The 67,151-nt window shown below is 51.5% G+C and overlaps 7 protein-coding genes across 11 annotated transcripts; 4 read left to right on the plus strand and 3 right to left on the minus strand.

The window, feature by feature from the left end:
- Nucleotides 1–2,666: 2,666 nt before the first annotated feature.
- Nucleotides 2,667–4,879, minus strand: LOC136991081 (folate receptor gamma-like). Its single transcript, XM_067289569.1, has 4 exons — nucleotides 4,739–4,879; nucleotides 3,786–3,974; nucleotides 3,271–3,406; nucleotides 2,667–2,989 (listed from the first exon to the last, which is right to left on the minus strand). The coding sequence occupies exons 1-4, from the start codon at nucleotides 4,874–4,876 to the stop codon at nucleotides 2,667–2,669; spliced, it is 786 nt and encodes a 261-aa protein (XP_067145670.1). The 5' UTR covers nucleotides 4,877–4,879.
- Nucleotides 4,880–11,873: 6,994 nt separating this feature from the next.
- On the plus strand, nucleotides 11,874–12,842 carry LOC136991019 (olfactory receptor 51Q1-like). Its single transcript, XM_067289496.1, has one exon. The coding sequence runs from the start codon at nucleotides 11,874–11,876 to the stop codon at nucleotides 12,840–12,842; it is 969 nt and encodes a 322-aa protein (XP_067145597.1).
- A 2,805-nt stretch (nucleotides 12,843–15,647) lies between these two features.
- LOC136991020 (olfactory receptor 52Z1P-like) lies at nucleotides 15,648–18,953 on the minus strand. The gene is made up of 3 exons (XM_067289497.1): nucleotides 18,028–18,953; nucleotides 16,469–16,531; nucleotides 15,648–15,666 (listed from the first exon to the last, which is right to left on the minus strand). Exons 1-3 carry the CDS (start codon nucleotides 18,951–18,953, stop codon nucleotides 15,648–15,650), a joined length of 1,008 nt encoding a protein of 335 aa, XP_067145598.1.
- A 10,155-nt stretch (nucleotides 18,954–29,108) lies between these two features.
- On the minus strand, nucleotides 29,109–40,174 carry LOC136992853 (olfactory receptor 51L1-like). Of its 5 annotated transcripts, XM_067302748.1 has the most exons (3): nucleotides 40,167–40,174; nucleotides 37,775–37,866; nucleotides 29,109–30,861 (listed from the first exon to the last, which is right to left on the minus strand). In XM_067302748.1, exon 3 carries the CDS (start codon nucleotides 30,839–30,841, stop codon nucleotides 29,825–29,827), a length of 1,017 nt encoding a protein of 338 aa, XP_067158849.1. In that variant the 5' UTR covers nucleotides 30,842–30,861; nucleotides 37,775–37,866; nucleotides 40,167–40,174; the 3' UTR covers nucleotides 29,109–29,824. The 5 variants fall into 5 exon arrangements, 2 of the variants coding, with proteins under 2 accessions (XP_067158849.1, XP_067158771.1); XM_067302670.1 differs by lacking the exons at nucleotides 37,775–37,866; nucleotides 40,167–40,174 and adding an exon at nucleotides 32,874–33,492; XR_010885318.1 differs by lacking the exons at nucleotides 29,109–30,861; nucleotides 40,167–40,174 and adding an exon at nucleotides 34,462–34,839 and having other exon boundaries at nucleotides 37,775–38,147.
- A 5,240-nt stretch (nucleotides 40,175–45,414) lies between these two features.
- On the plus strand, nucleotides 45,415–47,098 carry LOC106482755 (hemoglobin subunit rho). The gene is made up of 3 exons (XM_013940384.2): nucleotides 45,415–45,526; nucleotides 45,650–45,872; nucleotides 46,918–47,098. The coding sequence occupies exons 1-3, from the start codon at nucleotides 45,435–45,437 to the stop codon at nucleotides 47,044–47,046; spliced, it is 444 nt and encodes a 147-aa protein (XP_013795838.2). The 5' UTR covers nucleotides 45,415–45,434; the 3' UTR covers nucleotides 47,047–47,098.
- Nucleotides 47,099–54,760: 7,662 nt separating this feature from the next.
- LOC106482754 (hemoglobin subunit beta) lies at nucleotides 54,761–56,638 on the plus strand. The gene is made up of 3 exons (XM_013940383.2): nucleotides 54,761–54,944; nucleotides 55,051–55,273; nucleotides 56,391–56,638. The coding sequence occupies exons 1-3, from the start codon at nucleotides 54,853–54,855 to the stop codon at nucleotides 56,517–56,519; spliced, it is 444 nt and encodes a 147-aa protein (XP_013795837.1). The 5' UTR covers nucleotides 54,761–54,852; the 3' UTR covers nucleotides 56,520–56,638.
- A 3,444-nt stretch (nucleotides 56,639–60,082) lies between these two features.
- Nucleotides 60,083–62,047, plus strand: LOC106482757 (hemoglobin subunit epsilon). The gene is made up of 3 exons (XM_013940386.2): nucleotides 60,083–60,233; nucleotides 60,357–60,579; nucleotides 61,795–62,047. Exons 1-3 carry the CDS (start codon nucleotides 60,142–60,144, stop codon nucleotides 61,921–61,923), a joined length of 444 nt encoding a protein of 147 aa, XP_013795840.1. The 5' UTR covers nucleotides 60,083–60,141; the 3' UTR covers nucleotides 61,924–62,047.
- Nucleotides 62,048–67,151: the final 5,104 nt, after the last annotated feature.

Below are 67,151 nucleotides of genomic sequence, written 5' to 3' on the forward strand. Positions count from 1 at the left end.
TGCACAAGGCGTGTACACCAAGCATGTAGTGTGGAAGAGAGCCAGCAGGAAAGCTGGCAGCTGGAAAACCTGGACAAAGCCAATGAGGCAACGTTGGGCCAGTCTGATGGGCAGAAGTTTCAATCTCTCCTGTGAGAGGGGAAGTCAGCACCTGCCTGTCCCTGAGCAGCTGTGGGTAGTGACTGTCCAAAGAGGTAGGCAGCTAAGCCTTTTCCAGCTGGCTGTCTTTGCTCCCTGCACCATTCTGTTCAGTCCTACCCATCTGGGGACTTAGAGAGATGTTCTTTTAAAAAACTGTCAGGGAAATAATGAGTGAAGGGTGCTATTCAGCATGCTAGGGCTAATGCCTGAATGATTGCAAAGTCCAACTGTCTCCCAAGGAGCATTCAAAGAGAGAGATTAGAGCAGGTGAAGTGTTTGACCTGGTAGCTCAGGTCAGGGCTGAGCAGATGAACTTCACCTGTGATAACTGATGGACAGCTGATCTAATCAGCCTCTTTGCACACAGGCTTGCAGAGGCTCAGATCCAGCCTGGTAGCAAACAGGGTTGTGCAGTTGCCCACAAACACCACAACATGAGCAGAAAAGAGGAGGCAGAGCCAGTTGTGCCTCTCTGCCACCCCAGGGCTGCTGCCAGGATTAACACCCAAGTCTTGCAAGTCAGCGCTGCTCCATGCTGACGTGCTGCAGTGTGGATGCTCTGCAGTGCATGAATCCCCCCTACCTATGAAGAACCTCTCTCTCCAGCTCCCACAGTGCAAGTGTGAAGGTGCAGCCTAGCCTGGGAAGTGAGAACAACTCTGCTGCTCTTGGCAATCATGACTATGCCATTGCCTTCCAGCAAGAATCAAGGGGCAGAGGGGAAAGAAGTAAACTGCAGTTGCAGACCAATCTGCTTCCCCTAGGAAGGCCCAGATTTCATGCAATCATTCATGCAAAATGCTCCTGTAATTGACAAGCATGGGCATAGCCCCAGCAGAACTAGTGAAGCGCCCAGGGAGCAAGTGGCTACAACTGAAGACTGCTCATAAAGCAGTTCTGTCAGGGTTTTTTGTTGTTGTTGTTTTTTCTTTTTTCTTTCATTAAGCCAGGATCCTAGAATAGCTTCAGCAGAGAACACATTCAAGCTAGGAAAAAAAAAGGTGCCTGTGTCTCCTCATAAGGCAACAAATAATCAATCAGCTACAGTGGAGGTTGTACAGTTAGAAACGCATACGGCAATTAAACAGGCATACTGCTAGGAAAGCTGCTTTGGTTTAAAGATTCCTTAAAGCAGTTGAAGCAAGATAAAGCTCTAAAGACTGGACAGTTGTGGACTGTGTCCAATCTAAGCACCCTGAGCATTTTCCCATTCATCTCCCACCCAACTGCATCTCACAAGTTGCTAAAAATCTGCCAGAGGCTTTTCTTTCCTCTGCAGAAGGGGAAAGGAGAAAAAAAAAGAGAGGAAAAAAACTCAGCACAAGCTGCGAGCCTTCACACAGCTACTATGAAGTCTGAAAATCCCATGTGGGAGGTTGTGAAGAGTTACCCTGCAGCAGAAAAGAAGGTTTTGAAGTGACACAGGCACACAACCAAGACCAGGTCACAGGCAGGGGCCAGGAAAGCCATACAAGTCAGCCTGACCTTTGCCACAGCTGTGCATCAAAGGGAGCTTTCAGAGTACATCTGTTTGAAGAGCTGCAGGACTAGGCCAGTTCTGCCAAGATATTCCTCACAGACACATTCCCTGAGCTGGAAAAAACACATTTAAGTTGCTGCAAGCTGTAATGGCAATTGGCCTTTAGCTGCAGAAATCCACCCCCCACACACCCCCAGAAGATCAGCCTGCACCTGGCTTTGGGAGGCCAACTCCAAGGGAAGGGAAAGGGCACTGGAGAATGGTTAAGGCTAGGGACAAGGGCCAAGACATTCCGGGTGCTTCCATCATGCCTAGGTGTGCAAGAGCCCCAGGGTGCACCAGCAGAAGACTCTGCATCTCCTGCAGCACGATGCAGCAGAGCACAGCAGCTAAGGATCTCTCAGGACCCATGAGGCAAGGCTGCAGCTTTCCCAGCCCCAGACTGGCTTCTTCATTTGGGAAAAGCCCTGTGCAGGCCAGAACAGCAGGCTTGTTCCACCCCCAGAGCCCTGCTACTTCCTCAACAGTATTTATTTCAACTCCAGGAGAGCAAGGCTGATTAAGAAGGCTTTTATTCTCACTGCCCAGCCTCCAGGGAGCTGGAGAGGAGTCTGAGGAAGCCACCAGCAGAGCTCAGCTGAGGACCAGGAAGAAGCATTTGCAAGCCAGAGCACAGCTGTCAGAGCCTGTGCTAGGGCCAGGAGAAGGTGAGTGTGGGGTGGCAACACGTGTGCTGAAGGAGCAACACCTCCTACCCCAGAGCAAAGGCTAGGCCTTCCCTCCATAGCATGGCAGGGAAAGAGTGTCCTTCACCACCAGCTCCAAGTAGAGGCAGGTATCAAGGGCCAACAGCAACAACAACATTCATGTCAAGCACTTGCTGGCATGGACAAACAGTTCAGGCAGACCTGAATGTTATACATGCCATCTCCTCTCGTAGGGCATCTTGTGCAGCCCATTTCTTGGGAGTGGCCAAAGCCAAGGCCCTTGGGCGAGCCATTGGAGGGATCCCCCAGCACCCACAGGGCCAACAGCTCCCAGGGCCCTAGGGGAGCATCAGGAGGGCAAGAGGCAGCGGGACCAAGGCAGGCCATGGCAAAGCACACACAGCTTTGCCAGTCTCAGCAGGAGTCACATTCTTCATCCGAGCAGGAGAGGATCTCTTCTTCCAAGCATAGTGTTTTGCCACAAGCACATTGGGGTTTCCCTGGGCAGGATCAAACCACATCTGGATGCAGCGCCCACTGCCCCGGTGCTCTGTGGTGTATTTGTAGGAGTTGGACCAGATCTTCTCACACAGGTCAGCTGGTTGGGGGAAGACATGGGAGAAGGGCCTGCACATGGATCCCCAAGGGCAGCGGTTTGTTCCTGAGGACAGACAGCACCAGCAAGGCCCTCCTGAGTGAGCACACTTCAGTTCCCTCCTTCCACACAAGGAAGCAGGCCCCAGCTAACAGTCTGCCCACAGCCCACTGCTGCACATCAGCTGGTGGACTGTGGCTTGGCCACCTTCTGGTCTGCGACCCCCCAAGCCAAATGAGAGCAACCAGGTGTCTTGGCTTTGAGCCCTGGGCAGGCAGCAGTGACACTGCCAGGTCTTGGTTTGCAGGGAAAGGTGAGGAAAGGTTTGCTCCACAGAGCCCACTAACCTGTTGCCCAGTTCCAGCCCTTGTGCCAGTTCTCCTTGCAGGTGACAGAGTCCTTGCAATCCTCCCACCACTCCTCACAGTCCTCTTTGCAGAGGGGCACATGGAGAATCCTCTCCCGACGCCAGCTGCTGTCAGCCTCCAAGAGAAGAGGGCCATGCACATTGGTGGTGGCCCTCGAAAGCCAAGGGCTCTGCCACATCACAGAGGTCATCTGAATCCCCCTCCCAACCCTTTCCCTTGGCCTCCAGAGCTGACCCCCAAAAGTTTCAGTCCCACCAGACACACCTTGATAGAGAGCAATTTTTACATCAGTCAGCCTCTGCTTAGGTACACAGGCAAGCAGAGTCCTCTGCTAATCTACCTATCAGGTGGAGAGACTCACCATTCCTGGAGAGCACACATGCCAGCCCTCACCCAGGCGGGCAAGAGCATAACACACAGGGCACCAGCAGATCCCATGTCATGGGCCCAGCACAAGCTCCACTGCCTTCAGTCACAGCAGAACTGACCCCTACCTTGTCAATCCAAGGCCCCAGGTTGGGTGAGCACTCATACAAGCACGTGTCCTGGATGAAGTGCCTCTTGCACTTGGGTGGCATCACCCCACAGTGGTTCCAGTTGAAGCTGTAGAGGTAGGACTGGTCCCTGTGGGCTTCTGAGCTGGTGTTGGCTGTGCAGCAGGCATTGTCCTTCCAGGGGGAACACTGCCATGGAGCAGGAGACAGGCCCGTGAGGAGGGCCAGGCAGCAGCTCAAGGCAGTGGCAGGCTGCTGCAGGTGCCAGCTGCCTGCACTGCCTCCAGCAAGAGCACTTGAGCAGCAACAGCATTTGCCCTTCTGCAGCAACCCCAGGGCACTGCAGACTGAAGAGCTTGCGGCTGCAGCCAGATGGAGTCAGCAGGAGAGCAGGACAGGGACCATGAAGGTCAGAGCCCAGCCCAGATCACACACAGCACCAGTCCCAGCAAAGAGAAACACGAGCTGCCACCTGCTGGGCCCTGGCTGCCTGCTAGGCCTGTCCCCACCAAGGGCTGGGGAACAGAGCTCCCAGGCAGCAAGAAGCAGCTCTAACACAGAGAGGGAGGGAGCAGAAAAGATGGGCTTTTCTTGCCAGCATTTATCTCAGTGTGATCTCAGGATCCCCTGAGCTTTGAAAAAAGTGCCCTCCTGGCAAAAACAAAAAGGAAAACTGAGCTAACACAAGAAATCCCCACATCCATGGCAGCAGTAGCTCCCCCCACCCCCATTCTGCTCTAGCCTTTTGTTGGAAGAAAGGGGCAAAACAATCTGGCCCCATATACAGCACAGGCCATCTTCCCCAGACAAGAGCTTGCTAAGCCCAAAGCTCCACAGCAGCCTCTCTGGTCTGGGCAGGTGGGCAGAGGGCACCCAGACAACGCCACCTGGCATATCCTGGACTGCAGAGGTGGTGGCTGGACAGAAACATCAGCAGCACAGCAGCATCCTACCTGGCCATGCAGCAGCCCCTCTGGGCCAGGCTTGCTTTTGTGGTGCTTGGCATCCATGCAGACATTCAGCAGCAGGTCCTTGGTGGCACTCACTGTGGAGGCAGCCAGCAGCACAAGCAGCACCTGCCCCACTGCCATCTCCACAGAGGCAGGAGAAGGGCAAAGCTGCACAGGAAGGGGACAGCAGAGGACAGGCTTTAGCAGGAGCAGCAGGAGCAGAGGGGCTGTGCAGGCAAGGCACCCAGAAGGACACCAGCAGCTTGCTAGCAAGTCACAGCACCAAGGACACATGGTGCAGTGCTCCAAAGAAAGGCTGCCAGGTCAGCCAGGTGTTGTCCCCAGGCAGCCTGGCACCCTCTCCTCCATCAGCACTGCAGCTGTTTGCTAGTCAGCCTCTGAGACCCCACAAGGCACCATGATCAGCAGGACAATGCTGCATTAGAGCCCTTCCGGCTGGATTCCTTCTTCCCTTAAGCCACCTCACAGTTTAAGCTCAGAGCTTTCAGAGCCCAAGCTTCATGCAAGCTAGACAGCCCCTAACTAGGGATGGGTTTTAGCTAGTGGTTCAGAGGAGGCGGATAAAAGCACCAGCACACTGACACCTTGCCTGGACCACCAGCTGCAAGAGGCCCACCTTCTTTTCAGGAATGGGTCAGAAGAAAGAGGCATTTGCTTTGGCTCATCAGCATTTACTTTGGTTCATCTGCAACTGACAGCCATTACAGAGCCAAAACTAAGGTCTTCAAAGGAGAAGAGACTCAAGCAACAGGAGACAACTTCATGTCAGAATGTCTTGGCCTCTCCTTCCTATCCAGAGCAGGATAGGTCTTTTATGCTCACTTGTTAGAGGAATGCTACTCCCCTGCATTCCTTGTCAAGGCAGGAGAACAGTGTAGAACCACCACTCCTAAGGAAGCTTTTGCACAGCACAGGAAGAAGACACACTGCTTACAACATTAAAACACAGTATAAAGTGCTGTAGGAGAAAACAGCAACTCCTGAACTAAGGAAGCATACACATAAACCTGAGGCTAAGGAAGTAGCTAATCTGCATCATAACCACATACTCCATAAAGCAAAGAAAAGCAGCTTACCAGTCAAAAGAGCCTCCAAGACCTCTGCAAGACCTTAAAAACACTCAGTGCAGCAGCATCCTGGGCTCAGCTTTAACAGGAGAGTCTTCTCACACAGATGCTGGCACTTGAAAGTACTAATATGCTTAACGAGGTCTAGCTTGTGCCAGCATGCATTGCCTTAGGAGCAGTGGTTTAGTGACAAGCAGCTGTGCCCAGCTTCTCTCACAAGCCACCATCTCTTGCCTGGGGAGATGATCAGTTACGATGATCCATGTTATGAGAGTATCAGCTCCCAAATTAAAAAATAAATGCCAGCTGATGAGAGGAAACAATAAGCCTTGTTGCAAAGACCTGAACACTACAATTGAGCCTGAAAGCCAGCTTTGATCACAAGACCCCTCGGGAAGCCCCTACTCCCTGGCTGCTGACAGGCAGAGCCTTCCCTCTGAAACCACGCAGGTTCTTCAATCACAGCCCTGATTTGGGGGATTTTTGGTGATGAACCCACTTGCCTGAGGAGCTCCTCTTTCTGGGTGTCACTCATGAACACTTTCAGCTCCACAAGACCCTGTTGTAGTGATTTCCGCAGTCTAATTCCATGGTGTGTGAAGAATGACCTCGACAGGTTTGCTCTGAGCCAGCCGTGTGCTGTTTTCATTTTTCGTGCTTCTCGTTCTCGTAGTGGAAGTGACAGTGAGCGATTATTCCCCATTCATCCTCTCTGTGCCTTTGTCACCTCTATCGCATCTCCCCTCAGCTGCCTCTTGTCCATGCTGCAGAGTCACGGTCTGCTCAGGTCTTGTGGCACGTCTTTCCCTTCCCCGAAGGAGGCACAACTGCAGCAGTATCCCAGACACATAACGCCATTCTTGCTTTGTTTTCTACCCCTTGACAAGGAATTTCTAATATCTGGCTTGCTTTTGGGCACTGCTGATCACCAAAATGATGTTGTCATAAAACTGTCAGAACTTGTGACAGCTTATTCCTGAGGGATAATTGTTAGCCACGAGCCTGTCCTTTTCTGCCTAAAGTGTTGTGCTTGATGACCTCTAGTGGGGGCCTTATTCAGAGCCTTTGGGACTCCAAGTAGGGTCGATCAACTGGATCTGCCTCACCCAGAATCTTTTCTGGTCCTTTGAGGACTTTGGGTATCCTAGGGAGGCTCGTCTCCATGTTAGAAGAGCCGAGCTGAGCCTTCCCCAGGATCGCGTGCTTATGCAAGGGCCGGTTGATTCAACCCTTCATTATTTTCTGCATCCTTGTCCCACACAGGTCTCACGTTCATGGTTCTGCAGTTCTCCAGATCTCCCCAGAAAGCCTTTTGAGTGCGAGCCACATGAACGTGTATCCCGTGTCCGTGAAGGGGGTACTTGTCTGCGTGATGCTCAGTGCAGAAGATGGGGAAGCTCTCCCTCTCTCTGTAGTCCCACCAGTATGGCTTGTCTTGATAGCAGAGGTGGGTGGGTGCACCCCCATTTGCTCCATGCAGCTGACTTGCCTTGTGCAAGTTGTCTGGGGGCTCTGAGACTGAGAGTGTCCTGGGGACCTCCCACCCCGAGGTGAGCTGTGGTGAGCTGGCTCCGCGTGCTCCTTCCCGGGGGCAGACTCAACCCAGCAGCTGCAGGGCAGTGAGTTCAGGGTGCTGAACCCCTCTGCCCCATGGTGTCCCACCTGGCTCCAAGTCGCCGTGGGGATCAGGACGCTCAGAGTGTTGCCTGTGGGCAAAAAGGACACACACCTTATATATAGCGCCAAGAATTTGTTGTCGGTGTAACTGAGGTCTTAACAGTGTAACACAACAATCACCATTAGTCCAGATCTAATTATTACTGAAAAAAGAATGAGAAAATAAAGAAACAAATACTCCTCTACAGAAAAAAGAAGTCTCAATTACAATAATGCAGTTAAAATTGCTATGCACACAGGTCCTAGTTTCTTCCCCTTTTCCTGGGGTTTTACTCACACCTTCACTGCTCCTCTGGGTCCTCATGTTGAGGGCTTCAGTCTGGTGAGGGGTGGGATGTTACAGCAAACCATCAACAACTGGAGTCCTTCACAGGGGGGAATACGATAGTGATGCTGATGGTTTCTTCTTCCTCCCTGCAGGATCCAGCCGGGGTCGTTCTTATCTTTCTAATGTGCTTTTACACCTTGCTCTTTCTTCACTAGTCTGCAAGTCCATGATACATGCAAATTTCCTATAGATGGTGCATTTTACGCATGTTAGGTCTTTGTTCTTTGTTCTCTTTGTTACCCCTAATAAATGTTTCTGTGCATCTACGGGTCTGAATTTCTGTAACTGGTGAGGTGTTTATAGGTGTGGGGTCTCCAGTGCCAGCCTGGGCCCCGTCTCTCGTCATCCCCTGCCAGCACTGCTCTACGCCGCATCCTACCTCTCCACTTCTCAAGGCCTCTGCTGTCATGCCGGATCTGGATTTCCCAATGCTACCTCATTATATCAGAGACCTAAATATCTCTTTCCACACAGAATAACCACTTATTACTAGTATCGGTATGAAATGATAAACTATGGCTGCACCATGCAGTGATTAGCAAAAGGAAAAGAAATTAGCCATAGCCACCTGGTTGGAAGAAAAATTACTGTCACTGCTAACTCTAGTAAAAACCAAGATGCAGGCAGGGTTTCTTTGTAGTAGAATGTAAATAATTGAAGAGAGAAGGGAAGAAACCAAGTCCCCGAAGTCAGAAGTGCCTGCTTCTGCCATGCCATGTGGCCAGGATCATTGGTAAGCCAGCAGCAGCAAGGGTACCTTGTATCCTCAAGTTCCGACTGTCCGTGCTTTACCTAGGGCAAGCCCTGGCTGAATTCTGATATGTAATTCTCAGTGGCTGATTTGGCCTTTTTCCTCTCTGCCATGCACAGTCGGAAGACATCTGCATTCGACTGATGCCTACATGTTTGACAGCAGGGATCCAGAGGTGCTCACACCTCCTGCAGCTCAGCATGTTTAGAGGCATTCGCGTGTGGGTGTCTAGTCCAGGAAAGCTCTTCCAGGTCTCGGATTGCTTGTGATGCCCTCCCTGAACTTTCCCCGTTTCATGTCCCTCTTTGAGATGAAGGAAGCAGAACTGCACAAGATCAGGGTGAACATTAGGTTTATACAGCCGTCTAAGGACGTTCCCTGATGTTTATTCCTGTCCTAACCATTATTTGCATTCAGTTTTTCTTTTTTTCTTTTTTAATGCTTCTGAGCACTAACCACGGAGCTACTCAGCAGTCAGCAAAAACAAAGGTTTAACCTGCAAGGCCTGTCGCTGTGTTGGAAACTTCCTGCACTCAGCAACATTTCATGGGCGCTGTGAGAGCGGTCTCAGGCTTTAACAGCGCTAAGGGACAGAGGGCTGGAGGCTTGTGTTAGTACATTGGCAACGGGTACAGGGCGAGGAGAAGGAGCTGTGGAGGAGTGCAGCAGAGCTTGTGCACCAGCACCTCCAGCAGCAGGAGCCATCGCTGGCAGGATCTCATCTGTCAAGGGTCGGTAAAGCATTTCCCAGGTTTTAGTGTGATGCTGGCTGTTGAGGATCCCTTTGGCTCAGAGGAAGGCGTGTTTGCAGTTTTTCCTTCTGCTGCTTTGCAGCTTCCCGCAGAGGCTGTGTGGCCGGTGGGGACGGTGAGCGGGGACCGTGTGGTTTGTGTCCCCTGCCCAGTGGAGAGTTGAAGGCACAACGACTCCCCCAGCTCCTATTCCCTTTGGCTTGTCTGCGCCTCTTCACAGCAACACTGTGCTTCCCAGGGACACGCTCCTTCTGCCTCTGGGTTGCTCGTAATGCTCGTTCTCAGCAGTGTTTTGTCAGGAAAATATTATAAATAGCTGTGCGTGGGCAGCACAGGCAGGGAGCACCTGGGCCTTGACTCTTCACTTCGTCAAGACCTTGCATCCTTGGCAGGACTAAAGTTGTCAATGCAGCGAGAAGGAAAGACTACTATGATCTTTAATTCCCCATGAGCGCAGTACCACTAAGACGTGGGAGCACGACGAAAAGCTGAAACGACAGCTACTCTTCGTAAGTTTCCATTCAGATTTCCACCTTTATATTTACTTCTTCCCACTACTACTTGCTCATTTTTCCACACTTCCTAGATCTGTAGATTTTAGGGCGAGAAGGGACCAGTGAAGTTACTTGGTTTTAATTCCCCCGCTTGAAAATAAAGCAGACCAACTGAAGAAAGGCTGGGGGTGTGCCAGGAGAATGAGACATGACCTGGAAAATTTAAAGGAGCTTGGATTGCGTAGCGTAAAGAACAAAAGACCAAAGAGAACTGTCTTTCAGTGTGTAAAGCAGAGCTGTGGAAAAGGGAATCAACTCTTCTTTGTGACGGCCGTGGGCAGGGCCAGGCAGGGTGGGTTTAGCCTGCAGGAAGAGAGGGTCGCCATAGGAGTGGGGTGAAGGCAGTGAAGCACGGGACTAGATTGCCTAGGGAGGATGCCGCTTTGCCATTGGTGGCACTTTGAAAACCAGATTGAGCAGGTGCCCATCAGGAATGGCATGGCATAGGTGGATCCTGCCTTTGGGCAGGCAATGGACTAGGGCACTGTCCCTCTGCAGCTGATCGAAGGATGGCTGCTGGTGGTTCATCAGAGATGGGAAAGGGGTCTCCTGAGGGCCCTTTCCGGCATATTTCCTATCAATTCTGTGATGAGCCAGGTGACCACCACATTTTACTGGCATTAAATCAGTGAGCTCACTTTGACCTGAGATGTCCTCCGGTTGCCCTTTGAAGACTTCAGGCAGAAGAGAATCCGAAGCTTCTAAGGTTGCCTGTTCCCACTGGAGAATGCTAAATCTCTGCTAAAAATGTGTTTCTTGCTTTGCTTTAGCTACCACAGCTTTTAGCCTTCAAGAGATAAGGCTTCTCCTACCTCCCCTGCCATATCAAAGGGCGTTTTGTTTTCAGAAATCTCTTCCTCTGGAAGGAATGGTAGGCAGGAATCAACTTGCTTCCTAACCACAATGGCAAATCTGCCCTGTTTTAAGTCAGTTTTCCCTGCTTAGCATAAAATCAGAACTTAGTGCCTGGTATGACTTTTTCAGAGTGAGGCTGCAGTGTCTTGCTATGCTTTACTGCTGTTTAAAAGATGCTCAGATTAGAAAACCTGCGCACCTGCCAGCTACTTACAGAATTTTCCATGGCTAAAATACACATGCAGAATTCCCGCCGTCTCCGTGTGGTTGCGCTTGTTTTTAGGAAAGCAATCCATTTCTCCTTTCAGCTCTTTCTGCAAGAATGTGCTCTAACCCGTGGGCAATCAACCCAGAGCCTTGGAGGACATTGCCTGGCCGTGTTTAGCTGGGGGACAAGTGTGTGATCAAGACACTCGCAGAGCTCCAGTTCCTCGGTCATTCGGGGCTCCTTGAAGCCAAGGTCTCAAAAGGTGTGTCGTTTGGGAAGAGGGAGGAGAGGACAGAAGACAACTGGCATGAAACTGCATCTCATCCTGCAGTGGGATTGGGAAGCTGTCGGGACTCAATCCAAAGAATCAACAGCACTTCTAAATTCACCATTTCAAGAGAACTTCCTACTTCTTTCTGGAGTGAAAAGCCATATCAATGACACCAGAGTCTCCTGACTCCATTAAGTGGAAGCCCAAAAATGCCAAAGGTGCAGGTGAAATTGACATAAATATCTTTGCTTCACCCGCTACATTTGATTACTTGCTATTTATCTGGGGGACAGTTATGAACTTTCCTCCCTTTTCCTGAAGTTGTAATGTTTATAATAACAGCAATATTGCACATTGACATTTACAATCGTACTAGGTAAAGGAAGAAATTATCAGGCTCCCAGGCTATATGGTATTTATTCTTGTCATAGCGGAGTGCAAGGATTGCGTCTTTCTACACTATGCTTCTGCACCATCATGCTTTCACGTACATAACGGTTTGTACTGCAGCACTTTGAAAGTGCCAGTGCATGAAACATAAAGCTATTTGCTTAGATTTTGCTGATTTATGATCTGGGGTTATTTCTAGGTGGCGTGTTTTCCTTTGGTTCACTGATCACATTAGTGAATTGCCTTTTTGTGCTTCAGTTCATCATGTCGTGTTGCGATAGGAGCAATTCCTCTCAGCTGACGTTCATGCTGACGGGCATCCCGGGGCTGGAGGCTGCCCATGTCTGGCTCTCCATCCCTTTCACTTGCATTTACGTTGTGGCACTGGCGGGGAACTGCACGATCCTCTTTGTCATCTGGACCGAGCCGAGCCTCCACGAGCCCATGTACCAATTCCTCTCCATGCTGGCCATCACGGATCTGGGCTTGTCTCTGTCTACAATGCCAACCGTGATGGGTATTTTCTGGGCCAACCACAGGGAAATCAGTTTTGATGCCTGTTTTGCTCAAGTCTGCTTTGTTCATTCATTCTCTTTCATGGAGTCTTCGGTGCTTCTAGCCATGGCCTTTGATCGTTATGTGGCCATCTGCTACCCACTGAGATACTCCTCCATCCTCACCAGCGCCAGGATAGCCAAGATCGGGCTGGCTGTCATGTGCCGATGTCTCTTAGGGGTGCTGCCATCCCTCTTCCTGCTGAGAAGGTTGCCCTTCTGCCGGTCCCATGTGCTCTCCCACTCCTACTGCCTGCACCAGGACATGATCAAGCTGGTATGTGCAGACATCACATTCAATAGCATGTACGGGCTAGCCGTAATGGTCCTCATAGTTGTGTTAGACCCCCTGCTCATCTTTGTGTCATATATACTGATTGCTAAGGCAGTCGTGAGCATTGCATCTCCAAGTGAGCGTCTCAAGGCTTTAAACAACTGCTTGTCCCACATCCTGGCAGTCCTAGTACTGTACATCCCCATGGTTGGCGTGTCCATGGTTCACCGTTTTGGCAAACATGCCTCCCCTCTTGTTCACATCCTCATGGCCAACATCTACCTGCTGGTCCCCCCCGTGCTGAACCCCATCATCTACAGCATTAAAACGAAGCAGATCCGCAGGGGTGTCCTCAGGGTGCTCACACCAAGGAGGATCTTCTCCCCGTGGCACCACGGGAGCTGAGAGATCTCCTTGACAGAGGTCACTGCTCTGGGAAACACCCACTTCATAGAATGATCCAGGTGTCGCTTCAGCATTTGGAAAGTGCATTTGCTTCGCCTCACTCAGGGCACCCACTCAGTGCAGTTATTAACTGTTATTCATAGCCATCCATTAAGAATCATTCATCAAAAATCCCCGTGCATGAAGCGAGTGGAGCCTGTGACCGAGTCGCTGCAGCCTCTGCTTGTGAGGAGCACTGTTCTTCCCGATTCCATCCCTGTGGCAGCCACGGGCTTTTGCAGATTCACAGACTGTAAGCAACCATTAGGGCATTTTCTAGCCCACAGTTTCCTGTAGTCAGCCCTGTCCTGTGACTCCTTCAAATGCTTTTCATTCCAAGGACCTGAATAACGCTGCCTGTTCCATTTACAGGCTGTACAAGCAGTCACAAGGCAGTTTCAGTGCCAGTGCAATAGTCTTGCATGAGCACCTGGTAGTTGTCTTGCGGGCTTACTGCATGAGAAGTTTGATCTGTTCCAGATGATTTTGATAGGAAGCTTCACATGAAAATGGGCATTTAAGTCATCTGCACACCTCAACAAATTCTCTACGCACTCCACTTTCCAGCTCATTCTGCTCATGAAAGCCATATTTTAATACATCCCTTAGTTTGCCAGATGTCAGCCACAGTGCTTTGCTCCCACAGCTTTTCATGATTGTTACCAGGGGCATCAGCCAAGGAGTCTCAAAAGGGGGTGGGAAAGGGCAGAACTGTTACCAGGAGCTTCCAACAAGAGTGCACCCAAGGATACAATTCTCCCAACTGTAACTGCTACGTCCTAGAGGAGTACAGAGAAACCAGCAGAAACCAGTTGAAACCAAGGTTAGGAACAAGACAGCTTTCTCAAGCAAAGAAACGAGCCAAGCCGAGACCAACTACGGAAAAGGAGCTCGGAGTTCATGGAAAAGGCACCTCTTCAGCAACCACTAGGGACCACCAGAGACCCCCACAGAAGCCCCCTGGAAACTCAGACCGCATGCATAATGACTATGTAAATATGATAATTAGTTCCAGGAAATAGAATGAATATGTATAATCATTTGGGGAAATTTAATGCATATGTATGTAACAAAGCAATATAAACTTTGGCTAATGCAACATACGGCATGCATGTTGGGAGGAGAGATCCCCCATGCATCTGGCGCTGTAATAAAGAGAATGCCTGCTGTTTAATGCTACATTGGTGTTAAGGCGTTTTACTCCCGATTTCGGTGTCACGATGGCCCGTGATGTCTGATGTTCTTCTTCTCCCCTCGTTTCTTTCTCCTGGCCCATCCTTTGAGTCAAAGGTCTTGGATGGTCTTTTCATTCTACACCTTAAACGTCATATAAAATTCTCTGACCTGTGCTTCAACCCACAGCAAAATTACCAACAATAAGTACTACCAATAAGAATTGCTTCTGTTGTGGTGCTTACTGACAGAGATGGTTTGACAAGAGGACTGCTAAATGACAAAAGAAATCAAACTTTCAATCACAGACTTTTCAGATAAACAGATCTGAGTGTGGGACTTCTGTGCCACTTCGATGGTGTGCCTCTCATTTTATACATATGGCTCAGTCATGTGGCTATCTGTAGATAAGGAATTAAAGGATCATTTAGCGGCTGTGATGCAAAGACAGCTCTGTTACTTGTGCAGTTGTAGTTCTTAGTTCTTTAGCCAGGCGAGAAGCCTGCAAAGCCTTTGGCAGGTGCTAGCAAGCACAGGAACTGGATTTCTCTTTATACAAAGTGCATGTCCTGAATTAATGGTATATAGCTAGGGTAAGAAAAAGCTTTTAGTGGGCTTGGGCTGCTCTGTAGAAATCTCTTTGGAGAGACAAGTGCTGGGAAAAACAGGAAGGAAAACATTGAGGAATGTGAAAAACGGGGTGAAGACAACATGTAAACTATTGAGAGTATTCATTGAGGGCATGTCAGGGGAGGCCTGTGGTGGTCCCAGGAAGGAGAGAGAGACAAAACATGTGGAAGGAGAAGGGATGCTGTTCCAGGAACAACAATGTGATAGAACATTTTGTTCTTTTGTTTGTTTTACAGCAGGGACTCAAGTGCTTATTCCAGTGAAAAGAGTGTTGCTGATGATACAGTGCATGCCAAAATGATCTGTACTGATGGGCTTCTGTTTACATGAATAAAAATAAGAAGGAAGGGCTTGCAAAAATGTGGATCCGCTCAGTAAAAGAGGCAATATTTATCACCACACACATTTCATGGCTGTGGAGGACACACTTTGTAGGATGTGTGCAGCCAGCTATAAAACACTGTTGATATCTCTAAAATTCAGTGCTGGTAGTCAGGGAACATTTCCTATCAAAAATGCATTTGGTTCCCCAAAACATTCTGAGCTCCACACAAATTATTTCAGTGGCGGGGAGAGCTTTCAGAAAGAGTCCCGCACTGGGTGAAATACCTTTAGAGACAGAGAGTTCACCACCCTCTGTGGCCACTTGTTCCAGTGCTTAATGATAGTCTCAGTTAAAGACCACACCTTGCTTTACCTGAAACCTTTGGTTCTGTTGTTCCAACCTGCAAGCTTAAGCCTTTCCTCCTGCATTAAGCAGCCCCCTTTCTTTCAGAAAGCCCTGACACATCTGCAGACCTTAAGTCCTGATCAAGCTCCCTGCTTTGAGCTGGGGCTGAAAGGACCTAATTTCAAATGTGTGCAGTGCACATGGAGGTTCCTCTTGGCCTCTCTGCAGCAATGGTTGGCCTCTACATATGGGCGAAAATAAAAGTGCTGCTCTGCTGGGTCAGTCAGTGGGTGCTACCGCAGGAGAGCCCATCTGAAGAAAGGGGGACGCAAAGTCGCTAGAGCCATTTAATGTGCAAGACAGGTTAAATGCTGGATTCTCCAAGGAATGCCAGGCTGAATCAGACCACTCCACTAGTCTGTCAGGCTCAAATAGCTTTTAAATGGAAGCCCCAGCCAGCTCATGCCTAGTGCTGGCTCTGCACCTCTGGTGGACCTGGGCAGTCTGCTCTGTTTCCCAGTTCTGCTTCTCCCACAGGGATGGGGATCTGGAGACACTCAAAGCACCTTCTGGCCACAGGGTAAAGCCTGGCTCATCCCTGTGTGTTGCTGCTCATTGTGGGGGGGAATTTCAGGTTTAAGGCTGCCTTGATTTTCTTGTGCAAGCTCGAAATCAATGATCATGTTTCATTGCTCCTGCTGGCTTTGATACCCTGCTGGGACTCCGAGGGTGCCCTGTTTTCCCAGCCTGGACTCTTTTGTAGAAACTGGAGATGGAGAGTCCCATTCCTCATGGGGCCGCAAGTGCGGCGGATGAGTTTGGAGCATGGATCTTGTGCAATGCGGGGTGCTCCAGCAATGCAGAGCTCCACTCGAGAAGGAGAGATGCCGCACTGCTGTGTTTTGCTCACTTATGGAAATGACACTGAAATGGCAGGACAACACATGAAAGGGGGAACTGCAGTACAGCTGCTCAGCTCTAAGTGCACACAAAAACCAGACGTTTGCAAGGAGCAGCCCTGGCACTGCTGACTGGCCCCCGCCAGCTTGCGCTACCCGAGCCCCACGGCTGACAACAGCAGGGAGAGTGAAAATGTTGGTGGGCAATGCAGCACCCCGGGAAGGCACCGCCCCTGTAACCGGCACACAGGCCCTTGTGCCACCGGCGCAGCAGCACACTAGAGCCTGCACAAAAACAAGGGGTGGCGACAGCAATCACCTATGCTGCTTTACTGTGCATTAAATCAAGAATAGGCTTCAGTTCCTTAGAACACAAATGTCTTTCCTGACCAATAAATACAAAGCGTTTAAGACAAGAATGAGAAAATACCTGTCCCGAGATAGGAAGTCCTTGCCATTAACAGCAGCATCATCACTGATCAGCTACCCCTCAGCAAAGCTGCTGTTTAATAAAAGCCTGCAGGCAGCGACACCTTTAGAAGCAACAACAATTTACCAGCCCCGATGATACCAGCAGCTGAAGTCTCTGACCAGGGCACATTGACTACACCAACTCTGGACAGAATGATTGTCCTTGTTCTTTATTAGGATCTCTGGCAATACCGAGTTGTGAGTCCATTCCATCGGGAAAAATATTCTTGCCACAGTTCTTTGTAGCAGCCTCTATTCCACTGTCATTGCACAAACTAATTCTAGGGTGGCAAAAACATCCCTCAGCAATGAGGAGGTCGTGTTCTGGTGTCCTTCTAACTGCTTCTCCTCTCCACAGTACTGCTGGCTGTCACGTCCACGCTCTGAACTGGGAACCCTGGGCGCATCGTTCACTGTAAGCTCAGCCCCAGTCTAGCATGGCTGCTTTTGGCCAAGTCCGTCTGGATCAGCTGCAATTTCCACCTCTAACTCACTTTCCCTGCAGTTGGAGACAGCGTGCCTTGGAGATCTGCACTGTGCTGCCAAGACTGCCCAGGCAGCAGCTTTCCAAGCCCAGGCAACATCCCAGTGCTACTGATGGCAGCAGAGCACAGCTGCAGCAGGCAGTGCTTCCAGGCACCAGTGTCTTGCCAGGACATAGATGGTCCAGCACCATCCAGCCATTCATTTGGCTACTGCCAAGGGATCTGTGAAGTGTTTCCTGTGCTGTGAGAGGCGCAGACACAGAGAACCTGCTACTAAAGGAGAGGCAGATGCTGGGAGAAAGCGGTGCATTTCCATATTGTCACAGACTCATACAGTAATGCTGGAGGGTGCGATGGGACACGACGACAGAGCCAGAATCACCTGGAAGAGCCAGGGCTGCAGACAGGAAACACGCTGGCAGTGCAGACTGCAGGACAGGAGAGACACTTACCTCCTCACCTGTGCATCAGGAGGGCTGTAGCTCACATTTCTCTACAATCAGCGCTCACCGAGGTTTTCCTGCTATGCCCCCCTCTCTGGGTGTCTCATCCCTGCCATGCAGATCCCTTGACAGCAATGAAAGGATTGGCATGGCTGATGCCTTCCCTTGTCCCCGCAGGGCCTGGGCACAAGCGCCTCACAGGCCTGGATGGAGACCTGGAGACCCTCGGAAATGCTGCACCCGAGCTTTGCCTCCAAACCCTTTTGCAGGAGCAGCATCTCTCTGCCTTGAACTAATGCACAAGCTCTGAGCAAGGCAAAGAAACACCAGCCCCAATAAACAACTCAGTTTCTCCGGCTTCCCATCCAAGGCAACATGGACATTACTGTCTCACGAATCTGCTTGTTGTTCACTCCATAAATGACAGGATTTAGCATGGGGGGAACCACTACGTAGAGACAGGCCAGCAGGATGTGGACGTGGCGCGGGATGCTGTGGCCACCAAAGCGGTGCGTGAAAAAGGAGAAGAATGCTGGCACGTAGAACAGGAGGATGATGCAGAGGTGGGAGCCGCAGGTGCTCATAGCCTTGCGACGGGCACCTGCGGAGGGCAGCTGGAAGACAGCCCTGAGAATCAGTCCATAAGACACAGCAATGAACACTACATCTATCCCCACTGACAGCAGGGCAACAGTTAAACCATACACAATATTGACTTTTATACTTGTGCAGGCCAGTCTGGCTACACCCATGTGCTCACAGTACGAATGAGGGATAACACGGTTTCTGCAGTAAGACAGCCTTAGCAGCAGAAAAACCATCGGGAAGATGATGCAGAAGCTTCTGACAACAGCTGCTAGCTCTATTCTCCGTAAGACTGAGTGGGTCAATAAAGTCACATATCTCAGGGGGTTGCAGATGGCAACATACCGATCAAAGGCCATGGCCACCAGAATTGCTGACTCTGCAACAAAAATAAAATGAACGAGAAACACCTGAGCAAGGCATGCACCAAGAGAAATGTCCCTCACTCTGAACCAGAAAATAGCTAACATCCTGGGCACTGTAGTGGTAGATAAGAGCAAGTCTGCTAGTGTTAATGCAGAAAGGAAAAGGTACATAGGCTTGTGGAGGCTTTGTTCTCTCACTATGGTAAATAGCAAGACTAAGTTGCCTAGAAGGGCAAAAATATACATGGAGAAGAAGGGGAGAGAAATCCAGAGGTGAAACTTCTCCAGGCCTGGGATGCCAACAAGGAGGAATGTTCCTGGCCGGAAGGCTGTGTGATTGACGTCTGCCATAGGGGTCTTTGGTCTTCTACTTAGAAACACCTGAAAAATAAAGGACAGTACTCTGGGAAGGGAAGAGATGCAGCAGCATTTCCTTGGATTAGGCAAGAGGAAAAGTGGGAGGAAATTCAGAGAAAGCCCAGCTAGCAAGGTGGATGCTCACCAGTGCAGCAAAAGAAGGTCAAGGCAGCAAACACAAATTGAAAGGGGCGATTTACATTCAGCCCTAGGCAGAGGCTGCTTCTGGGTGCAGGCCACCCCGCACCCACGGAGCAGAGGTCGTTCCCCCATTCGAGCCAGGCTGGCGAAACACGGCAGCTCCTGCCGCTCGCGAGGGCAAGGCTGGGCTGCCGAGCTGGGAGCTGCACAACGGGCTTCTGCAGCACAGCCCTGGCTGTGATGACCATGCTCCGTGAGCTCTCCACCCTGCTGCCACATCTGCCTCCCCCATCACACCCAAACGCTCATCCCTTACTCTGCTACACAGAGCAGCAGTGCCCCATTGCCTTGTGGCTTTGCAGCCCTCGCCTTTTGCAGAAGACGGCTCAGAGATTGCTGAGCCACAGCAACAAAAAGCAGCCCCAGCACTGAGGACTGCACACGGTGACTCACCAGGTCTGGCCTTAAGCGGCGAGGAGGAGCTGCAGGCAGTGATCTTGGTGGAGCATTTGCAGTGCTGCTGTCTCAGACCTCAGCGTATTTATGCTCTCTTGCTGCAAGTCCCAAAAGGATGCTTAGGGCCAACAGGGAGCTGCAGCTCTCTGGTCTGCTCTGAGGCATCCAGATGCAGGTGATGAAATGTAAGTCTGAAAATGAGCAGTAGAGGCGCAGGAAGCAAATCCATCTGCCCAGGTGAGCAGGAGGGAGTGTGAAGAGGAGAAAGCTAGCAGAAAGTATAAATGATAATTTTGGAATGATAACTCCTTCCCATGCAGAGGAAAGGCAGCATCAAGCAGCAGCTTGCAGAATGTAGTGAGCCAGGCAAAGCGTGGAAGAAAAGACACAACACTTATGATTGCTTTCCCAACAGCAGCTATAGCTGTCTGCCTTGGCGTGAATACCTGGGCCTTGCCCAGCCGTCACACAGACGCCTGACACAGCCCATCCTGCAGGAGTCCGAATCAAAGCGGATGTGCAAACCCTAGGAACTTCTTACAAGTCGCACGCCACCTGCTATTGTGCAGCATGGGTGTAGTGCCTGTCAACACGCCTCAGTTAACAGTGTGCACCTCCAAGGATGCATTACCACTAGGCAGTCCTTACTAGCGTCATGTTCTTATCACATATACTCGGCAGAGTTCAGCTGTGAGAGTCTCAAGTACTGAAAGACTTTCCTGATGGGGAAGCAGATCTTCTCACCTGTGGCCTCAGCACCATCGAGAGCTTCACTGTAGCTGGTGCAGCTCTCATTGATGCATGCACACATTGAGTGGAGAAAAGACTCTTCTGTTCCCCCAGCTGCCTCTTGCCCTTGCACCTGGAGGCTCAGCAGTTTTCTGACGGACACCTTTCAGTCCAGTTTCTGGAAGAAAGGAGTAAAGCTTGTTTGAAAGGGCACGCCAAGCAGGTGCCCCCCACTCAGAGCTAGTCCGATGCTCAGCAACCCTGCCTGACAGGACACATTCCCGTCAGTATGCAGTGAAACTCCCGCGAGGATCTCACAGTTCATGCTGGAGCTCTGCAGCACCTTTCGCGTTGCTGTCTCTCGCTTGGTTTTGCAGAGGGGAAACTGGGGCACACAACAAAGGTGTGATTTGCCTCCTGCGTTGCTTCTGCCTTCATATATTGCTCCTCTCCAGCCTTGCAGAGGCAGAAGGTGTGTACGTGGGTGTCTGGGAGTGAGAGAGGATGAACCCCATGCACACAGAAGACACTTTTGGCATGAAGTCTGCATCCAGCTGTGCTGAGGGGCTGTAGAAATGTTTCTGCTAACAACCACAGTGAGATGAGGATGCCTATGAGAAAATCCATAGAGAAAGCGTTGTGGCCTGCCGCCAGCATGTGAAATGCTACCTCAGCTTGTGCTGAATAAACTAATTACAGCAAATATTCTCATGGCATATTAAAATGGCAAAGAATTACATAGAATTACACGTACATGACTCACAGCAAATCTGAAAGCCCTTCTCATTTGCCAGGTGCAGACAAAGGGCAACAGCTACCCAGAAGTCGCATAAACAGGCATTACATAGAATTACATGTACATGACTCAGAATCACAGCATGGTTGAGGTTGGAAGGGACCTCTGCAGATCATCTAGTCCAACCCCCCTGCTCAACCACGGTCACCTAGAGCACATTCCACAGGATTGCATCCTGGCAGGTTTTGAATATCTCCAGAGAAGGAGACTCCACAATCTCTCTGGGCAACCTGCTCCAGTGCTCTGTCACCCTCACAGTGAAGAAGTTTTTTCTCATGTTCAGATGGAATTGTCTGTGTTTCAGTTTGTGCCCATTGCCTCGCGTCCTGTCGCTCGGCACCACTGAAAAGAGTCTGGTCCCATCCTCTCGACACCCTCCCTTCAGATACTTGTACACGTTAATAAGATCTCCTCTCAGCCTTCTCTTCTCCAGGCTAAACAGGCCCAGCTCTCTCAGCCTTTCCTCATAAGAGAGATGCCCCAGTCCCCTCATCATCTTTGTAGCCCTTCGCTGGACTTGCTCCAGTAGTGCCACATCCCTCTTGTACTGGGGAGCCCAGAACTGCACACAGTACTCCAGATGTGGCCTCAGCAGGGCTGAGGAGAGGCGGAGGATCACCTCCCTCCACCTGCTGGCAACACTCTTCCTGATGCACCCCAGGATACCACTGGCCTTCTTGGCCACAAGGCCACATTGCTGCCTCAAGGTTAACTTGGTGTCCACCAGCACTCCCAGGCCCTTCTCAGCAGAGCTGCTTTCCAGCAGGTCAACCCCCAACCTCTACTGCTGCATGGGGTTATTCCTCCCCAGGTGCAGGACCCTGCACTTCCCTTTGTTGAACTTCAGCAGGTTCCTCTCCACCCACCTCTCCAGCCTCTCCAGGTCTCTCTGAATGGCAGCACAGCCCTCTGGCGTATCAGCCACTCCTCCCAGTTTTGTATCGTCAGCAAACTTGCTGAGGGTGCACTCTGTCCCTTCCTCCAGGTCATTGATGAAGAAGTTGAAGAGGGCTGGACCCAGTCCTGACCTCTGGGGGGACACCGCTAGCTACAGGTCTCCAACTAGACTCTGCACAGCTGATCACAACTCTCTGAGCTCTGCCATTCAGCCACTTCTCAAGCCACCTCACTCTCCACTCATCTAACCCACACTTCCTGAGCTTGTCTGTGCGGATGCTATGGGAGACAGTGTCAAAAGCCTTGCTGCAGTCAAGGTAGACAACATCCACTACTCTACCCTCATCTACCTAGACAGGCATTCCATCCCAGAAGGCTATCAGCTTGGTTCAGCATGATTTCCCCTTGGTGAAGCCATGCTGACTATTCCTGATCACCTTCTTTTCCTCCACATGCTTGCAGATGGCCTTCACGATGAGCTGCTGCATCACCTTTCCAGGGATGGAGGTGAGGCTGACTGGCCTCTAGTTTCCCAGGTCCTCCTTCTTGCCCTTTTGGAAGACTCAAGTGACATTGGCTTTCTTCCAGTCTTCAGGCAACGCTCCTCTTCTCCATGACCTTTCAAAGATGATGGAGAGTCGCTTAGGAATGACATGCGCCAGCTCCCTCAGCACTCCTGGGTGCATCCCATCGGGGCCCATGGATCTGTGGGTGTCAAGTTTGCCTAAATGATCTCTAACGCCATCCTCCTCAACCAAGGGAAAGTCTTCCTTCCTCCAGACTTTCTCTCTTGTCTCCAGGGTCTGGGGTTCCTGAGGGCTGGCCTGAGCAGTAAAGACTGAACCAAAGGCGGCATCTGGTAACTCTGCCTTCTCTGCATCCTTTGTCACCACAGCACCCACCCCATTCAGCAATGGGCCCACATTTTCCCTAGTCTTCCCCTTGCTACTAATGCATTTGAAGAAGCCCTTCTTGTTGTCCTTGATGTCTCTTGCCACATTTCATTCCAAACGGGTCTTAGCCTTCTTCGTCGCATCCCTGCACACTCTGACAACATTCCTATATTCCTCCCAAGTGGCCTGTCCCCTTTTCCACATTCTGTATACTTCCTCCTTCTGTTTGAGTTTTGCCAGGAGCTCCTTGCTCATCCATGCAGCTCTCCTGCCCCCTTTGCTTGTCTTGCTACTCGTAGGGATGCAACCCTCTTGAGCTTGGAGGAAGTGATGCTTGAATATTAACCAACACATGGGAGTCCACAAGGAGGTCCCTGAAGACGCCAAAGTTTGCTCTCCTGAACTCCAGGGTTGCCATCCTACTTAGTGCCCTGCCTCCTCCTCGCAGCATCCTGAACTCCACCATCTCATGGTCACTTCAGCCAAGGCTGCCCCCGACCTTCACATCTCCAACCACTCCTTCTTTGTTTGTTACTACGAGGTCCAGCAGCACACCTCTCCTCCTTGGCTCCTCCAACACCTGTGTCAAGAAGTTGTCACCAACGCTCTTCAGGAACCTCCGGGACTCTCTGTGCCTAGCTGTGCTGTCTCTCCAGCAGATATCAGGGTGCTTAAAGTCCCCCATGAGAACCAGGGCCTGGGATCGTGAGGCTGCTTCCAGTTGTCTGGAGAAGGCCTCAGAGACTTCCTCTTCCTGATCAGATGGCCTGTAGTAAACACCCACAACAGGGTCACCCATGCTAGCCTGCCCTTGAATCCTTATCCACAAGCTCTCCACTCGCTCTTCATCCACCCCTAGGCACAGCTCCATACATTCCAGTTGCTCTCTCACACAAAGAGCAGCTCCACCACCCCACCTTCCTGGCCTGTCTTTCCTAAAAAGCACGTAGCCATCCATGACAGCACTCCAGTCATGCGAGCTAACCCATCAGGTCTCTGTAATTGCAATGAGATCATGGCCCTGCAACCGCACACAGATTTCTAGTTCTTCCTGTTTATTCCCCATGTTGCGTGCATTGGTGTACAGGCATTTCAGAGAGGTGATCGAGCATGCAGGTTTCCCAGGAGGGATGCAAGAGGATCCTCCATAGCCACATCCCATGTGCACTTCCCTGGCTGCATACACCCGCTGGAGGTGTCCCGACTTGAGCCGTGTTTTGCCAACTACCCTGTCACTATAACTCTCCTCTTCCCCCATCTTTCCTACTTTAAAGCCCTCCTGAACAGGTTGGCCAACCTCTTGGCAAAGACACATGTGCCCCGCTTAGTGAGGTGGATCCCATCTCTCCCCAGCAGTTGTCCATCTTCAGACAGGGTCCCATGGTCGTAGAAACCAAAACCCTGTTGCCAACACCAGCGGCACAGACAGTTGTTAACTTGGAAAGTCTGTCTCCTCCTCCTCTCATCCATCCCCCTCACTGGCAGGATGGAGGAGATGATGTCCTGGGCTCCCAGACCCTTGACCACCATCCCCAGAGCTCCAAAATCCTCTTTGATGGTCTCCAGGTTGCCCTTGGTGTCATTAGTGTCCACATGGAAGAGCAGCAGCGGGTAATAGTCCAAAGCGTGGACAAGCCCTGGCAGTCTTTCTATGACATGTCGTATGCAGGTCCCTGGCAGGCCACAAACCTCTCTATACAAGAGGTCAGGTCGGCAGAGAGGTGCCTCCATCCCCTGCAGCAGAGAGTCCCCCACAACAATCACCTGCCGCTTCTTCCGGGTGTTCCCGCAAGGCACAGGGTCTGTTGTCCCAGTTGCTTCCCTTGCAGCCATGCCCATCTCCTCCTCATCCTGGAGGGCACTAAACCTCTTCCTCAACTGCAAGTCCTCAGGAGGAGGAGGAGCCTTTCTCCTCCTATGAGCAGCAACCAGCTTCCAGCCACCTTCTACAGTGCTATGATGTACCATTTCACACAGCACAGAGCCCTCCAGCAACTCCACTGCTGTGGGGGGTTGGGAATCCTGGAGCTGTACACTCTCTGAGAATACCCTGTCTAGCTCTTGTTCATCCTCTCAGATGCTACACAGCCTCCTGACTTCTTGCACCCTTCTGCACAAACTGCTGCAGCTGTGCACTGCCTCTGGGAGCTGAGCTCTGGGCCTGGCTCTTATACAGGCCTCTCCCTAGCACTGACTCAAGGCTGCTTGACCTGCCCTAATCAAGGGCCACCTGGATCAAAGGCCCCAACTCCCTCTGGTCAGGGGCAACCAACAGAGCTTGTCAGCTACCCCTAGCTAGAGCTTCTCCCAGGAGAAGTTGAGACCGCCTGCAGTTGTCCTTGCCTAGCTTCCCCTTTCCTGTTTGCAGCAATCTCTTTCTAGTTCCTCGGGGGTCCTCAGAAAGCCCACAACTTCCAAGAATGTCCTCAACTTCTAGTCAGAGCCCAAACACTGCTGTGCAAACTGCTGTGTCTGTTTGCTGCCTCTGTTAGCTGCACTCTCACAAGCTGTGAGCCTTCACACAGCTACTTATGAAGTCTGAAAAGCCCATGGGGGAAGTTGTGAAGAGTTACCCTGCAGCAGAAAAGAAGATTTTGAAGTGACACAGAGCCCGAGCCAGAAGGTGATCTGCAGTATTTGCAGGAAAATGGCAAAGCTACCAGTGAGTGCAGCATCAACCAAACTATGAAGGGGAAGCACAAATCCTCCTCAGACAGCAGGCAATCAGGGCTATATCCCCAGCTGTCCTGGCTGGCTATTGCCTGTCTGGCGACCTTAGGCCAAGCCTTAGCTGATATTCTTCTGCTTCTCTGAATGCACATCCCAGTCTGCTTCCTGGGCAGCATCCATGAGAGGAGGCTGGAGAACATCAGCCAGGCTATCAACTTTCTAGAGCCAGACTGTGATCTCCTGCATGCCAAGCTGATTCAGGTGGAGCCTGGGGAGCAATACTACAGGCAGACCCTGCAGGCGGATCACCTTTCCCTTCTGAATGACTGTGAATCCAAAGTAGTCGTGCTTGCATGACGAACCCTGCCTGCACACAGGTGTTTCTCCGTCTCTGAGCCTAAAACTGTGGCGTGGAGTGGGCCAGCGGAATTTCTCCTGGCTGCAGAATTTTATCTTCTTACTCAAATCAGACCCCTCAGCCATATAAACCTGCGAAGTAACAGCTACTGCAAGGAACTCACCAGCTCCTGGGACAGCCAGGAATGACGGAGATAAGCCTCTGAAACAAACCGGCCACCTTCAGAGAGAGTCCCAAACGTGGCAGAGTTTCCAGCATTGCCCAGCAGCTTCCAGGGGCTCTTCTTTCCTGCCCCATGCTGGTGGCAACCTACAGGTCAGGCCCGAAAAGTGGGCACAGCTTTGAAGTTCCTCAGCTTTTGTGTTTTCAGCCTCAAAGTGTCAAACTCAAGGCACAGCTGCTGTTTGAGAGCAGCAGCCATAGTCACCGGGCTGTGTGTGCAGGTCTCCGTGCACAGGCATCCTTTACCTGACGACAAAATGTCTTCAACAAGCCAGTCAGGAGAGGACCCTCCTTATTTCTAGACCTCCTCATTGCTTCAGAAAAAGGAGGAAAGTGGGAAAAGGAGTAAGAAGAGGAGAATCAACCTTTCAGTGAAGGTGCTGACATGGGACACGGAAACGATGGGGTAGAGCTGTGAGGCAGCATCAACTTGCTGCCTCATTTCGCCATGCACAGAAATGGAGATAATAACCGCACCACCCCGTGCTTATGTGACAAGCTGTGCACGGCAGGCAGTTCTGCTCCCCACCACGAGCTCATGGGAACGGGGTTTTGACGCTGTACGAGCAGCCACCAGCCCAGCCTCCAGGCCGTAGGGTCGGTGGTTCCCACAGCCTGGGCTGCACCCAGCAGAGGGAGGCAACGAGCTGCACGCGGCCCCAATGCGGAAAGCCCGGGGGTAATTCATCATGAATGATGAGACTTTGCCCTGCGGAAATGGGAGTGCGAGCTTGCACCAGGCTCCGTGGGCAGGGCTGGTGTGAGACATGAGGTCAGGCAGGGAGATGCAGGTTCTGCTGCCGTGCTGGGAGGTGGGTCCTGGCTTCTCGCATCCCCCACACTGCAAGAAACGCTCTTAGCAAGACCACGGCTGGCTTGCGGCCGAGCTGCCGCCTCTGGGCTCCAGGGTCATGCTGGCGAACTCACTCCAGGGCAGAGGAGAGCTCAGCTCCGTCTGCAGCGGATGCGAGAATGGCTGCAAGGAGCTAGAGCAAGGTCTGTCTGACCGAAGAGCCACCACTAGCAGATGCCTAGGGAAGAAGTTAAGAGCAAGGCAAGCAAGCAGTGGTGCTCCTCCTCTAGGCTCATGCCAGGAGCAAGAGCACAGGGGCCTCCTCAGCCAGAGACGCTCTTCTGCTCTCAAAGGATTTTTCTCCTGTGAATTTGTCCTGTTGCTTGTTGAGCCTGTAGAAGCCTTTACCACCCACAACATGCTGCAGAGAGCTCTTGCAGGGGAAGAGGCACTGAGCACAGCTCTGAGGCTGAGAACAGCAGGTCCCACCCCTGAGCAAGGCTCTGCCAAGCAGTTGACAGGGCAGATGTCACCTGGCCAAAGCTCTCACCACAATAAACCAAACCTTTAATACTGGAAGTTGCCAAATTGCTCCTCTCTCAGGTCTTTCCCTGGGGCTTGTCCTTTCATTACACATAGGTCTGTCTTCATGGGTTATATGGATGTGTGCCAAGGGGTCTGAGCCTGGGAAAGAGGGAAGAAGCCACCAGACCACGTTTTACGTATTTATCACTTGCCAGGGACAGTGTCTCCCAAGAACAGGCTGAATTGACCTGCCGCAGTATTGTGTGCACGATCCAAGAGAAACACTGGTAGAAAACATGCAAGCAGTTCTTTACTTTGTAAACTGTTTAAAATGCCCTTCCAGGTGGAGCCAGTTTCTATAGTGCCTGCAGCTCTGGGTCAGCGGAAAGAGAATAGCTACTTTTCCATCAGTGCTGCCCCATTAGCTCAAGTGGCAAGAAATCCATTTTATGGGTCTAAATGAGCCAGTCAGAGGAAGGCATGGTGCTGCAGTGCCTTATGGAAACCCAGCATACTCATAGTGCCTGCTGATGCAGGAAAGAAATAGCCATGCCAAGAAAGCTAGTGCCGCAGCCCAACCCAGGCAAAGTGCACAAGGTGAAACAAACAAAAACCTAATGAGGCAAGCATTTGTGTTTTAAAGAAAAGGCAATAGTTTTGCTTGCTCTTTCAGAGTCCTGAAGTCATTCCTTTATACAAAGCATTCCCCTTGCAGAGGGAAACGACTTCTGTAGACCTGGAGGACCATAATCACCAGCCAGCTCTTTGGGCCAGGCCAGGCCAGGCCAGCCGTGTCTGTAGAGGTAGGTGCTTGACCCAGCAGACCTTGCCAGACTGGACCCCTCTGCACGTGCTCACCCTCATCCTCCATGTCACACACAAAGGCGAAAGTACAAATAGCCAGTGTCCAGCCCGGCCTCTACAGGGGCCAGGAGCTCTGCCCCGTGCGCCGTGCGGGACCCGGCTCAGTCCAGAGAATTGCAGAGCTCGTAGTCCAGTATTGCTGGTGCTGACCCGACACACTGCAGCGCTAGTTGCATCGTGGACAGGGATTTTAAAACATGGTATTTATGTGCAAGCATGCGGCGTCGCTCTAGTTTTGCAAGATTGAAAATTCACCTACAGGTGATGCATGCTGACAATTAAAGGAAGGCCAACCCAGGGCCCTTTAAGACTCCGGAATTTCTCCTTTTCAGTCTGCTTTCTGCTATTTGAGTGCATAGGGCCAGTCAGTAGCCAGGCACATCATGCATTCCCACCGCACATACCCACACACTCATTGCACACGTGGCCTGCTGAAAGGATCGTTGCAGAGAGCTGTGCCTCTCCTGGCACCACACAAACACCAGCAGCACCCCATAGGCATGAACTACACAGCCCAGTGCTGTTCCTCTGCTCCAGCTAATCAGGACAGGACACGCACCCTCACTCTCTGGGCTTGCAGCCACTCTCGTGTCCGTGGGTCTGTCCAACCCTGCACCAGACAATAGGTCTGTCCAGACTCTATGCCCAGATCCCAGGCCTGTTTACCCAGTCTCCAGCTCCACTCTTGGGTCTTTCCAGGTTCTGGTCTCCTCCTGCTCACCACTTAGTGCAGCTTGAAGTTTGCCAGCAAATCCCACACATATCCCCACGCGCACAGAGCTTAGAGAGTAAGATCAGTCAGAAAAGAGCTCCAAATGGAGTTTAATAGGAAGCCAGGACAGCCTGCAGTTTTCAAGCACAGGCATGGCCAGACAAGCACACTGACCAGCAACTCGTTTCCACTTGCTTGGCCACTTTTACCCTCCGCCCCTCCATTTTCCCAGGCTGGTTCCTCCCCAGTTCACCTCAGTCCTTCCTCTTGCCTTCTTTTGGTCCTTCTCCTAAACATTGCATAATACATTTCACACATTCCCACAACCCCTGAAAGCCTCCCATATAAAGTTTTACACAATCCCACAAGCCCCTTCAAACATCCCATAACAAGTTTGCTCTTGCCCACGTCACCCAGGATAATCTTCTTCCCCCCTTCTCGGCAGTTACAGGGATCTGGCTGAACCTCGTTCCTCCTGGTTGCTTCAGTGACCCCTCAATCAGTGACCTGATGGTTGTGGTCTTTGGTATCGCCTCTGTCACCTCCTTATCTTAGGGTCTGCGTATCTAGGTGTGGTTTGTTACTTTTCCTCTCTCTTATCTCTGTTTCTGTGCTGAAGAGCTGGTAACCAGACATCCTTACAAAGCATGTGTTCTTATGTTGCAGGTGGCTACACGTCCTTTACCTTCTGCTTATCTTTTGCCTTACATACATCCCTACTTTCCACATATCCTTACACTGGTGGAAGTGTTTGATACGTTCCCCTCTCCTGGCTGGTCTTCTCAGGGGCTTCACCTTGCACAGGACTGTTAGCCATGACCATCATGTCGGCTTTGGTGACAAATGGCAGCCCTAGAGTTGCAGACCCCTCTTTGACAGAACATCCTCAGTATGCGTCTGCGGATCACTTTGGTTTTCACACTGTAAATGATGGGATTGAGGATGGGTGGTGCAAGGAAATGGAGGTTGGCTACAAAAGTGTAGACGTGGGGGGATACGTGCTTCCCAAAGCGGTGCAGCATGGACAGGCAGATCATGGGGATAAAGAATAAGAGGACAGCACAGACATGGGAGATACAGGTGTTGAGGGCTTTGAGACGCTCCCTCCAAGTTGCAATGTTCAGGACGGTCTTGAGGATGAGAACGTAGGACAGGAGGACTAAAAGCAAGTCCAAACCCAGGGTGGAGAGAAGTGCAAAATGCCCATAGACACTGTTGATCCTTGTGTCCGAGCCTGCGTGTTTGATGATGTCTGGGTGCAAACAGTAGGGATGGGAGAGCTTGTTGACCCTGGTGAAACAGAGCTGGACCAGCAGGACTGTGAGTGGCAATAGGATAAGGATGGTCCTCATAATGATTGCCACACATATCTTGATGATCACTGAGTTGGTGAGGATGGAGGAATATCGCAGGGGGTGGCGGATGGCCACGTAGCGATCAAAGGCCGTAGCCAGAATGACGGCAGATTCAATATCTGTGAAGGTGTGAATGAAAAACATTTGGGCAACGCAGATGCCAAAACTGATCTCTCTGGCCTCCAGCCACAGCGTCATCAGCATGCTTGGGAAGGTGGATGTGGACAAGCCGAGGTCAGCCACAGCCAGCATAGCAAGGAGGAGATACATGGGTGCATGGAGACTCTCCTCTACCTTAATGATGGAAAGGACAGTGCAGTTCCCCAGCAGTGCCAGCAGGTATGTGGAGCAGAGGGATACAGCAGACCCCATCTGAGCAGTTTCCCCTGCTGGAAAGCCACCCAAAAGGAATGATGGCGTCCTGGTCTGACTGCTGTTGGTCCCGGGTAGGGTGAAACAAGGATGCTCCATCTCATCACCGAATATCTGCCCTGGAAAGAAAGCCAGCAGGGTCACAAACCACAGAGAGGCAGTGAGAAGTAGCGGTAGTTTGGCACTCCTCCAGTGTGGATCAGAGGCATCATCTTGGATCAGAGGCATCACCATGACCAATGCTGTGACACAGCAGAACTTACTAGGAGCTCTACGGGAACATCTGGACATACCTGCCTCCTCCACTACAGGTATGCACTAACACTGAACCCATGCACAGGCAGAAGAGAATGACCAGCAATCAAGCAAGGAAGTTTTGGACAGGCTTGGCATGAAAAGGCTCTGGGGTGATGTGAACAGAAGTGACCTTGTGCTCAACAAAGCAGGGCTGACATGGGGTCACTCCAAAGGTAAACACATAAAGAAGGAAGTGCCTATGGGGCAGCATTACGGGGAAATCCCTCACACCCTTTCTGGGAAATCAGCACAACTGGGTGCCTCTCTGAAGTGCCTGTACACTAAGGCATGCAGCCAGCATGGGGAAAAACCAGGAGGAATTAGAAGTCTGTGTGCAATTACAGGGCTACAAGCTCCTCAGGATCACAGAGACCTGGCTGATCATCCTTGAAATATTGTGGCAATCCGGGAAGGCTCCTGAGGATTGGAAGAAAGCAAAAGTCATTTCTATCCTCAAGAAGGGCAACAAAGAGGATGCTGGAAATTACAGGCTGGTCAGCCTCACCTCAGTGCCTGGGAAGGTGCTGGAGCAACTAATCCTGGCTACCACATCCAGACACATGAAGGACGAGAAGGCAATGGGAGTAGTCAGCATGGGTTTAGAGAGGGGAAATCCTGCTTACGCAACCTGAGAGCCTCCTGCAATGAGATGCCTGGCTTGGTGGATGAGGGGAGAGCAGTGGATGTTGTTTATCTCAGCTCCAGTAAGGCTTTTCAGCCGCTGCACCTAGGGAGGAATAACCCCATGCAGCAGTACAGGCTGGGGGCTGACCTGCTGGACAGCAGCTCTGCGGAGAAGGACCTGGGGCCCTGGTGGACAGCACCTTCCCTTCCTGAGAGCTCTCTCCCCTGCTCTGCTCTGCTGATAAGGATGTCCCATGGAAAGCAATACAGAGGAAGGCTGTGGCAATGAAAGAGTGTGTAAGCGGGTTTTTAGGAAACGAGAGATGCCTGGGTCTGACAGGCAAGGTTCCTGGGCAGCTCTGTTATGGAGGTTTATGGCACCTCATCTGGAGTAGCCACATGCAAGTAAAGAAAAGTATTTAAAATAACTTAAAGAAATGTAAAAAGCATTGCAATCAAAACTACTTAAATCTATCAGAATGTTCAGATAATTGCAGAAATACTACCGTTGTGGGCTGAAAGCTGTAAGGTTTCTATTCCACAGCATGTCTCTTTGCCCTTCCCTTTCTCACTTTCCAGGTTGATGACCCACTCCAGCAGGCTAAGTGCACTGACAGAGTAAGTTCCCCAGACTGACCCCTGCTTGCATGAAACTGGGGACTTTAATGTGTGTTAGTTCTCTCTAGGCCTTAACAGATGTTTATTAAAGCACATGCCCCACATTACGTGGAGGGGAAGGAGGAACAGTTAAAGAAGAAAGGTATCTTCAGGATAGCTTCTTGAAGCAAATTCAGCCCAGCCCAGCCCACTGAGACCAAGTGTCCTCCTGAAGCTGTGAGCGGAAAAGGGACTGCACCCTGCTCTGCTGTAACAAGTGATTTTTCTGAGCAGATGCAGGGCTGCCTAGTCCCCTTGACAGGCAGTGAAATGTGAGGGTTTGGGGTCTTTGAGAGCTCTGCCACCTCAGTGCTAGCCCTCTGGAAAGGGGGCAGAGCACAGTTCATTGGGGCAGAGCACATGTCAGGGTGCTGAAGCTGACACGAGCTGGTGCCGAGGAGGGTGATGGGGTGTTTGCGCATGCAAGCATCAGCAAACTGTCCCTGTCTGCACGGAACTGGGACCCTGGGGAGGTTCAGCCCTTCTGCTGTCCAGAGGAGCTGCTGCGGCACAGTGCAGCCTTGAACGACGACAGAGCAAAGAGCCCACTCACCTGGTTCACTCAAGACCAGCCTGAGCTTCCCTCCCAGAGCCTCTGCCGACCGAGCAGTCTGTTGCTGAGCGTCAGGGCTCACTGCAGGGGAGAATTTATAAAACACCTCAAGCACTCCCCTCCGTGGGGAGGTCTGCCTTGGGAGCATGCCGGCTTGCTGTTTCCTCAGAGCTCAGAGCAGCGGCATTAACCCCCAAAGCACCAGGTCCGCCCTGGCATAGAGTGCAGCTGAAGGTTCTTTAGCTCTGGCATCACTGTCTGCAGTCTGCCCTGCACCATCAGTCCCTGCTGATGATGGCAGGGGCTGTGCCTTGGAGCCCAGCTCCAGAGATGCCCTTCTCCTGGCCTCCCCCGTCCCTGGAGATTCAGGCCAGTTCTTCTGCCAGGCCTAGTTTAGGTAGAGGAACTCCTGCTTTGTGGCAGGGGGATGGATAGATGAGTGCTGAAGGATCTTTCCCCAAGCACTTTCACAGCCTCCAGCAGTTTGTGGTCTAGCGGATTCCTGAGCCAGAACTCATTTATTAAGAAGTCATTAGAATCTGAATTTTGGCAGCTGTGAAATGCAGTGGCAAGAAGCTCTACAGCTTAAGGACATGTTGTGTGAAAAGCCACCACCGAATGCTTGTTGTGAAGACAGCAGGTGCTTCTTCGGAGGGCTCCTAGTTCATGTATTGGAAAAGGGAGTGTGCAGCTGATCTGTGCTGACCCTCTTAATGCCATTCAAAGCTGGCTTGTGGTGACAGAGCCAAAAACAGTGCCCACGTCTTGACAGCTGCCTTCCTGATCACAGTTTTGCATGCCATCTTCAACATGATGCCATGCGTCCTGATTCTCGGGGATGTGCTGAGATTGCCTTCCAGGAACACTGGTCTCAAGTTCCTTGGTCCCTGGAGGGTCCACATCTTCAGGGTCCACAGCTGCATCTTTGCCCTCTTCCACCTGCCAGCTTGCTTCTTCTCCATCCACTGCACCAGGACCAATGTTCTTCACCACATCCACATCCTGCCGGCCAGCCTCTACCACCCGCTGCCACTGACCGTGAACCCCACAGGGCATGGGGTGAAGGCCAAGGAGATGCGGGCGCAGGTGTTGGGTTGTGCTGTGATGCCCAGAGCAGCCAGGCATCCAGCGCTGCTGCGTTGGGTGTGCTGAGCAGGGCCTGGGCTTCACAGCTCACCCCTGCTCTCCCCACAACGCCTCGCAGAGCATCCTGGCCCCCTACGGCTGCTCCTCCACCACCCCCAGCTTCTGCTTTAACTTACCATGACCTTTAGCCCACCCTGTTGGGGTGCTGAGCCTCCCGACCCCCTAAGTGCAGCTGCTAGAGCAGTGAACCTGAAATGGGATTCAAGCGAGCGTTGTGGGACAGTCCTCCGGGGCTGGGGCACCAGCACCTTGTCTGGCTGCCGTTGCTAGTTCTGCTGGACCAGAAGAGATGCTCTGGGCCATCCAGCTCCATCCCTATCAGCAATTGGTGGATTTTCTCCCAGTATCTATCAGTATCTAAAGTTATATTTGTTACCGTATTCTTCAGGGCCTGTCTTCCCCCACCTGTGAAACACTAATGAAGAAATATGGTGCACAGAGATATAGCAAGTGTATTTTTATCGCAAGGAGGAATCTCATTAGGGAAACGTTAACTTAAAGACGGAAACTGTTTGCTCTTGTGCAGTGATCTTGATGGGGGTTTATCACAGCAGCCTTTGCAACCCTCCCTGCTGACTGCAGGGGGACAGAGCGAGCCGGAGCTGGGAGCCGGAACAGCTCTGCCGCTGAACGCAGGCGCTGAGCTCTCTGAGATCGGGCGCCTTTCCTGGCCGTGCTGCAGAGACTGTGGGAGCGATGTCTCGGGGTCCTGCCTGCGATGGCATTTCCCTCCCATGGCCCCGGAGTGGTGGTGGGTGCCTTATGTTCCCAGCAGACTGTAATATCCCATCCTGGATACGTGGCTGTAAAATCCTCACATCTACACAGAAGAAGCGCAATTAACCTGGGTGTCAAGGGGGAAGGTTGCTCATGGTTAGCTCAGGCACGAATTCATTGCACGTAAGCACCAACTCCCAGTGCGGTCGCTCTCCGTGCACAGGGAGAGAAAGGGGAGCAGCTGGCGGCCCGGTCCCTCTGCTCTCAGCGAGCAAAAGCAGAGCCCATAGGGACTGACAGTGCCGGTTGGCTGCAGCGCTGCTACCTTAGGCGGCAGCTTTCTGCACAGGGAAAATCTCACCCCAGCACTTGGACCTTGCTCCCAGTCCCTGGTTGTCAGTCCAGGCACCCAGAGTGTGATGTAGGAGCCTGCCCAGCCAAGACTGGCTCCAAAGGGATCTGCTGTCACTGCGGCCAGCCATGTAATAATAAAGTATCAGCTCCTCCAAATGCTTGTGCCTATGGCTAATTCCCATTTAAAAAGAGATGAATGCAAAAGGCCCTTGGTGCTGTTGCAGGGTCAGAGCAAAGGAAGAAACAGGGACAGAGGAGAGAAAAGGAGAAACTAGGGAATTCCCCTGCCAAGAGAAGTAAGTCCTTGCTCATCTCCTCACAACCAAAGGGGTGTGGAAGGAGAGCTGGTCCCAGCCTGTCTCCCAAAAATGCCAGAAAGCGTGGCGGCTGAATGCCTTGTTCCTGATGGAGCCTGGCGGGGGGACCCTCCTCCCGGGAAGCAGCTGCTGGGAGGCAGAGCTGGGTTTTGCTAGCAGAGATTTATTAAGTCGCAGATGGGGAGAGCGGGTTTTGTTAGAGCAGGGCAGCTCAGTGCTGTGCCGGCGGCAGAGCAGAACAAGGCATTAAAGCTCAGCCAAGGGCCCTGCACGCTTGTGTCATGCTGAAGCCTTAAGTTCCACTTTTTATCGCTAAGGTCAGCCCAGGAGCAAACTTCACCTCCGAGCCGGATGGTGTGCGGGGAGAGGGAGCAGCAAACCCTTTGCAACGTGTTCGAAGCGAGAGCCTCCGTCACAGCACGCCGCTGCGGGCGTGAGAAACCCCAGCTCAGAGGATGGTTTTCTGACGGGGCTTTTTTTAATACGACTGGCCTGGCCCTGGGGCTGGGCACCCCGCAGCAGGCAACTTGGGGCGGCGAGCGTGAGGCGTTTTCATGCACCGTGCTCATGTGCAAGCAAGAGTGCAAAGCGCTGGGGAGCCAGCGTGCTGCTGGCATTGCCTCTGTGTTGTTAATTCAAAGTGAACAGGGTAGCTCAAGCCTTGGAAGAGGCATGGGATGGCTTGTTTCTCCCCTGGCTCATGCTGTGCCCTTCGACGCATGGACAGCCAAACCTGGGTGGTACTTCTGCATCGAAGCAAACCCTAATTAAACAGTGATTGGCACCAAACTCAGCCCCCGACTGGGATGTCGGCACTGGAGCTGGGGGAAGGGATTTGGGCGTCCAAATCCCAGTGCTTCCTCTGCAAATCCCAGTCTCCCCAGCGCATCTCCACATCCTCCTGCTCTGTGCTCATGGGCAAGTGGCACGGCCAGGTTCCCCAGCGCGGTGCCTCAGTTTCCCCTCTCACCCCGTCCCACCAGTGGTGAGGCTGTGTGACCCACCGGCTGCAGGAAAGCTGCCAGGGCCCCCGAAAGGAGGGTTTGCAGCACCCCAAAACTGCTCCAGCTTCCATGGAGAAACACAACAGTCATCTCCAGGCGTGCACAGGGTGCTGGGCTTGTCCTGGCACTGCGGCTGTACCTGGCTGGAGGAGCTGCAAATGCAAATGCAAATGCAGACCTGGCTGGAGCAGCTGGAAATGCAAATGTAATGCCACATACACAACTAACAGCTTTACAGGTGGCCAGTTGTGAGGAAAATGGATCAAAAAAGGAACAAGCCAGGCCTGCCCCAGGGATCCTTGCAGCCTTGGCCAGGCTTTTCTTCCCCCTCTCTCCTCCTCTTTTTCTGAAATCCATGCCTCAGTTTCACTGCCTGTAAAAACAGGGGTTGCTTCAAAATGCTGCATGCATGAACCGGCGCAGGGGATTAGCCCCAAGCAGGGGGCCAGGTTATCCCAGCCCAGGGCTGCAAGGTGCCACCAGCATGATGAATGCAGATGCAGAGGGCCGGCTCTGCTCCCAGGCGTCGCAGACCGAGACGCGGACCCAGCAGCCCAGTGCAGGCTCTGGATGCTGCCGACAGCCGCGAGGATTTCATGGGGAGGAGAGACTTTTCTGGAGCTCAGCCTGCAGCTAAACAAATTCAAATGGGAATGAAAACATGCTTTTTCAACATGAGAAAAAAAAGGAGTCTGGCAGACCCTTCCCAAGGCAGGGATAGTGCCTTAAAAATCCCGGCTGTAAAACACCAGCTCCCGGCATGGCAGGAGCTCCCCATGCCTTGCAACATATGGGGCCTCGGGCTGGACACGTTAATGCTTTCGAATGTAAATGTTCTCCCTCTGCAAATGAGCCTAAGCTATATTTACCCCCAAGCTCCTAAACTGCAGTGAAAGAGGCCAGCTTTAAGGCAAATGCAAAGGCACAGAGCTTGCAAAGAGTGCAGCAGACTCTGCCTGCAGAAACCTAAACATCAGCACGTTTAGTGTGGTCGAAAGAGCTTTATGCTGACATGAAACAGGCCTGAAATCAATTTCCAGCCTGCATGCTAATGAAGGCCTATTTAAGGAGGATTATATCTTGGTGTATCCCCAGCGTAAGAGAAGGACATGGGACTGCAAAAGTCAGACCGCCTGGACTCCGTTTCTCCAGCCCACCCTGAGCGTGGGGGAAAGGAGCACCCTGATTTCCTGTGGGAGGGGGAGCAAGGCTTTGCACTTCGCTCCCCTGTGCGAAAAGGCAAAGGTTGCAAAAGCAGCTGGTAAATCCCCCCCTCCCTGCACATTGCAACAGAGTAAGAAGGGAGAAAACTAGGGGTTGGTTATCAGGACGGGTCCCGTACTCCTCTTGGGGGTACAAGTACCTTGGCGTGCCACAGCCTTTGCACCTCGAAAACCCGCTGCAGCAGGGGCGAGAAGCCAGCAATCGCCCGGGGTCACGGTCTCCCTCCAGGCTCTGCTAAAGGGGAAAAAAAAAAAAAAAACAACAACAAATGAAAAAAACACGTTAGGTATTTTTCAGCTGGTTACCACACTGCCTCAGCAGAATTATTTTCTGCTGCGTCAGAAGTCTGACACAGCAGAAAGCAGAAACTCCTCCGCGTCCGAGGGCCGCCCTTATCGCTGCCCAGCTGGGTGCCTGTTTGCGCTGTCCGGATTATCACCGTGCTGCAGCCCCCTCGCCAGCCGCCCGGCACTGGGAGCGGCTGGCGTGACTCAGCAGAGACTGGCATGACTGCAAACTCATGACACGCTCGATTAACGACTGGGGACCTGCCGCAGTGGTACGGCAGGAATAGCTAAAGCATCCTGCTGCAGAAAGCAGGCTTGAGTCCCGGACATGCTGATGAAACCCATTTGACTGTGGTGGGCAAGCAATGCTGATTCTGACGTTGCTTTTTTGCCCGACATCTGAGGTCCCAGAATAAAGTGGCCTCTGGGGAGCGGCAGGGTCCGTAGGTCATTCCCGATGCTGGAGGAAGGGGATCTGCTGGGTGCTGTGGGGAGTTGGGCATAATCAGTCGTGAGCTTCGGGCCCTGCTTTGCTCCAAAGTCTTGGGACCGCAGCGATGCTGGGACAAGCGCCCAAGCCCCAGGGCCTCTGCGGATGCAGGGAACGGAGGATGCAGCGGGATCCCCCCCCCCAAAATGCAGCGTATCTGAGCATCAGGCAGGTCAGCCAGGCTGCTCTGATGTGGGAGACCTGGGAGCTGCCGGGAGAGGTGCCCTTTGCAGGCAGCTCTCAGGCAGCTGCTCCACGGGCTGCGGAGGCAGAGGGTTGTCCCAGGTGCTGTCCCGTCAGATCCACCGGTACTGCTCGAATAAGCAGCTGATCCAGGGCTGGAATCAGCTCCCAGTTTCCTCCCTTCCAAAAACTGAGTCCTGACACACAAACAGGTCTGTGAGGACCTCCTGGAGGAGGAGTGAAGGTGGTTGGCAGGTAGGACCAGATGAGGACAGCCAGTCCACTACCTGCCCTGGGAGAAGCCAGCATTAACTGCTTCAAAGGCATCAGGGGAACATACGGAAAATGCCTTTTTGGCCCAGCTGGGCCTATTCCACACGCAAGAGGAAGCAAGTCCCTGCCTGAGCTCAGCAATGCCCCTTGCAGCCCCTGCACATGTCTCTCTGCCCCTCCTGGCTCCGGGGTGGACTGGAAGGTGCTGCCCAGCTTGGTTACAACCAAGCATCTTCCAGGAGCTGCTGGTTCCTCTGCTCTCCCCGCAGGAAGGCCCATCCCAGTTTATCCAAGGAGTCTGTGGATCCCTTAGTGATATACGTGAGGAAAAATGGGGGAGAGGAGAGGAGAGCAGCCTTACTGGCGAGATGGCTCTCCAAGGCATGTGCGTTGGGACGTGGGCAAAGGCAGGTGGGGAATGCACAGCCAAACGCCATGAGCAGCAGCGTGAAGGAGGACACAGCTGTGTCACCACATGGCCCGTTGTTGAGACTGGGACCCGTGTTTGCCTTCAGAGCCTGGCAAGTGCTTGGTGACTTTTAGACCGGGAGGTTTCATGGCTCCCATCTAAGGCCCAGAAGCTGCTTGGTGGGTAGCGTTCCTCCTCCCAGCCTGTCCCACGGGCATGCAAGCTCAGACCCTTCTGCTCCACGGGTTGACCCTGAGCTGCCAGCACCCTTTCTGCTCGCCTGAAGTCATGCCTGCAAGTTTCAGCCCCTGCATCCACCACCTTTGTAGAAAAGCCAAGTGCAACAGGAATTGCCTGCTGACCTGCCAACAGCTGGATGAAACACAAGAGCCAAGGCACCAGGGTGGCCTCCTAGCTGCATACACTGTCTGTGCCTGGCTGAACAGAGGGGATATATTGCAAACCACTAAGGAGCAAGACTTCTGGATTAACCATAGTTCAGCTGGGTGACCAGCCAGAAACAGGAGTGTGGTTGCACTGAAGGCTTTTAGTGTCTGAGCACAGGGACACAATACCAGAAACAGGACTGCGTCAGGTTTCCAAACCAGGGCACTAATCTTCAGTCCAGAACTCATGGCACTGTATCATTTTGTATAATAATCATTTTTTTTTATCTGCATGGACAGAAGACCCCAGAGGGAATCTTTTTTGTGGGTCTAATTTTCCAACCCCCCTCTCTCTTTTGTGGTCACTTCTTGCTCTGGCAGTGCAGAAGGGTCCCAAAAGACATATGTTTAAGGATGCCCACACTATTAGAGAAGCAGAAAGGAGCACTAGGGTAATTGAGAGTCAGCTCCTATCCTCTTGATCAGACAAGCTTTGTACTCACTTTGTACTGGTATAAAGCTGCCTCTAGGCTGTGATGAAAAAGATCCTGGAAAACTTGTCCAGTAACACCTCTAACCTGCCTCAATAAAAAAGATAATGATAGGTAAACTCCGTTCCCCCCACAGATACCATGACTGCACAGTGGTGTGACTCTAGCTAAGGATGAAGGCAGATGGATGGTTGGATGGACGCTCATATGTGATGCCTGTGCGCGTGCAGCACAGCAGAGCCGAACCCAAGCAATGTGTCAGCGCTAACACTGCAGCCCATTTCTGCTAAATCCGGAGGGGTGGGAAACAGGCTGCGGCATCTCGATGGTGGCCGGGCGCTGGCTGTTATCTCTGGTCCCAGCGAGGGTGGTGAGGGGTCTATCTGGCGCAGGGCTGGAGGGTGTGGGCAGCCGGGAGCTGCCAGCCGGTGATAGAGGAGGAGCCGAGCGCGGCAGCGGCTGCGGGGTGTGCACTGCGGCTCCCTCGAGCTGATAGTTGGTTGTGGCGCTCCCGGCTCCTGCGATGCTCCTGCCCCGGGATGCTGCATCCTCCGGACCGCAGCGAAGCAAGGCAGAGCCCTGCCCTGGGAGAGACGGGCGCTGTCCTGCCGGCTGCAGCCGCGCTTTGCTGGGGGAGAGCAGGGCGGTCTGACAGCAAAACGTGCACCGTGCCGTAGGGAGACTCCTCGCACACCTTGCCACCGCTGGAAAAACCCAGCCCTTAGCCATGTTGTTCTTCCCCTCCACGTCTGACACTTGCACTGCAACCCCCAGGCCAACCATCCCCTTCAGTGTCCGCTGCGGAGCCCTGAGCCAAAGCAGGTTTGCTTTGCTGGGTGAAAACCCCAGCAAAGTGAAGGGCTAAGAACAAGCCATCAACGGGACTATAGGCAGGAAAAACACAGTCTCATATAAGACTGTCTTGGAGACACCTTGCCATGAATGAAAAAAGCTACTTTTGCCTGTTTCTGTAGTCTTTTTGCCTGAAGTTCTTCAGGGATAACTCAGAAGCAGCTTAATTATATTATTAGCTCTTCCCAAGAGTATCCTGGCTTCAGTGCCTGACCTTGTGCCTCTTATCCCACCACCCCACTCAGCTCTGAACCCCCACAGCCTATGACACTTAACTGGATTTAGGGCTGAATATGGCCTGGTGGATCCTTTTATAGGGATATAGAGGTATGGATATAAGAATAGGGTCGGTCCATGCCTCCATCAGTACTCTGGACTTCCTCCATGCATTTCTGCCGGAAACAGCCCCCAAACTCCAGACAGTGTCACCTCAGATCAGCAGGCTTCAGACCTAGGAGGAGATTTCCTGTGATATTAAAGTAATACAGTAAAAGGCTGTAAGCCCGCTGAAATGCCAAGGCCCATGTCTATATGATAGGTAAGTCATCATGTAGCACGCAATTCAGGCCTTGAGTGTCTCACACTGGAGTATCTGAATTGCCTGAGCGTGCACAGCAAGGAGTGCTCCACACCTCTTGAAATCAGGCCTGAAAGGTACAAAGGGCTAAACACGGATACCTGAAATTAGGGATCCAAATTAGAGGATGAGTGGTGCTCTCTGCCTTCTGAATGAGCATCACTGAACACCTTACACAAATAAGAGGTGGACAGATGGGACCTGTGCTTTTCTGTCGTTTCATTCATTCCTGCTGCCAGTAGTTTGTTATTGCTGTGATGCAGAAATTTTATGTTCTTGACTTCTGCAACTGGGGGGTAAAAAAGGGGCTAATGAGATGTATAATGTCACAGTAGGAATAGTATCAACAGCACTTGAGGAGCAACAGTCTGGGCACAGCTCAGCTTTCTCACAGACAACAGCCGGTGCCAGGGGAGAGGTTACGCCATTTGCTGGGGGAATCCAGGCTCACTTACACAGTAAGAAAGCAGGTTTTTGTCACAGTGAGCCCTTTTCTGCCCCTGTTTGGCCACATGCAAAATCTGTGTCTGCACTCCGCTATGACTAGAGGCTGAATTTGGTGCAGAGCAGTATTCGTTTAACCTGCAGTTACATTTTCCTTTAGTTTATTGTCATGACACAGCAGCGTTTTGAAATGTCTTTCTGTTGAAAGCAGAGTGCTCGGGGCAATGATGCAAAGCTGAATTAGATAATTCTCCTAGCAGTAATAACATAAAGCTCTCCGCCTACACGCCATAACACTAATCTGCTCTGAGTCTCCTCTGTGCTGCTCCTGTATCTCTTCTATTTGTGGCCTTTGCTATTCGCCCTCTCGGTACCCTCCTAAGGAAAGAAACTGTACCTGCAGAATTTGTCCTCGGCTTTCATGCTAAAAGCTACTAACCAAACAGAAACCCCAAGAAGTGAAAAATTCTGTAAATTGTGGGTGATTCAGCCCAGCCTATTTCTGCTCTGCATTTTCCTGAATTGGTCGCCGACCTTGTCCCGAATGGGTCTACAGCAGGAGCTTTGCTGGTTTCCTTAGGGTCCGCGACCGTCTCGTAAGGCTCTGCGCTGATCCCAAATTGGGGGTTCATCTGGACAGTAGCTCACAGTCCAACTTTGTACCCCAAGTAATATTTCCTGGAGCAACTCTTTGCACAGTATCTATAGATAAACATTGTGGTAGGTGTATATTAGCTCTGGCACTCAAGTTAAAACAAGGCACCAGCGCTAAACTGGACACAGCCAAAGAGACCACTGGGTAGAAGTGGGCAGCAGCTCATGCATGACTTTACAGTGCAGAATGGCTGTAAAGGTCATTGCCATTACAGACTATCCTCATCCAGAGCAGTGCAAGGCTCCGATATGCCCCTAACCTGATTAGCTGGCTGATTCACCTACCATTATTCCTTTCCTGTGAGTGCCTGTCCTCCAGGATTTAAAGAGTTTAAAGAATTACTGTGTCTATAGCACAAGCCATTAAAACAAATCAATACAGGCAAGCAGCACCAAATGAGCTTGCCTTGACGAAATACCTGGGATGACTTCAGACTCCCTTTCTCCTCTGCCTTCCCCTTTCCCTTCCCTTGGCTCTCTGTGACCATCACTCCACCCATCCTGACAAGAAGTGGCTCTGCTCCCGCAGCTGCACAGTGAAAACAGGCCCTGAATGGCTCCGAGTGCAGTGTCAGGTCCTGAGGAGTCTCAGGATAAGCAGCATCTCTGCCTGCTTTTCTGTGGAGTCCGGAAAATCAGCCTTTATTAACTGCAGGTTCCTATTAATAGCAGTATTAGAGCTAATGCTCTTCTCCAAGCTTCTGTGCCTGATGTTGTTCTGCTCTCCCCAGCTTTGCATTCCTCTGTGCTGTCACCCCTCCCTGAGGCTTTTCACGCTGCTGGTTCAAATGCAGCAGAAATGCATCATTATCTTTTCTCTTTTAAAGTTCAGCTTTGTAGAGCCCTAAGACAGATGGGGCAAATGCATTCTTAATAATAGACTCAAATGTAGCTTGGATCTCATCTTCAGTGTGGGTCTGCCAGAAAATACAGGATGAGAGAAGTAATAAATGAAAAAGCCATATTAGGTCATTTATTGTTATCCCCCAGCTGGGCATACAGCAGTTCTTGTCAGCTCTTTGCGCAATGGTATAGGCTGGCTGACTCACATGATGTGAATATCTATGTGTGCATTTAGGGTTGCACATATTTGATTTTAATCTTTGTGTCTTGTCTTGTTAAATAATTAGGACTTCTGAAGTCTTCAGGTCTCCTTGTGAGCTGAGGCTGTGTGACTCTATGTCTGTCCTTTAGGTGAGAAACTAAAGCAAGCGCTGGCCACCTGCACGATACATTTATCTCTGCTGAGCAGCCTCCTCTCCACATTGTGCTATCAGACCACTTTGGTGAGTGAACTTTCTGCTGAAAGGGGCCTGTGGGCCTTGCCTAGAATTCAGAAATTTAAAAATAAAATGATGATAATTCCTCCTAGGACCCTGCAGCAAGGAGCTGAAATGTGACTATATCAAAGAACCACCCCAACTGGATCATAATGACATTTCTGTGAGACAGGAGCACGATACTGCTGAGCATGGCTCCATTGAAATCGATGGACCATTACTGGTTTGTGACTGGAATGGGCCAGGGGTCTGGATGAAACCTCCTAAACTGCCCACAGACAAATCCAAATGTCAAGGTTTTGTCTGGATGCCATATACCTCATGCATCCAGGTGTTGCATTTCTCTATGTGGGAGCAGAATTTCACCTGAAATTAACATGCACTTCAGTTCAGGAAAAACACCAATGTAGTTCAATGGGAAAGTAAGCCTCAGAGTCAAAACCAATGCCTTTGGTCAGACCCTGAACCGGTGGAAGTGGATGTCGCTGGTCTGACTGTGACATGGCTGGTCCTGTTATCCTTGTGCAAAGCCTTTAATTTCCCAGAATAGAGAGGGTATTAAACTCCCTGCTTTGTTCATACTGTTTAAACATTAAGAAAGCAGGCAAGCCCATTCCAAGGGCAAGAATATCCCATCCACAGCCCACCTTGGCACCAGCATCCCACATAGCTCTTCCCTGAAATCCTGGTGCACAGGGAAGCTCTGCCTGAGCATCCTGGGGATGGAAGAGGTGTAGCCTTCTGCTTTGTTAACACAAAGCAAAGTCAAACATCCTTGGATGTGTAGCATCCAGTTCAGGTGTTGATGAACTGGATTCATGGGCTGATGTTTTCCACACTTCCATCTGAAGAAATGAGCCTACGTAGACAGAAGAACAGGGGTTTGTGTGTGGGTCTATGAGCCCAGAACTGCAGAGCTCCTGCCCAAGGCAATAGCACTCAGCATCCCTGGGAATGTGCTCTTGTGCAGAGGCGCCTGTAAAGTACTAAAGTTCATGAATCAGGTCACGTGCCACCTGAGAGAAATCTCCCTGGAGCTTAGAGAACCTGTGCATCTTACAGAGGAGTCAAAGGCTTGGGGGCTGCATGCATGAAGCCGTAGTAAAACATCTTGCATGAGGGTCACTGCCTTCTGCAGGCATCAGGGCATGGGGCGGCATGTGCATGTGTATGGGGGGGGCACTCATGCACAAGGAGGGAAGGAGAGGGAGATAACGGGGTATTATGTCCTGACCGTGCCTGTTAAGCTTGCTACAGGACTTTTTCCCTGAAGACCACACCTCACTGCAGGCTGACCACCCAGCGGACAAGCCAAGCCCTCGTCGTGTGGACCCCCACCCCAGCCCCAGCCAATGACCCCGCAGCGCAGGATGGGGAGGAGCGGCCGGCAGCAGATAAAAGCCTCCAGGGGTCTGCGGTGCAGCTACAGGGTCTGTGTCCTCCTGCAGCCCTGAGCAAAGCCGCCTCGCCACCATGGTGCACTGGACAGCCGAGGAGAAGCAGCTCATCGCCAGCGTCTGGAGCAAGGTCAATGTGGAGGAATGTGGTGCTGAGGCCCTGGCCAGGTAGGTTGGTCTCCTGGTCCCATCTCTGCAGCTGTCCTGCATGCAGAAATGCTGCAGTTGCAGGCAGGGAGCGTTAACAGTGTCTGAGTCTCTGCTTGTGTCCCTCCATTCTTCTCTCCTCAGGCTTCTGATCGTCTACCCCTGGACCCAGAGGTTCTTTGATGCCTTCGGGAACCTCTCCAGTCCCACTGCCATCATTGGCAACCCCAAGGTCCGTGCCCATGGCAAGAAGGTGCTCACCTCCTTCGGGGAAGCCGTGAAAAACCTGGAAAATCTCAAGACAACCTACTCCAAGCTGTCCGAGCTGCACTGCGAGAAGCTGCACGTGGACCCTGAGAACTTCAGGGTGAGCGATGCTCAGGGCTTGTCCTCCTCTCTCTCCTCCCTCCTTCCCTCAGAACACCTCGGTGCCAGGGGCATTTTCAAGGAACATAAATAGCATTGATTTTAGGAAATAAAACAGAAAGGGGCTGGCTTGGATGGAAAGTCTGTTCTTAAGAGGGATACAGGGGGAGCTTGATAGTTTGATAATGTCAGAGAAAGGGATCCAGGCTGTGAAGGATTTGGGGACAAGGGCAGGGAGGTGCCCTGAAAACCTGCAGCCTGGCACAGGCATAGCTTGAGAAAAACAGGAGAAGGATGGAAGGAGCAGAGCTGGGCTCTAAGGGGAGAGGAGGGTCTGGAGGGTCTGGAGAGCATTTCCATGTCACCTCCCGAACCCAGGGGTGGGGGGGACTTCGGCTCCTTTATTGCAAGGCTGGCAGTTACATGAGGAGAGGAAAAAGCAAGTGTGGGATCATCAGGGACCAGACACTGATGGGAGCAGAGGCCCTAGGGATGCAGACAGGGATTAGAGACAGGGAGGACAGGACTGAGCGAGGGGGCCACAGCCAGCAGATGAGGAGAGGGAGCAAAGTGAAGGAGACCGGGGTGCAAGGGAGTGAGAAGCAGCAGTGAGTGATGACAGGGAGCAGCTCAGGAAGGAGCTGAGGGGGCTGGATGTGGTGTGGCTGGAAGCCTCCATTTCAGCTTCTCTTCAAGCTGTACTTTGGGGAGGTAGCAGGGAGTCCTTGCACTGATCTGACCCTCTGCTCAAGAAGCTGTGGGGTTTCATAGCAGAACAAAAAAAAAAGTCAGAGAAGGTGAAAATAAAGACTAGAGGCTGGAAAAAGTGAGTATGAGAAGAAGCAAGGAGGACAGAGTGGGTAGATACAAGTGTATGCAATCAGGAGAAAATTATTTTCTGCACAGAAAATTCAGCTAAAAGAGATCCTCCAAGATCCAGGTGCCTCCCTGTCCTTGCCAAAACAGTGGGGCACCAGGGACCTGAGCAGGGTGAATGGGAGCGCTCAGCATGGTACTGACCTGATTTTCTTCCTTCTCCTTTCCAGCTCCTGGGAGACATCCTCATCATTGTGCTGGCCGCACACTTCACCAAGGACTTCACCCCAGCCTGTCAGGCCACTTGGCAGAAGCTGGTTGGCGTGGTGGCCCATGCTCTGGCCTACAAATACCGTTAGACCCTCTGGTGGGACATGTGGTTCTAACGGACAATAAAAAATATTTTCTGGACTTCTTAATGATCTCCTCTGTCTCTGCGGCTGCTTGTGGGGGTGAGAGAGGGTGGGACTGGGAGCACTGAAGGGAAAAGAGGGGACTCAGGGCTGGTGGGACCACACTCGGGGAAGACGATCAGTCTTCTTGTAATGGGGAGGCTACTTTCACCAGGTGTTTGGGCTCTTTTCTAAAGGTTTCCACATGCTCTCTAATGCTCTTTCTTATCCTCCCAGAGCCTCTGAGACCTCAGCACACAACTGTGTGCCCCACACATAAGCACACATCTGCAAAAGGAATCCAGTGGGACATGTGGGGATGTCAACCTTTAAATCAGAGATGGGCACCTTTCTAGAGAGCACATTCCAGTTCAGCTAGTGCTTCTGAGCCTGCTGAAACCCCTGGGGGAGGATTTCTGGCTCATTCTGAGCAGAAGGCCAAGCTGCAGGGCAAGCAAGGGCCCGTTCTGGCCCTAAAACACCTCAACCTGTAATGCATGTGAGGGTATAAATTTGTACAGATTCATTGAAGCCAGCGTAGGCTAGACAGAGATTTGGCCTTTCATGTTTTAGTACTGCTATCTCCAAGAAGTCAACAAAAAACATTTTCTAAGGCAGCAGCAAAATCATTCTTCACATTACAGGCATCTTGATCAAAATAGGACAGCTAAAGGAAATGTGTATGATCTGGAGGGGAGGGGCTGAGGGCAGTTTGAGTTTGAGGGGGGACAAACAAGTCCAGCTTTCCTGGAACCCATCATTCTCATTTTGATCAGCAAATGGGCATTTCAGTGTGATTCCAGGAGGTAAGACTATTCTAAATACCTTGGGTTTGTTCTAGTTAGCACAAAAGGGCATTTCAAAACATTGGCAGTTACCACCAAACAAAAAAGTTCTCCTTTTCTGTTTGCCACCTGCTCGAAGCATGGGTGGGTATAACTTTAGCAAAATGTCTATGGGTGCAGGCCAACTCTGCATACGCTGTGTGTTTGCCTGTGCATTTGTACCTTGGGTCCCAGCCTTGCAAATATTTGCTTGCAGAGGGCCTCAGCAATATGTTTTGGCCTCATTATCTGAATGTCTGAATCATTCCGTTCCTCCTCTTCCATCCTGTGCCATGGAGACATCCCACTGGTGGTCATTGCCCTCAGTATGCCTGGGGCTCACAGGGGCTAGAAAGGCTTTCCCTGCTTCAACATTAGCTAGGTGTATGCTGGAGTAGGGGTGGTTGGAGGGTTGCTTCACTATTGGTCTCTTCATTTGGGGTCAGATTGAATTTTTCCTATGAGTGAGATTTGGCAGGGATGCCAATGGTTTTCCTCTTCCTTTGGGACCTCAATCCACTGCTGGTCTCAGGTAGGAATCTCTCACCCAGGCAGTTTCCTCCTGTGAGGAGTTTCAGTCATTAGCAGTTCCCCCATGTGTCCTGCTCCCTGACCATGGCACTCAGCTGTCCAGTCTCCAAAGAGCTGAGGTGTTTCAACTTAATCTCCCCTGCTGTGCTCAAATACTGGCCCATGTTGGGTGTGTAAAACAGGAGGTCCAGACAGCTCCCAGTGGTCCCATTTGGCTTTGAAGATCTGGGAAAACGATTTCTATGGAGGCTGAAGGCTAACTGTGTGTCTCAGATTCCTCCCACACATGAGTACTTGCTAAAAGAGATGCATTAGCCTTATTCTGCAAATAAAGGTACAGACAAGGGGTAGGGTGTGGTGCTGGTGCTGCAGATCCAGAAAGGGGGGTTTAGTGTGCCAGGCTCTCCAAGCAAGAGTTGCCCCTCTCCTACATGAAGCCAGAGCAGTCACGAACTCCAATGGCTCCAAGTGGAGGGGTTAGAGGTGAGCCCTGGACATCAGGCTAGATGAACACATCAGGAGGTCTGGTGTCAAAATGATGCTACCTCATCCCAGCAGCGTTTTGTCAGATGGTCTGAAAGCTCTTTGCAAAGAGAAGGACTTCAGTGGCCCATCTGTCCTTTGCAGCCAGGGAATGGAGGCATCAGCAGGGGAAGTGACTCTCCCAAAGTCACTCCACCAAAGCTGGGATCATAAGTGTATTCCCAGGCCACCTTGCTGTGCAGACCATGTCCTCTCTAGGAGCAGAGCCCAGGCACGGGGCAAAGGCAGTGCTAGCATTTCACTGCAATAGTCATTGGTGCACACAGGACCTTTAGGAGCCCAGAGTCCTTTCTAAGTGGCTCCAACCCTCCTCACTCTGCCTGGGGACTGATGAGCAAGGCAGAGCTGACTGCTGCAGGACTGCTTTATGACCACTGTGTGTGCACATTCGCATTTTGCTCTCTGCTGCATCCACCCAAGGGGGAATGAGTGAGCTCCTGCCCTAGGTTAGGAGACCACGAGATGTTGTCACAGAGTGCAATGAGCCCAAACAGGGCTCTTCAGCTGAGGAAAGAAGATCACAGCAAATAAAGCAGGAACAAGGATGCTGGCAAGACAGCCTGGCTTAACACAGAGGAAATTGCTTGTTCTGGAGGAGAGGAAAGAGAGGCTGGCATGGATCCAGAGCAGCAGAGGCTGGGTGTATCTGCCACTCCTGCTGATAAGGGCTCTGGTAAAGCTTGGCGCAGGACACTGCCTGCTGCAATCAGAGTGACCAGTAAATTCTGCTTGTTTCATAAAGGCCATCACTTTAATCGCCATTCACTGCCAGCTGGGTGGTTTCCCTATGAAAAAGGGAAGGTTCCTGTCACTGGCAGTGGGCATGGCCCAGTGTGGGGCCACAAAGGCAAGGAAGGACCTTGCGGTCTGTCTCACCCATACCATGAGGAGACAACCAGCTGCATGGATGCTCAAGCCAAGAGTCCTGAGCATAGTGAAATCCATCCCAAGAGGACAACAGACCACAGGACCCTTATTCCTCCTTCTAGAGCTTGGCTGGGGACATAGATACTGCCAGGTATTGCTGAGGGTGTGCTGGGAGGAAAGGAGATCTGGAAAGGAGAGGAGAGCCCTTTGGCTCTGTGAACTGCACAGAAACTATAGAAATTACCTCAGCTTGGCACACCATGATAAACACTTCCCCTCTCACCCTGTGAGAGGCTTCCTTAAAACATCTTTGAGTCTGACTAATCTTAAAACTGAAAAGCCTTTGAAAGTTTTTCACATGAGGTTTCATCTCATGCTTTTTCCTTCTCTCAGCTGACAGCTGATAGCGGTCCAGTGGCACTAACTCCATTGCTTGAGATGGTGTGAAAAGTGCTTTGAAGAAATAACTTTCTAGGAGGGGCCAATGTTTTCCAGCAGGGACACTGTGAGCTGAGGAGATGCTGCTGTCCCCAGCAGTGAGCAGGGAGAAGCCATGTAGGCTGAGGAGGGGCAGAGCTGAAGAAGAAGGAAGCAGAGAGAAGAGGAAGCTCAGCAAGCCTCAGGAGTTGATCATCCTTTGCTTTGCCTCTAGCATCTCATATCATACCTGGGATATCACACCAGGCATTGGGAACCACCTTTGCAAGACAGTGTGTCTGAGCTGTTCTGGCGCTGATGTGCCATGGGACAAATGTCACTAATTCATCCTCCTAATAAAGAACCTGGAAGCTGTGGTGCGGATCAATTACCGGCATTACAGCTTCCTCATTTCGTATGCCTCTACAAACTGAGAAAGCACACACATGAACCCATTTGTACACATACAGTTAGCAGAACTAGAGCTGTGATTAGAGAAACAGTCTTGTGCTTAAGGCCAGGTCACCAGTTACAGCTTAAGTCACCAGAAAAGTCTCCATGTTTAACCACTTAAACCACCACTTAAACCTGGGGAGAAAAACTCACTCCCCTCCATACTGCACAGCTCCTCTAGCCAAATGTTTTCCAGGCAGTCTCACTTAGATCCAAAGCCAAGGAAGACATGGGTCTGGCTTATACTCCTTGTAGCAGCAAGGCCAGAGGTGATGCAGTGCCCTGGGCACCTGTAATTCAGAGCCATGTCTCCAAGATGGGTTCACTTTCTCTGACCACAAGGAATAGAGATGGGCTCTAGCAGAGCTTAGACTCAGAACATCATGGACAATAACTCTGAAGCTTTTTGTTAGGACAAGAAAGGAAGTTCTTGTTTTTAAAGTACGGGGACTATATTTGGGGATGATCATTCAATTCTTGTTTCCCAGCAAGCCTCTGCTCCTTAAAGATGGGGTTGATGATCCTTAGAGCTGTTCAGGATGAACTCCCATGGAATGCAGGGCACCTTTACACCATCGATGGTCTGAAAACAAGGCCAAGGTGGAGACTGCAATCTATGACCATCACTGCTTGTCCCCTTGGGTCTGCACTGCATAATCAGTCCCCACCTGCAATACTGCAAATCAATAGCCAAGGAGAAGCCACGCAGGCAGCTCCACCTGCACTCAAGATTGCAACTGTAAGCACATGGGTGTGAGATGCTGCTTGTCCACTCAAAGGCAGAAGGGGGGAAAGGGCTTCTTTTCCCCTTGGACAGTATCCAAAATTGCTATCTTTCCTTGTGCAGCGCAGCTTCCACCCCAGCCCCAACCAATGGCCACATCAACTGAGATTAGGACAAGCTGTTCTTAGTGTATAAAAATCCCTGGTGCAGACTTCAGCTCCACTTCCTCGTCATTGTTCAGGGAAGCCCCAAGCAAACCTGCTCGCTCAACACGATGGTGCACTGGACAGGTGGCAGCTCATTACCAGCATCTGGGGCAAGGTCAGTGTGGCCAACTGTGGTGCTGAAGCCTTGGCCAGGTAGGTCTGGCTCCGCAGCATCTGCTCAGTGGCCACCCTGGATGGAGAAGTGCTGCAGTTGCAGGCAGGGAGCGTTAACGGTGTCTGATTCTCTGCTTGTGTCCCCCCATCCCTCTCTCCCCAGGCTGCTCATAGTCTATCCCTGGACAAAGAGGTTTTTCTCCTCCTTCGGCAACCTCTCCAGTGCCACCGCCATCCTTGACAACCCACGGTCTGTGCCCATGGCAAGAAAGTGCTCACCTCCTTTAGGGAAGCCATGAAGAACCTGGACGGCATCAAGAAATCTTTTGCTCAGCTGAGCAAACTCCACTGTCACAAAATGCACATGGACCCCAAGAACTTCAGGGTGAGCGATGCTCAGACTCCAGTCTTAACTGAACAAAGAATTCTGTTCTCTGGAAAGGTCTCTGGGGGTTTCTGGGGGGCCTCACAGTCACTGAGAGCCAGGAATAAAAGTCTCTGAGGGTGCCTGAGCCTGGCAATCAGCTGTGATCAGGGAAGAGGGGAGAAGGAGGAGTGAATAGGTATATTCAAGGAGAATCGGCGGAGTTATGTATTAGAGATCTGTGAAGCAAGGGACCCGTGCAGGTGACATGAGTGTGAGTGAAACGCCGAGTGGCATATGTGCAGCCTGCAGAGTGAATGGAGGAGCAAGCAATGTTGGCTTGGAGCAGCCAGAGACCAGAAGGGAAGAAGCGGAGGCAGAATTTGAAGCGAAGAGCTGATCTTGGGTTTGAGGGAATGGTTAAACTGAGGGAGAAAATAAACCCTGCCATTTCTGCAGAAGGAAGGGATCTGAGCCAAGGGAAAGAGAGGGGAGGTAGGGAAATGAAAGGAGAGGACAACCCCATTTGAAGCAGAGAGAGGACACTGGCACAGAAGGGAAAAGGAGGGTGTTTGGGGAGGAGGATCCAGCACATCCAGGCCCCCTGGTGAGTGCCAGAGACTCAAACTGTGCGAGAAGTTTGGTGCTGCCCTGGGTAGCAATAAATCAGTTCCTTGCTTTGCAACAAATCCTCCAAAATCTCGAGTTGGGCTGTGGTCCCAGGCACGCAGGGTGGCTGGTCAGTTGGTTTGTCCACGTGTGGACTAGAGCAGTGCGACTTGGGGCAAAAGGCGGTGCTGGACTAATGGCCTTCTCCTCCCTTCATCCCTGCAGCTCCTGGGTGACATCCTCATTATCGTCCTGGTTGCCCACTTTGGCAAGCAGTTCACCCCCGCCTGCCAATCCGCCTGGCAGAAGATGGTCCTCGTCGTGGCCCACGCGCTGGCCCGCGAGTACCACTGAGCCCCCTGACCCCTGAGCGAGACGGGGAGATCCTCCCACCTTCTGGACACAGCTATGCACCAAGAAATGTCCTTCTGTTCTCCTGGGCCCTAATTGCTAAATAAACACTAACTGCTTCACTCACAAATGGGTGTCTGCCTCTGTGGGAACGGGGGTGCAGGGACGACCCAGCGGTGCTGGGGGAACAAGGATGCCTAGGTCTATGGGACAATGTAAGCCGTTGCTGGCTTTTATGCTTTCATGCAAGTGAGACCTGTCTAAGCAGGGAAAATCCAGCAGAACGTCCAAGACCATAACAAATAAACATACAAAAAAGGCAAATTAAAATACTCTGGTGGTTTATTGAGAGAGCAGGGAACATCACTGTGTTTAATGTTTTAAGTCTTTTGCAGATTAAGTGGAGCAATTCTTTCTATACAAATGTGCAGTGGGACAAGTGTCAGTGAGATTAGGTCCATTGCTTGTAATTTCTTTTAGGGAAGGGAAAAGGTTATTTTGCTCTTTGTCTAAATTGTTATTATTCTCGGAGTATTAAAGGCAAAATGTAAAAGACACAAGTATCTTTTATGGCCAAGGATGGTAGTTTTATGTACATGAAGGACAGAATATCCGTTTCCCCTGCCCCCTACAGATAACACCCCCCTAGGACCCAGAGAGCAGCCCCGGGGACACACTAGGGGCGTCCGTGCAGTGGATTCCTCTCCCCCGAGCGCTCACACCCCATTATCGGGGAGAAACAGAGGGAACGGTTCCAAAACAGGTTTTCAGTAAGCTCTGCAGCTTCCTCTGCAGAGGGCTGGGGGACGCCTGTGCTGCTGGAGCAGCAAGACTCCCATGCACACCCGGCCCAAGGCTCCTTTGCTGCAGCCCCATCACAAAGTGAGCAGCTAGAAGACAACCGGTGCTCCCTGCCCCACCATCGGCGAAAACAACTCTTGCTCCTCCTTCGTATGTCAAGTCACCAGGAAAGGCACTGTCTCCTGCCGTATATAGTTCCCAGTATAGCCAGTCTTCCCCACCTCCCTTGGGGCCTCTGCAAGCTGAGATCGTCCTGCTAATGAGTGTGCCCCTTGCTATAATGCTTCCCTCCCAGGCTGCCCTTCTTACCTCTTGCTAACAAGCTCTTTGAGGCAGGAGCGCTCTCTGACTGCAGTAGACATTGCCTATACTTTTCTTGGTGTTACCTTGGAGTTAGCAAACCGTCAAATAATAAAAGAGAAAGAGGAGAACACAGGCTTGACAGGCTCTAACAGAAGATGAAGAAGGAGAAGTCACTTGCACATACTGGGGCTTTCAGAGGAACAGACCCAACACCCCCAGGTCCTGGTCTCTTGCCTCACAGTAATGCAGTCCACCACGGCTTTGAACCATCTGAGGGGCACCAGTGCAGCCCAAGCCTTGCACACACCTTCCTCCAAAGGCTTTTGTGGGGCTTGCATGGTGCTTTTGCGTGGAGGTAAATGCCGCAGAGGTGGCAACGGGTGGTGGTGGGGAGGGCGGCCCATGAGCCGGCGGCAGCAGCGGTGGCTCTGGGCATTTTGCCCCGGGCCCCACCCTGACGCTGCGTCCCCTCCCTCGGGGTGCCAGGGCTGCTGGGCCCCTGGGTGCAGCCAATGGAGGGGTGCGTGAGGAAGAGGAGGGGCCCGATGGAGTGTATAAAAGCAGGGACGGGGAGAGCCGCTGGCCAGCGGGTGATCCCCTCGGGAGCGAGAGCCGAGACTTTCTCCGTACCTGCCTGCAGCTACACGCTACCCTCCATCCAACACCATGGTGCAGTGGACAGCTGAAGAGAAGCAGCTCATCAGTAACCTTTGGGGCAAGGTCAATGTGGCTGAATGTGGTGCCGAGGCCCTGGGCAGGTAGGTCGGGCTCCTGGGCACCAGGACAGAGATGAACCTGTTCCTTGGAGGATGTGTTAACATTGTCTGTGTCTCTGCTTGTGTCCCCCCATCCCTCTCTCCCCAGGCTGCTCATTGTCTACCCCTGGACCCAGAGGTTCTTTGCCTCCTTCGGGAACCTCTCCAGCGCCACCGCCGTCCTCGGCAACCCCATGGTCCGCGCCCATGGCAAGAAAGTGCTCACCTCCTTCGGGGAAGCTGTGAAGAACCTGGATGGCATCAAGAACACCTTTGCCCATCTGTCCGAGCTGCACTGCGACAAGCTGCACGTGGACCCCGAGAACTTCAGGGTGAGTGATGGTCCCATCCAGGGTCCCCCTGCCTGTCCCGTGGCCTGCCTCCACCCGCGAGCGTCTCCCCGTGTTTTTGGCTGCGTCGCAGTGCCCAAGCGTGGGGGCTTGCACTGCTTGGGGGGGGTGCAGATGTGGAGTTCCTGTCAGGAGGGGCCTCTCTGGAGGCTGGAGGGCAGGGTGAGGGGCAGGAGAGGAGGGAAGGGGCATCCTGCAGCATGGAAAAGCACCAAGGGCTGAGTGGCTGTGGTTACACACAAGCCATCTGGAGGGTGAAAGCAAGGATGGAAAGGAGAAGGAAAGGCGGTGAGGAGGTGGTTTAAGCACGGAAAGGGAGGAGGAGAGAAAAGTGAAAGCAGTTGTTGGAGCAGGAAGAGGTTTGAGCCAAGGGAAAGCAAAGAAGCAAGAGTGAAACCTGGCGTGGAGAGCAGCAATCATCGAGACGCAGCAGCTAGATGCCAAAAGCAAAAGAGGGTTGGGACTTAGAGGGAGAGGAAACTTGGGCTCCCACATCTCTGCGCCTGAGAATTTCCTAACGGGGAATAAACCCCGGCATCGGCCACCGAGGCTGGCAGGGTTTCCCCCAGGTCAGCAGGAGCTCCGCTGCTAATGCCAGGGCGCCTTGCACCACACCATGCACCAGCTCCCTGCCACTCAGCACAGGTACGCCGCGGCATCTTCTGCTTAGGAGAAACCCTCAAATGAAGTCAGAAGGGAGAAAGAAAAAAATTTCATCAACAAAATCCCTGGAGAAGTTTTGGTTACTCTTCTCCTGGTAGCACCAGAAGGAGTAAAGCTGGTCTGGGGTCAGTGGTGGAGCTGCAAAGGAGGTTTGGACCCAGTGGCTCAGTCTAGGCAGGGGCTGGTGCATTTTGTACTTTAGTGCATTGAAAGCGCAGCTTGCACTTCAGACAGAACACAAGGATTAATCACTTTTAAAAAGCTGAATCTTTAGAGAACAAGGTTTAAGGTACATCTTGAAAAGGATCAGAGGATCCAGGGAGATTTTTAAGCCTACAAAACACCTGGAGGTTTGCCCAGGGCTGGTGTGAGTGCTTGCAAGGGGATCTGAAGGCTCCCAAGCGCTGCTAACCTGGGGGTGTTTCTGTCCCTCCAGCTCCTGGGTGACATCCTGATCATCGTCCTGGCTTCCCACTTTGCCAAGGAATTCACTCCCGAGTGCCAGGCTGCCTGGCAGAAGCTGGTCCGCGTGGTGGCTCACGCTCTGGCCCGCAAGTACCACTAAAGCGCTGGCAGGAAAACTTCGCGAAGCGTTTTCCAGATACGTTTCAGTGCACTGGCTGAAATGCTGTTCTGGAGCCGACAGCTTGTAACAACCAAATAAAATTCATCCCGTGAAGTCTCCACTGCGTGTCTGTGTCTCTGCATGGCGTGGAGGGGTTGGAGGGCCAGGGGCATCCATGGGGTGAGCTCCAGGAGCGCAAGCATCTCCCTTCCAGGGAACGAACGACCAGCCTCTTTTGTTCTCTCTTGTCTCTTAAGGGATGGTGTGGGATTTACCTGCGCTCTGGAAATCATGAAATCTGGAAATCGTGCTCACACACCAGGAGCATTGGGTAGACACAGCTCTGCTACCACTACATACACGCACCACCACCCCCAGGAAAGTTTGCATTATGGAACCAGCCTGTGTTTTACTGTAAAGCATGGGTGTTTTTTGGCAGGTGTGGGGAGCTCAGGGGATTCTTTTTTTTTTTTAAGAAAGATAAACAAAGTGAAGACTTCGACCCACCCCAGCTCATCTCTGGCATGAAGCCTATAAGAAATGAACTGACTCATGCTGGCCTAGCAGCGAGCTGGGTGGGGGCAGTTTATAGATAAACATTTTGCACGTTGCTATCAAGACCTGTCCAGACCTTGTTTATGCGTTTCTTCTTCACCCTACACCACCCATTCTGCAGCTTTTTAGGGGCCCAATCATGCCAATAGCGGTGAATATTAATAATTTTAATAGTAATTTTCTGGATGTATCAGTGGATGCTCTGCGCATGCAAAGCTCTTTGGGCGTCCGCAGAGCAAGACTCCTTAGAGGAGTTTGTTCTTGGCGTGGGAGGCAACTCGGTCGTGCCCAAACTGAGCATGATTCAGCAAAAGCAGCTCTTAGCTGAAAGGACATGCTTGCATTTTAAAGAGAAAAAAGAGGGCATAGCTATATATTCCAGTATCTCTGCCACCCTGTCTATACTCTGTGCTAGACCTGCATTGCCTGCACCCATCGACATCCCCCCTCCTGCCCCGCTGAAAAGTGTCAAGCGAACCCCTAAATCCTCCTTCTTGCGCCCAGTGCTCTGGGGAAGGGGGACTTTGTTTCTGGTGTCAAGACAGACATGGAGTACATGAGAATATAATTTATGAACTGCTATTATTATTGTTGCTGTTGTTATTATTACTATTGTTACTTTTATTATTATTACTATTACTATTATTACTACTGTTATTATTACTATTGTTATTTCTACTAGCAATGATTATTATTATTACTACTACTACTATTATTATTATTAAGAATTATTAAGTGCTTTCCTCCCTGCAGAGAGGCCGGGCAGGCACAGTGTACACTGTTTTTACCAGGTGTCTGGGGCCACAAAAATTAGTCAGATTCTTCATTTAAATTGCTTATAGATTTCAGGCAGAAATGACTAAATTACTTGAACAAGTAGGTCTCCTCCAGCCACACTGGGATTTGTCTGGCAAACGAGGCCACCAGACCTGTCACTTTGGACCTCACGGGTGAGGAAAACAGGGAAGGAATGGGCTGCTCCCCCTTTCCTGCTATCGGGGCTCCCATTTCGGGCACCTCCCCCCCAGGACCAGAGGTTTCCACCCTCCAGGACCTGGCAGCCACTGCAGCACGGGGCAATGCCCTGCATGCGCTGCCAGCACCCATGGTTTTGCTCCCAGTCCTCAGCCCAGCTGGGGGATGATACCCCCCCCCCCGTTCCTATCCCCAACAAGCAGATCCACCTGGATGCATCAGATCCGCCTGGATGCATCCTCTCCTGATGCACATTTTGCCTCCTGTGCAATAGCAGCCCGGCCCACAGCAGCACCCCACCGCAGGGAGCCAGCAACCCCCCCCCAGGCGGCTAAAAGCGATGACCGAAGCAGCCGGGGCCGCCACGCTCTGGCCGGCTGCTGGCGCGGCTGATAAGACGGTGCGCGGTGCCAGCCCTCCCCAGCACAGGGCTGCCGGAGCCGGGGCACCAGCAGCAGCGAGGCTGCATTTTTCCTTGCTCTTCTGCTTCCCCCCCCCTACACCCGATCCCCATGCATGCAGCAAGGCAGCGTTCATCTCAATTTATCGTCATGCTCTAGCGCACCAGCCCACATACACTGAATTTTCTTGTCAAAAGACAGATGTTAGCAACTCTAATGAAGAATTTTCAGTCCTTCCTCTATGAAAAAAAAAAAACGTTCTACCACATAAGGGGAAAAGGAATATTATTAGACTGAAAAAATCTAGCTCAGTATTTTCCCTCTTTCAACTGATTTTCCTCCCCTTCCTGTATTTTCAGCAAAAGGCCAAGAAGACTCTTAGCAGGAGATGGAGGAAGGCAAGCCCAGTTCTCTGGACAAGAGCTTGGTCAGCTCTTTAGCCCTGCTGGGGCTTGGTCATGCAAACACCCTCCTCTTACACTGCATCTGGTCATCCTACCTGCTGGGAGAACAAGACCCAGAGCCTCTTACCTGTCCCAATCCCAATCCCATTAAAACCAGTAGGAAGCCAGCGGTTTACCCCCAGTGCACTGGGATCAGGCTCACAGCCCCTGTGTCTTCAGCAAGGACTCTGGTTCTTGGGGTTTTATCTAAAAAAAGAGTGCACTCAGGAGTTGCACAGGACGAGCAGTTCACCTGGGGTCCAAACACCTCCTCCTCCCAGAAGAGGCTGGGCACAGCCTGGCTGAACTCGAGGAAAGTGTAAAATGCACCAGCTTTGTCAGGGAGAAGCACTCTGGGGGCCGGACAGCTCCGAGCTGAGTTTTTGCTGCTTTTTGTGTCCCCCTGCAGCAGCAAAGCTTGTGCTAAAAGGCTGTTTTACCTGCCCTTTGTGGAAGCGGATTAAAGCAGACCTGGGGTGAGAAGGGGGATCCTGTTTGCCCCAGCCAGCAGCTCTGCATCTGCTTGGTCATGTTATAGCTGAGGGGAGGATATCTGGGGGAGCTGCTACCTATTCCCAAAGGAAAAGGAAAACACCCTGGTGAATTTCTGTTAGAGGAAGAGGAAGAATGATTCATGCAGAACTTTAGCCACAGAGCCTAAGCCCCCTTTATGCGATTATAATGTCCCTCACACTTCCTGGTGGTGCAAGGTGACTGCAGCCTTCCTGCAGCACATGTGCGTGTAGCAGAGTGGTTTGCTTGCGGCTGCCCGCTGGGTTGCTTTGCCGCCGGCTGCAATTTCATGGGGGAATTCATCACTTTGCTATCAGAGGCTAAGGCAGGGCAGAGTCCACCACTTGGAAGAGCCAAGGCACAAGGCTCCATGCTCCACTGAATCCCATCCGTGTGTTTTAAATTGCAGTGGGCTCCCACACAGTAGCTTGCGCGGCCCTCTTTCTGCAGAGGGGTCCACCCGTGGCAGCTGGAAAGGAGAGATGCCTGCCCAGCGGGGAAGGGATAAAGCTCTTGAACTCGGGATAACCCGAGGCCTCTTCTCAGCCTGCCACACCCCGGCTATCCCCTCTCTGCTCTCCTGCCATGCGGACCCCCCACCCCGGCCCCAGCCAATGACCCCGCAGCGCAGGACGGGGAGGAGCGGCCGGCAGCAGATAAAAGCCTCCGGGGGTCTGCGGTGCAGCTACAGGGTCTGTGTCCTCCTGCAGCTCTGAGCAAAGCCGCCTCGCCACCATGGTGCACTGGACAGCCGAGGAGAAGCAGCTCATCGCCAGCGTCTGGAGCAAGGTCAATGTGGAGGAATGTGGTGCTGAGGCCCTGGGCAGGTAGGTTGGGCTCCTGGTCCGATCTCCGCAGCTGTCCTGCATGCAGAAATGCTGCAGTTGCAGGCAGGGAGCGTTAACGGTGTCTGTGTCTCTGCTTGTGTCCCCCCATCCCTCTCTCCCCAGGCTGCTCATCGTCTACCCTTGGACCCAGAGGTTCTTCGCCTCCTTTGGGAACCTCTCCAGTCCCACCGCCATCATTGGCAACCCCAAGGTCCGTGCCCATGGCAGGAAAGTGCTCACCTCCTTTGGGGAAGCCGTGAAGAACCTGGACAACATTAAGGCAACCTACTCCAAGCTGTCCGAGCTGCACTGCGAGAAGCTGCACGTGGACCCCGAGAACTTCAGGGTGAGCGATGCTGGCAGCTAGAGCCCCTTCCCTGCAAAGTGTGGGGATCGCCAGGTTTTGCTTTGAACCTGGAGGGAGTGCCCACAACAAAGCTGTCCAGGGGGACTTTCTGTGGTCTGGTGGAGGCAGAGTCCCTGTGTAATACCCAAAAAAGACAACAGCTACTGCAGGACTGTTTGCAGGAGAGCAAATGACTTTCACAGAGTCCCATTTGTAGTACCAGTGGAGCACTGGGGAGGAGAAGGTATTGGAAGGTGCTTGGTTTGGGGACAAAAAAAGCAAACTCAGAGGAAGAAGCAGCATGGGTTGGAGGAACCTGTGGTGGAGGGAAGCTAAGCAGATCATTTAAGAAAATTATAGTTCCTACAGCAAGATAAGCAGCTAACCAGCTCCAAAATAAGAGAACAGATCCCTGTCTTGTCCAGTTTGGGCTGCCTGTCTGGCTGGCTCTTTCCCCTACACTTTAAAAAGAAAAAAAATTTTTGACAGTTTTCTTCATTTGCACTGAAATTAAAACATAAATATAAAGCATTTTGCAGAGTGGGGTTTAGGCCAAATTGCTTTAGGATGCCAAAAATGGGGGAAAATAGTTGACTTTTTTCAAAGTTTTTTTTTATTTCTTTAAAGAGCAAAGCACAAATTGGCTTCTCCAAATCCAGAGCTTTCTATGGAAAGACTGAGGATTTTGCCTTGGTAGTCCCAGGGAGCGGGGAGTGAGCCAGTCCCTGTAGCCAGTCTGCAGCACGTGGGCAGGAGGGCTGAGAAGGGACAGGAAGGTGTATAGCACGCAAGAGCCCTTGGAAAGGGGGAATACAGCCTCAGAGAGAAGTCAGGAGAAGGAAAATGTGGCCCTGTGGGCTGGAGGGTGCTGTCTGGGAGGGGATGGACGAGACGGGGTGGCAGGAGGATCCACTCACAGGCTACACGTGAGAAGGGCAGAGCAGAAGGAAGTTTGCAGCAGGAGAATTGGGGAGACAAAGTTTGCAGAAGGGAAAAAAACAGTTAATAATCAAAGAGAAATGGCAAAACAGGGTGGGGAGAAGCCAGGGAGAGAGCAAAGCCCTCCTTGCTGAGGTGCCTCCCATCCCCACTGCCGCAGTCAATCCGTGCAGCACTGCCCCGGCGGTGCCCAGTCCCTGCTCCTTCGTCCATGGAGGCACAACGCAGTGTCCACGCAGCACTAACCCTTCCTGTGCTTCCTTCTTTCTCCTCCAGCTCCTCGGAGACATCCTAATCATCGTCCTGGCTTCCCACTTTGCCAGAGATTTCACCCCCGCTTGCCAGTTTGCCTGGCAAAAACTGGTCAACGTCGTGGCTCACGCTCTGGCCCGCAAGTACCACTGAGCCTCCCGGGACCAGCCGGGTGAGGAAGAGTCCCTGCTCCACCATGAGTGCCTCCGGGCACGGGGAGATGCTCTTTGGGCACTGACATGCTGCAGCTGTCAAATAAATGCCTCCTGAGGCCGTATCTGCAGAGTGTTCCTGTCCCTGTGTGCTGGGGAGTGGCAGGGCGCAAGGGGGGGGGGGGGGGGCTCGTGCTGTCGATGCAGTGGTTTGCACGCATGGGTGGACGGGTTGCGGACCGGGAGTTTTCTTAACTCCGGAGAGTGCTCTCATGTGCGCGCCCATGCATGGTGGGTCTGGGAAGAGAAAACCCATGCAACGCATCTGCTGTGGAGCAACACGCTGGCAAAGGGCCCTGGTGCCCGAGAGCGTTTCAGGGTGGGTGATAAGAGTCATCAGGCATCACAAAGAATCCGCAGCTGTTCTCCCAGCTCTAGATTCGTGGGAAATAAGGTGAAGCCCACACTCTCCAGAGCACACACTTCCCAGTCAACCCGTCGCTCCCCGCCTTCCTGTCACTGTTCAGCACCCTCTCTCCCTTCTGTCCCTCCGGGAACTGGCACCTTCCTTACCCTCCTCTAAGTTTGCAGGAGATGCACTGTCTCTTTTTAGAGCAGTTGATATATTTAAGAAAGGAGAAAACCTGTGAACTCTTTTCCCTGGGAGGTCCAGAGACTGTCCACTTTTTCCAGCTATGTCAGCTGGCCTAATAAAAGGTGCTGCTTCCCCAAGGGCGATTTATCATGCTAACTCATACAGCAGACATCATTAATCTCCGGGGACCTTCAGTCCCAAAGTATCCCCCCTTTCCAGGCTGAGGGCATTCACTTGCCAGCATCACCCTGTGAGCAAAACCTACTACACTAATTGGTATATGGGCTTTGGCATGTCTGGCCCTCCTTCCACCATCTGACGGGCCTTCATGGTGCGTAGAGCTACCTGTGAGCTGCAGTGGGCCAGGCTTGGATATTCATTCACTGGGACAAGGGTGACAAGTTCCATTTTTATTAGTTATTTTATTAAACAAAACAGGAAAAACAAAAAAGAAAAACAAAAATGACCAAAACTTGAAAACAACAGAACAATTAGTGAGCTAGCTCCTGGGCAGATGGGTCCCAGCTGCCACAATATCTAAGTCACTAACTGATGGGCATCAGGCCAGTGCAGACAGCCGGGGTAGGGATTACAGCACAAGCTAAAGTCTGCGATTCTTAACTCCAGCAAAGGAGTTCTCATGCTTTTTGGGTCAGCAAGCCCCTGCTTCCAGCTCAAGTGTGCAGCCAAAACAACAACCGTCCCACGATTCAGGTTCCTGGAGTTTCCAGGGAGGATATGACTGGTTTTGGCTGCGATCTTCCAAAGGCTTGCCCTCACCCCACCTGGACTCAGCAGGCTTTTCCTCCACAGCCAACATGTATGTTTTTTTATATAGAGAATAGAGCAGTTCCTGGAAATACTCTTCAGCAAGCAACAGCACAGCCTGCATGCTGCCCTGGTCCAACCCCATAGCTGACCCTGCTTTGAGCACATCGTCGAATAGAGACCTCCTGAGCTCCCCTCCCACCTGAATTATCCTGCAATTCCCCACTTTGAGTTTTCAGGATGCTTGCTTGCCTTTCCTCACATGTGGCTTATTTTGAAGGGCTCCATAAACAAACCAGTCTAAAGATGCCTTTATAAATCTGCTTTGTTTTGATGATCTGAATGATAGAGCTGAAGGGAGGTGGGAGGAGGATATAGATGTTGCCCATCACCATGTGGAAGATGAGGGTTAGGCCAAAGGGTCAAGGGACATGTCAAGAAGCACAGCTGTTACCAGGAAGGACAGGGAGTGGAGAAGGAAGAGTGGAGCCACGCAGGGGTAGAGCCAGGAACTCCATGAGCCAGGACCACAGCGCTCCCAGCTGGGTGAAGAGGCACAGTCCAAAGCTGGCCAGAGCCAGCATGGAAAGGATGTGATATGTGGGCTGGTAGAGGCTTTGGTTTGCTTGTATAACATAAGGAATAACAGGATTTCCGGTGCTGCCAGTGGTGTAAACTGGGGTGGAAATCCAGGGGTAAGCTGCTTCCCACCTGGGTAAACTGCTCAGCAGGAAGGCTTGACCTTGAGGTTGGTTGCCTGAACTCCCCTGTGCTGTGCTCTTGACGTGCTCCTGCTGCTTACAGATTGCAAACTGCGCAACTCAGATTTGGATCAAATGTTAGTTTAAAATGATGAAAAAAATCTGAATCACTATGAATTACACCATGCAGCCTTGAAATGAGGGGAATCTCTCTTCATCCTCACTAGCAGGCTGATGGATTAATCTCCTCTTTCACACCAGCTTTCTTCAAATCTGAGACAACACTGCAAACCTTTGACAAATGAGCACGCTGTTTCTTTGGAGAGAAAGTCAGGGAATTTCCATTGACAGCACAGACTAGTAAGTGAATGCTTTACTTGAGAAGAGGAGCAGAGGATTATCCCCTATAAATTGGTTGGAAAAATAGTATTAAACTATATAAATCATAAATTGTTGTAAAGAATGGTGGGTTAATGACACATCAGTCACGTGCATATTTTGATGGATGCCTGCAATTGTCAAGTTTTCTTGCCGAAAATGAATAGCAGACCCTGAACAGAGGGAAGCTGTGGGATTAGCGGCCAGGAGCTGTGGGCGCTATCTCTGTCCTTCCTTAGTCGTCGGGACACATCACCAGTCCTTGTGGAGCCTGCCCTCCTGCAGACATACTGCAAAGGCCGTGGGCTGACGGACAGCTGTGAAGATGGAGTCACCCAGGTTTGCAAAACATGCTGAAAGTGTCAGGTGGAAGATAAAATTTATTTTGCTCATAACAGATATTGCATGCAGTTTTTACAAGTGTTAAGAAAAAGAATTAGTCATACATCAGTGACAGGATAATTAATGGAGTCTGTGCTATGAAAAATATTAGGGATGTGAGTTTTATGCTTATCAGAGAAGAATACTTGTTTTCTCTAAACTGAAACACTCTCGTTAACAGCCGTGGCATATTGCCTGTCTACTGGGAATGAAACTTTAAAAACTCCTGCCGGAAGATATAATGGATTAATAAAACTTCAGAGCCTTTGAAGGAGTTATCATCCGAATTTTAATGTCAATCTAAGAAGCATACTAACTGGAGGACTCTCAGATATCATTACCTCATATCTGTCCTGATTCCCACAGTCACCAGAATCACAGGAGCAGAAAAAAACCATTTCTCTTCACTTTCCAAGAGAGTAAAGCCAAAATATTCTTTAACTGACTCTGCGCTGCCCCTGCTAGGGTTATATATAGTATAAGGCGTGATCATGTGTCTCTGCAGGGAATGCTTCCCTGTTAGAAATGTCACCATAACAGAATTTCTAAAGGCAGGTCTTGCAGCTAGTGAGATTTGAATATATTCATAGCAATATGCAGGCATCCCTGTGATATGCTTGTTGTGTTTTCACGCATGACTTGAAATGAGGATAAGCTGTAATGTACTTGCTTTGATTTCATAAAAGATGCTTTATTGATTTTGAGATGTAAATAGAGGCATTGCTTCCTCCAAGGCATTGCTTCCTCCGGGAAATTGCTTCCTCCAAGATACAGTGTGGAAATAGCCAGGCTAGCTAACGGCGTTTGTTATTTACGCTGCCCTGTATGCTGCAGAGATACTTGGACAGAAAACGGGTCTGTCAGTGAAACAAGGGGGATTTGTGCATGAATAGTTTCATTTTTCCCACGTGTAAAATAACTGCTTGGCTGAAATGTGCTTATCAGATGACATTTCCAAAGGATACCTCTCACAAGATACCTGTCCTTTCATATGCACAAAACCCTTATCACCAAGGACAGCCAGACCTTAGCACCTCCCCAGCTCGCTTGCAAGCATCTGAGCAGGTTTGCACATGCTTTGCCCAGCAGAGAGGCAGCTCCCCGGGTGAAGGGGCTTCTTGCACGAGGGCTTTGCTGAGTCAGTGCTCAGAAAGCCTCTGTCCGGTCCCCTTCACCTCCTGCAGGTGAGACCATATGTGTCTGTGCCTCACCTGTGCCCAGGTCCCCCCCAGTCCCCTCTGCACAACCCCACCATCCTCAGTGGGTGCAGAGACCTGGATTTTTAGAGCTGGGTTGTAGCAAAAGATTGCGAAGACTGGCTGGGAACAGGGCCACAATATTTCTCCTGCATCCCGAGCAAAACCTGAGGTCATGGCAACTGCAACACTGCTGCAAAAGCTTTGAGAAATATCACTTGTATATTAAGAGATTTGTGATCCCCCTTAGTAACCTTTGGAAAAGGAGGATTTGAAACACCAACGTGATTTATCCTATCTGATCTGCCTTCGTCATTCCTTTTCTCCTCTTCCTACCCTCTGTTTAGTGCTCTTCCAGGCCAGATTATATTTAACGAGAGAACCAGACACATGCTCATTTTCCATCCCAAACCAAAAGTGGTGGGATAAAGTTTTTTTGAAATGATGAAGTATGAGCTTCTTTTTCATATCCAAGGACTAACTGGGCCTTAAGTGTAGTAATTCTCTCATTATTGACACAAAATGAACACAGAAGCCAAATTATTTTTGTTCTGTTGGCAGCCTTATATCACGCATCCCTCAGTCCCATGTTCCACCTCACAGAAACGAAGATTTCCTGCTTAGACACCCAGATATTCACTATGCAGTAACAAATGGAAAAAGAGCCCATTTAAGGCAACTGGGCAAAATTAAGAAATAAGTGTATATGTCTTTTGCAAATCTCACATTCCCTAACATGGTATCTCTGAAGGAGATACACACATGCACCTGTGGCCACAGCAGCATTTCTGTGGCCAGTGGCTGTGGGGGGTCCTCTGGGTTGCATCTGGGGGTGGATGCAGGACAAGTCCCTGAGCTGTGCCCAGGATGGCTCCAAAGTGATCCTGTCACCGCTGCAGCAGTGCTCAGAGCTGCACAGACCATCACCCTCCTAAATACTGGAAAGCATCTGCTTGGATCCAGGAGACTTTTTGCAAATGGGTTTTCCACAGGTGCAAAGGTGTAAAGGCGTACCTTGTTTCAACCAACATTCAGTGATGAAATCTAAGCAGTGTTTCCAAAGAGCCATGTCTCCACAGCACTCTCAAACCTATCTGGCCTGGTGCAGAGCAGCAGTTTCACCCTAGAGCCAGCACCTTCAGCTGGGGCAACAGGTCACACTCTAGGGGCCTCAATGTGTCGGTGAGATCCCCAGCAGCTATATTAGGAG

The sequence above is a fragment of the Apteryx mantelli genome, chromosome 1 (genome assembly GCF_036417845.1).
Source record: "Apteryx mantelli isolate bAptMan1 chromosome 1, bAptMan1.hap1, whole genome shotgun sequence".
Taxonomy (NCBI): domain Eukaryota; kingdom Metazoa; phylum Chordata; class Aves; order Apterygiformes; family Apterygidae; genus Apteryx; species Apteryx mantelli.

Bases quoted from the DNA above. Each gene is read 5' to 3' on its own strand.
- LOC136992853 (XM_067302670.1), bottom strand. From the start codon at position 33,021: ATGCTCCCAAGGCAGACCTCCCCACGGAGGGGAGTGCTTGAGGTGTTT. The intron at 30,862-32,873 runs GTGAGTGGGCTC...CTTTCTTTCCAG, and splicing joins GCTGGTCTTGAGTGAACCAG to GGCAGATATTCGGTGATGAG.
- LOC106482754 (XM_013940383.2), top strand. From the start codon at position 54,853: ATGGTGCAGTGGACAGCTGAAGAGAAGCAGCTCATCAGTAACCTTTGG. The intron at 54,945-55,050 runs GTAGGTCGGGCT...CTCTCTCCCCAG, and splicing joins GGTGCCGAGGCCCTGGGCAG to GCTGCTCATTGTCTACCCCT. The intron at 55,274-56,390 runs GTGAGTGATGGT...CTGTCCCTCCAG, and splicing joins TGGACCCCGAGAACTTCAGG to CTCCTGGGTGACATCCTGAT.
- LOC136991081 (XM_067289569.1), bottom strand. From the start codon at position 4,876: ATGGCAGTGGGGCAGGTGCTGCTTGTGCTGCTGGCTGCCTCCACAGTG. The intron at 3,407-3,785 runs GTAGGGGTCAGT...CTTCTCTTGGAG, and splicing joins TGGGGCCTTGGATTGACAAG to GCTGACAGCAGCTGGCGTCG. The intron at 2,990-3,270 runs GTTAGTGGGCTC...GTCTGTCCTCAG, and splicing joins GGGCTGGAACTGGGCAACAG to GAACAAACCGCTGCCCTTGG.
- LOC136991020 (XM_067289497.1), bottom strand. From the start codon at position 18,953: ATGGCAGACGTCAATCACACAGCCTTCCGGCCAGGAACATTCCTCCTT. The intron at 16,532-18,027 runs GTTGCCTTGGAT...TGCAGGCTCTAG, and splicing joins CGTGAGACAGTAATGTCCAT to TGTGCTGCTGCGCCGGTGGC.
- LOC106482755 (XM_013940384.2), top strand. From the start codon at position 45,435: ATGGTGCACTGGACAGCCGAGGAGAAGCAGCTCATCGCCAGCGTCTGG. The intron at 45,527-45,649 runs GTAGGTTGGTCT...TTCTCTCCTCAG, and splicing joins GGTGCTGAGGCCCTGGCCAG to GCTTCTGATCGTCTACCCCT. The intron at 45,873-46,917 runs GTGAGCGATGCT...TCTCCTTTCCAG, and splicing joins TGGACCCTGAGAACTTCAGG to CTCCTGGGAGACATCCTCAT.
- LOC106482757 (XM_013940386.2), top strand. From the start codon at position 60,142: ATGGTGCACTGGACAGCCGAGGAGAAGCAGCTCATCGCCAGCGTCTGG. The intron at 60,234-60,356 runs GTAGGTTGGGCT...CTCTCTCCCCAG, and splicing joins GGTGCTGAGGCCCTGGGCAG to GCTGCTCATCGTCTACCCTT. The intron at 60,580-61,794 runs GTGAGCGATGCT...TTTCTCCTCCAG, and splicing joins TGGACCCCGAGAACTTCAGG to CTCCTCGGAGACATCCTAAT.
- LOC136991019 (XM_067289496.1), top strand. From the start codon at position 11,874: ATGTCGTGTTGCGATAGGAGCAATTCCTCTCAGCTGACGTTCATGCTG.